Source organism: Nesoenas mayeri (assembly GCF_963082525.1).
Source record: "Nesoenas mayeri genome assembly, chromosome: 3".
NCBI classification, from domain to species: domain Eukaryota; kingdom Metazoa; phylum Chordata; class Aves; order Columbiformes; family Columbidae; genus Nesoenas; species Nesoenas mayeri.
The window spans coordinates 21,468,289-21,520,105 of NC_137544.1; the positions used below are offsets into that span (position 1 = coordinate 21,468,289).

At 38.4% G+C, this 51,817-nt stretch overlaps 1 protein-coding gene across 3 annotated transcripts; it reads left to right on the forward strand.

Moving 5' to 3' along the window:
• Positions 1-13,672: 13,672 nt before the first annotated feature.
• FBXO25 (F-box protein 25) lies at positions 13,673-49,116 on the forward strand. Of its 3 annotated transcripts, none has more exons than XM_080342090.1 (10): positions 13,673-13,771; positions 17,921-18,062; positions 26,144-26,253; positions 27,596-27,645; positions 30,651-30,743; positions 34,982-35,075; positions 35,790-35,974; positions 37,660-37,842; positions 39,872-40,015; positions 47,034-49,116. In XM_080342090.1, exons 2-10 carry the CDS (start codon positions 17,926-17,928, stop codon positions 47,121-47,123), a joined length of 1,086 nt encoding a protein of 361 aa, XP_080198216.1. In that variant the 5' UTR covers positions 13,673-13,771; positions 17,921-17,925; the 3' UTR covers positions 47,124-49,116. The 3 variants fall into 3 exon arrangements, with proteins under 3 accessions (XP_080198216.1, XP_080198217.1, XP_080198218.1); XM_080342091.1 differs by having other exon boundaries at positions 13,683-13,738; XM_080342092.1 differs by lacking the exon at positions 13,673-13,771 and adding an exon at positions 43,966-43,992 and having other exon boundaries at positions 17,923-18,062.
• The last annotated feature ends 2,701 nt before the right edge of the window (positions 49,117-51,817 follow it).

Here is a 51,817-nt window from a genome sequence, read left to right on the forward strand (position 1 = left end):
TTCATTCTTTTCACCTTATCGACCATTAGTGATAAAGACCACCCAGCTACTATCATGTCTAATGCGTAACTTCTCCAAGGTCCGCTAGCGGAATCAGGGCTTAGGTCTCAAATCTGTTGGGCCACTTAATCATTGTACAGCAGTTGGGAACTGTAGTGGAAACTGAAATTGTTCCCCAGGAGATGGGAGGAATATGGGATGTCCTGCAGGAAAATGAAGTTTGATCATAGAGGGAGTGAATCTCACCTAACTAGACATATTTACAATGCAGACATTTACCCTTTAGGGTGCCTCTCCGGTCACTAGAAAAATACAGGCACTCTCAGGGAACAATCCTCTCATCACTGATGTGCCTTAAAATTGCTTATTTCTCTCCCCTCCTCACCCCCCACCAGCATATAGACAGCATAAGGCAGCAAGCTCAGGTGGAGATACCTACACTACAAATGGGTAAAGTCGGATGGGATGAATCCTACCTTAACTCATTCTCATGCAATCTGGAAAGAATTTACTGACTGTCAAATTTGGACTTGAGTCTGTCATTTAAATAGCCCTGGTCTGAATATTCCTCATGAGTGGTAATGAGATTTTGGAGTTATATGCTAAATGAAGGCATCTAGTATCCTCTAAATTTTTCTAATAATTTCAAGAGAGGTCTACAGAACACTGGAGGAGGAAGGACAATTTGATCACATAATTGATTTAAGTGAAGATACAGCAAAGCTGCCAAGACAATCCCTTTAGACCTGGAAGCCCAAAGCACAGTACAACCCAATAATTCATCATAATGGCAAGGAACTGGAGAAGAGGGATCCAGTTGTGGCATTTTCCTGTAATATTTAGAATGATAGAAGAAAGGTTTTTGGTGGGTTTTTGTTTGTTTGGTGTTTTTTTTAAGCCAACGTTTTCCATATAATTGAATCTGCATTAAAAGAGAAATCTTGGCTCACCCTAGTCCCCTGGAGTCTTGCCACTGACTTCACGGAGATGCAACTGCATTCTCAATGTTACTGCTGTCTACCAAGTAGCTAAAACTTATGCAGCACAGTGATACTTGAAGGAGCTTATGAGGTAAAAGCTTAAGCCAAAAGAGAGAGTGTCTTGGAAAGACTAAGATTTGTGAAATGTGCAACTTTTTCCTCTCGTTTCTGTCAAGTGTTCCTGTCTGACTATTAAATTTACTCTCCCAGGTCTCATAATTCCTGTGACTCTCCCCACATGTGTTTAAATTTCTGTTAACACAGTTAGCTCTGCTTCCATATGGCACAGTAGTGGCACTCAGTTGCTGTGATTAACTCTTAAGCATTGGCTGAGAAGGTAAATGAAAAGGCACGCTTTCTGCTGAAGCAATTTGTCAGTGAAGTACAGCAAGCCATATGTTTCTCTGTCTTCCTCCAAATATTTGTGCTGATGTTGCTAGAAGGCAATTTCATCCAAGGAAAAGCAGATGCATGATAGATTGTACTGTGATAAATTAGTGAAACTATGTAGCACTTGCCTAATGCATTTTCATCCTCTGAACTCAGTGCTTTACAGCCACTGAACTGCTGCTGCCACTGGAATTCATCAGGCTATTCCTCACCACCAGGACTGACAGTTTGTGGGGTCCATTACATTCTTGCAGTGTTGGAAGCTGTGAAGTTTGTACTAACATCTATCTCTTGATGGACTTTATCCTCAAAGCATGTATATACTACACAAAATTGTTAAAATAATCAGATCAGTGGCTGGTACTGCATGAAATTAAATAGATGGCCTCAAATAAAGGTAAATAATTTCAGATTAGCTTTAATTCAGTAACTTTTATGACATTAATATAACATGAATTCTCCAGACTGGCACAAACTTATCTGAAAAATCCTCTCTTTATCATCCCTTTATGTCTATAATTATCCTTCCTGCCTGTCCTTCTGCCACATTTATATCAGTTAGGATACAATAAAAGGTGAGGATAAGGATGTGCTGGTCTTAGGTGAGGACGATAGAAGCCATACAGAGTGCTCTGTCACCTGTCTCATTCCTCCTTCTTCACCCACAGGAAGATTCTGTCGACTCCTGGATTCATGTTATGAGAAAATGTGCAGGCAGTTCAGCTCCCTTAGCACTGAAGAAGCCTGCAAGACCAGAACAAGTCAAGTACAAGGCTTGTCCCATGAAAATCATGACACAATGCTCGTGATTTCAGTTAATCAGGAAAGGCAAAATTATGTGTGGAAGCTACCATTGGCATCTTCATGGGAAAGGTCCTGGACTTAAGATGGCATTGCCAGTGCTAATATACTTTCTGTGATGACACAAAAAGGACTAAGAGCTGGATGGTCTAGAAGGGCAGCTGCTGCAAGAGCTGTGAGATGTGACTGAGGCTGCACTGAGAAATAAATGGGAGCTTTTTTAAAAGTACATAGCCTAAATCCTGTATCCACAGCCATTGGGCTCCATAACCTGGGGGTTCCACTGATTCTGAGTGCAGATATTTTGGCAAATAGCTTTTCCATTGTGACAGAACCATAACATTATGGAATAACATAGCCTGTATTCAAGAGATGATGAAGCTCCTACTTAACTTCTTAAACAACAGCAGCATCTTGGAGCCAGTCTTCACTCTGCCAAATTCTGACTGAAGTTACTCACCCCAGTTCATCTCACAGATGTAATCTCTACAGCACCACTTTATTCCAAATACTGTCATGGGATTAACACTCCTGGCTGCCCAGGGAAGTGATTGAGTCACCATCCCTGGAGGTGTTTAAAAGGCATTTAGACAAGGTTCTTAGGGACATGGTTTAGTGCTAGAGTTAGGTTAGGTTATGGTTGGACTCCATGATCCTGAGTGTCTCTTCCAATTGAAATTATTCTATGATTCTAACACAGTATCATATAACAAGCATGCAAGTGACTACCAAAGGAATAAACATCCAAAATGGTAGTTATATCTGGATGAAACTTCATCTGTCACTATAGCAACACAACCTAGTACAGCTTTAAGGGTTGAAAAAACACTTTCCCCCGACCCTCTTACCTCTACTAGGCCCAATACGGTTTGTACAGATCCCAACTCTGAAGCTGAAAGATAGAGCATCTAAGTTCTAAATGGCTTCTTCCTTCATACTTCTTATTTAATTGAATGAATAAAACATAACCATGCTATAAAATAGAGACATAAAAACTGTACATGGCATGCAGTTACACTTTAGAAGTGTCAGCAAATTTAATCAGGAAATGATCTCCTTAATATAAATGAATACAGAAAAGCGATTAACTGTTTTTAATTTAGCAACAACAAATTGTAATATCTTTCAGACAGGTAAATCAGAATGATGTGCTAACTCTAATGATCAAAAGGTAACTTCTGTATCCTCCCAAAGATGAGGAATTAATATAATGGTAGAGGTTAACAGCAACAATTAATTATTAGTACAATCATAAATACATTCTTTTAAGCATATTGATTTAAATGTGATGGAGATCTCATAAAGCAGAACTCTACAGAGTGTAATCCTGCTGCCATTACCTAGGCACAATTCCTTTCAGTTTCAGTAGTTTTCACAACGGGTAGCATCACAGAAGCTGACCTTTGTAACAGTTATAGAATACAAGGGATCTGACTGGGCCACCTTTGATCAAGTCGGCTATACCTTTAAACAAATTGGCTACATCTTTATTGCACTTTGGTGGAGTGCTCCAGATTCCAGTTCATCCCAAAGACCTACCACCAGTGACCAGGAGTGACTGCTAACGTCCCCCTTTATAGGAATTACTCAGTTTTGGGAAGGTGAAACGATTACCTATAGACCATTAGAGACAGCACATCTTTCCAATTTGCATCCTGCCCTCACACACATCCTGCATTCTGGTTGTTTTCCATGAAGGATCCTTAGGAGTTCTCCTTCAGGTTGTCTTTTTGCAAGAGCAGCTGGAACAACCAGAGCCCACAGAGTGCCAGATCCACACCACAGGTGACATGGTCTGTGGGATGTTTTAAGCAGCATACACACCCAAAATTTCCTTTGGGGGATACTAGTGGCATACACAGGAGATATCCGAGATGCCTGTTATGTTATGTCAGACATAAAAGAATGCTACTTTTCCCTAAAATTCATTTTCCAAGTGTTTAATATGCCGGTGAAGATGCAGTCATTGGGTACCATTTTGTATTCTCAAAGGGCCCACAGGATGATCTAGATGATAAACACTGTATCTTCAGAAGAGCAGGGAACAACCACAGTCTGGGGAGACAATCCTGGTCCAGGGCAGCCTTTTTCTCAGGTCAGAACTGCGAAGAACAAAAACCTCCTCAGAATCCAGAAACAGCTGAACGGAGACAGGTCCCCAGCCCACTGCTGTCTGCTGTGTGTGTGCAAGTCCTTCGGTTTTTACTGAGGAGCAGCGTGGGACGTGCATGGTCTGAAACCTAGAAAGTCAACGTAGGAAGAAAGAAGCAGAAGAAAGGGAAGAAGAAAAATGAGAATCAAAGAAAAGTAGTTCCCGTTCCATTCTTGGAATTTTTAAGATGTTCATTTATCCTTTGGGCACAGGGAAGCGATCATTGCTGCAGTAAATGTTCATTTAACTAGGGTGCTTGCAGGAGAAAAATATGTAAATGATTCTCGCCTGTAGATGGTGGGGTAAATGTACACCTAGCTATGCCATGTCAGCCTAAATAGCACTCCCAATGCTATCAGTGAGATTAATCACATTGTTTATTGGTACTTGCTAGCATAAATTTTCAGTTTGAAAGGCACATTGTTCACTTCCTGCTGTTTCTCTAGTCTAATATGGGTGTTAATGAGTCAGTTTTATCTTAATAGGTTTTAAAAATTATTTAATTCCTTGCATATTGCTTGTGTTCAAATAATGAATGAAATTTACATGTTATGCAGCCCTATGTGCTTCTGAAAATGACTATGTTTAGTTTAATTATAATCCTCCCTTTTCTATCAAAATGCGCCAAGAAAAAGAATTTGCTATGCACAAGGCCTTTAATTGTTTCCTAAAATTTCCTATCCATTTTCAGAGATTTTATATGTAAGATATCTATAAAATCGTAATAAAATTTTCCAATAAATATGTGAAGAAATGTATTAATAGGTAATAGTTGTAAACCTTGCTGAGAACTGGATAAATGGACTGCCAAAGAGTCCTGCTCTGTGTAGCAGAACAGTCTCAAGAGCTATGCAGAAATCTACCTGTGAATCTGAATAAAATGCTGCTTTTGTTTCGCTCAGATCTTCAATTACTGTTTTTAGCACTAGACTGGCACTGAATTTAACTCTAAATTTTAGAACCATAGTTGTATATATGCAGTTGCTTTTCTTCTATATGAACAAGCCTGATTCGTTTCCTTTGAAATAAAGGTCAAAATCCTCCTTGACTCCCTTGGGACTGGATGGCACTTAAGGATGGCTGTCATACAAAGTCGTGTTCATATTCATACAGTAAGCAAAGAAGCAAGCCAAATGCAAGAAGTTCAACCCATAAAGCTTTACTGGACAAACTAACATAAATGATAAAAAGCTAGCATTTCAGATTCTTCTGTAGCAAATACGAATTTAGAGATTGTAATTACATGGTGAGCAAGCTTATGAATAAGGATCATAAAAGTATATTGTGCTCCTATTTCACAAAATGTATTTCTTTTTAAGACTTCCTCTGTTTAGTGCCTCCAGAGGGAACTCTTTACAACCACACATCACATAGGATTCCTAATCATGAGCACTACTAATGATGAGGTATAGAATTACTGATCATGTACCAACAATCTCTGATAGACTTTTGAATAGTTAAATTAGCTGTAAATATACAATACATAGAGCATATATCATAGAGCAACCTCTCTCATGGTCAGCTGCAAGGTTTTGGTTTCACACATTATAATCGCTTATCTTTGCATCCTTCCAAGAAAGGATAAAATTATTCTGACCCCCACACCTCTAATACTTTACCAACTACAGGCTTTGTCAGCTTGCTTGCTTTTCCATCTCTGGGTCAGATTGATAATCCATTGGTGCCACTCTCCTTCAGCAGCACTGCAAATTACTCTATTAAAACCAAACAGCATTGTGTTATTTATAGCAGCAATTTATTTCTCAAAAAGAAGCCTAATAGGCATGTTTGCATGTGCACAAAGACTAGATAAAAACACTGATTTCCAGCTGCTGTGAGGAGGTGGTGCATTTTAAATATGACAGTGACTCCCTCTGGCTGAAGCCATGAACAGCCTGAGATCAAGAATGAACAATGGCTGTGAAGAGAAAACCATCGTCACTCAGAAGCTCTTGAGAAAGGAAAGCATGAAAATGCGAGGTTTCAGAGTTGTTGTGGACACTTGAAAGGGATGAAAGCTTGAACTGTATCTATCCATCTGTCTGTCGCTATTAATGACAGCCATTACACATCTCAAAGAGTCATTAAAAACCAATCTGATACACAAATGTCTATGATGACTCAGTGCTCCAAAGCCGCTAAAAACATCACTTCTTGTCAAAAAGTCACACAAATTTTTTTCTTGTTTTAAATCTTGGAATGAGGTAATAAACATAATCCACAGTACTAACTACATTTGTAATAAAAATATGAGCATCAGTGCAAAGCCTGCATCCCACAGAAGGAGACACGACAGCAGAATTTACAATGCTCCAGTATTCACCATGTGATTATCCCAAACCCCTATTTCTGCTATTAATAACTACCTCTACAGAAATAGTTATTTTAGCATCTTGCCTTCTTCCTTGTGCCCGTAGCTCATTCCAGTCTCCCTCTCCACCTCCTTTATATTGTCAAAATTGCAAGAACACAAGACATGGATACTGAAAACCACCAAAACCTCAAGAAATTAAACCATTCAGTTCAACATGAAAAAAAATTTACCAGAGGAAAATTTCCATTAAGAGCAGATTTTCCAGTTCTGAAATATACCATAAGTACAATATCAAAGTAGTTGAAGTAAGAAATTGCTTAGCCTGTTTCAGAAATTCCTTTGGAGTCTGCCGTGTCAGTGGACAGACACACTGACTTTAAGGGTCTCAAGTCAGATTTTCATTGTCTCTTTTTTATTTTCTCTTTCCTTTCTACGCCTCTGCAGTTCACTTCAGAAAGCAAACCTGAAACAGGGTGTTTAGGAAGCCAGAGACACATTTCCTTGACACCAGCGAGCTAAAGTGCAATAACTGAGTATATATGTAAAACCACAAACACATTTATTGTTACATTGAATTACTGGAAGTTAGGATTCTGCATCTCATGTAGATGAAACACTTAGATTAAAATGTGTTTGTTGGCTTCCATTAAACTTTTTTATAAATCAGAGAGCCTGATTCTGTTTTCACCCTACCATAAGCAAGACGACGTAAGTTAACTAACACGACTATCATTTAAAGGTGCTTCACCTGCATAAGCAAAAGCTAAGTAAAGTTCAGTGTTATCTTCTTCAAAATGCCTTCTTTTTTATTTCCTGAATGCTCAGGTTTATCCAAATAATGTTACTGTTGTATCAGATACAGCTTTGGTTTTTGAAATGAAGACAGTTACTGATAGCACTAGTCATTTAGTTTGGTTTTATGCAATTCCATTGAACAGTGGCATAGCTAGATGGGATACAAGCATACCATGGACAGTCGTTTCAATTATGAGTAGATACATAAAAGAAGGTCCACAGGGAATTTAATTCTGCTTTCCAGACCACTTCTTCAAGGTCATTTTTAATTCTTAGCTTATCTTTCTGCATTCTTAGAAATCCTGCCAGTTTCCTACCATCTAACAATTTACCATGCATACATTCTATTCTGTATTCCAGCTCACTAAAGAGATAATGTTAGCTCCAGGTTTTCCACCAGAAATTGAAGTTAAATTTACAAATTATAGTGTCTTTTTTCCATTTTTCCTTTTTTTTTTTTTTTAACAGACACTATATTTGCCCTTTTTGCAGTTTTGCTGTACTTCTCCAATCCTCCACATTTTCTATGTAAGTACTAGTATCTTTAAGATCGCTTACTCTCTAAGTAACCCAAGTTATCAGGTCCAGCCAACTGAAGAACATCTAGTTTCTCTAAATACTCTCTAGCTATCTTGCTCTTTCTCTGGAAACACCAAATTTTATCTCTCTCTGTCTTCCTCTGGAAACCTCCCCTTTGGAGGTAGCAGTTCTTGTAGCCATCTCCTTTCGTTGAGCGTTTTAGTAAACACCAATGCATATCACATTGTAGAACAGCACACTAATAGGTTAATACTTTCCTTAGCCTCCCAATACCTCAAGTAGTTTTCATTCAGTTCCCTGCACTCAGATTCAATAGCATCACACAGCCCCCTTCATATACTGATTAAGCTTCTCTTTAAAGTTAGATTTATTTGTTCAATTTTCTTCCTATAGGAAAAACTGAGAAAAAGAGAGAAGAAAAGGACAGAGAATCTCTCTCCTGTAACATTAGATATACCCTCCTTCATAGATTAACTTTATATCTATTTTAATTATTACAACATTGTCTTCAGTTTCAATCCGTTTTCTCCTCAAGCTGTATGTCCCTACCTTTTGCTGCAGGGATCACTTCCTCTTATAAACATATTTGAAACCACTGATCCAAAATAATTTATTGGTTGTATGGATGCACACGAATACGGTGAAAACAGCTGGCAAATTACCAATATAGGAAGTCTGCTTCCAAAAATTTTTACTGATTAAAGGTTTCAAGTACAAGGTTAGAAAAATCTCTTGCCATCCTTCATTAGCTTAAAAGCAATGAATCTCACTTCTATAAGTAATTTCTTAGGGATTTCTAACTGCCAGGAAATTCTACCCCACACAACAAGTTCCTAAACTAATATATTTCCTTTCTTAGTTCTCTCTTAAATCGGCAAAGCTCATAATTTTTTGAAAAAGGAAAATTTATTTTCCAAAACTTAGTTTTGATCTCACATTTCCCCCACTGTGAATGAGTTAGTTGCAAGTATCCAACCTGTCATTGATCAAACAGTGTAATTTCTGCTGGTGCCCCAGTGTTTTCAATTAAAGATTTGTCTCAAGATATGGTACATGCTGTTTTTCAGATTGTTTCTCTGGAGTTTAACTAAAATAATGTTTTTTACTGCAACACAGAAACTTCTTTTATTTCTCCCTTAATGTTATTTCCCAGCAAACTGTTACAATTTTTTTTTCCTATAATAATTACTAGTTTTCAGAATACTTGGCCCTACTTTATGTATTATTCCTTCCAACCAAAATAAATCTGGTTTTACATTCAACGGTGAATTATTAGATAATAAAACATTTTTCATATTAAAATTCTACATACAACATTGATTTGTGAATCTTTGCTGAAAAAACATATTTGAACATAATTGTTAATAACCTACTGTGTATCTGTGAGTTCGGTTTATCACAAAGCTCATATAAGTTGTTTATTTTCATAAAGGCTTTCCATCCCCCATGGTCTTTGGAGAGTAACTTTTGTGACTGTATTACATCCCTGCGGCCTGGGGAGGGCAGAGGCACCCCAGGGCAGGGGCCTGGTCCAACCAAGAGTGGACTCACCACACAAGCAGTGAGGCAGGTCCAAGCTCGACCTGGGACACCAGCTGGCAGGTCTAGGTTGGGATCCAGATCAGGAGGTGCCATGGCCAAGCCAGGCTGGTTCCCATCACGCTGTTTTCACTGTCCCAGAAGGAATGGGGCTGCCCTGGGCTGCACCACCCCTGAGCTGGTCCCGAGCCCCAGCAGCCAGCAGGATGCTCTCTTATGCACCTACAGTTATCCTAACACACTTAAATTTATCTTCTCGTAATTTGGGGAGAGTAAAAAACGTAATGAAGAGCAGCAGTATTACCTCTTATTTTGGCAGTACTGATGATGAAGATTTGGGAAAAAAATTATGCTGACCACAGAAGAAACTTCTGAAGAACAGTGTAATAGACTGGAAATCACACATTAGGTAATATGTAGGGCAATGAGGCTTTTGTTCAAGCTTTGCTTTCTTTCACGAGTTAGTAGCTTTGCTGAAAAAATGAAGCTATAGGCAACTGACTCCTTGGAAAAAATTACAACTGCTTGGAGTATGTGTTCTTTTCCACTTGTTTTACCTATAAAATACTATGACTTCTGTCGTCTTTATCGTCATGAGCTACCTTCTGTTGTCCAATGATGTTATTGCTACTGTATCACTTTCCTGTTTCTCTTTGTTAGCATTAAATGTTGCTAAGTAACTGAATCAGGCTGTGCTATTATTTGGCATAACTGTTCTATCCTTTGAAATATGTATAGAGATTACTCAGCAAAATGAAAGTGATTTTCCCAGGGGAAGATGGCCATTTTCATCCACCACAACCCTCATTTTCAGATGATTTCTAAGAAAAATTGGAAGGGAATCCTATAAATGTGATGCATATTTCCAAACCAGGTAGTTCAGGAAATACAAATATTGATGAAAATTTGTTTTACTTTCTCCATGAGATTATCCTAAGGCACCCTAAATAATAGCACTTATTTTGCTTTTAATCATATGTCTCAGCTCTTACAATCAAAGTAACTTAAAAGCAAAATACCTTGGCTTTCCATCAGTGCAATCTCATTTAGAGAATTCACCTTTACTGTGGCTTATTAAATAGAAATCATAATTTAAGTAATTTGATAGGAAATAAATAGGAAGGATGTAATTTGCCATTTTATTTAGCTCTCCTAATTTCATGTCAATATGATCTAGAGTGTCTCATCTGTACTACGCACATGGACCTGCTATCAACAGCAAGGGTAACCATCCTGGGTTTAATGCCCTCTGAAATAATCAAAACCAATAGCAATCACACCACAGACCAGTTTGTTCAATGTCTACTGCAAAGGTTTAAACTGTTTCAGTATTAAATAAAACACAACAGAGAAGGTTCAAATGAGGCCTGTGAGACCAGAATAGAAAAATTCACATAGAACTTTATGAAGAATGTCTGAAACAGAAGTGTCAATAATTATTAAATTACTCAAGAATTACTTGGGCAGCTCTGTGTTGATTAGAGCAGTCTTAAAAGTTTCACATTCTATTATGTTATTTTTATGTTTCATATCTCCCCCAAATGAACAACGTATTTTCTTTTGTATGTCTTTAAAATAGACATGAACTACACATGAAAATATTTTAAAATAAATTTAAATTTCTCAGTCTTAGAATCTGAATCCTCCAGATGAATTTTTTATAGGTAGGAATTTGGATGTTCACAATAACAACTATCATTTCCATGGGAAATATCTCAACATTTGTTTGTTTAAAAATTTGTCAGCTTTAGTTAAAAAAAAAATAAATAAAAGGCAGATGATCATAAATACTAAATAATAAAAAGACTTCTGTTACAACATACAGAGAGCTAAATTTACACTTGCAATGACAATCAACACTTACATCAGCTTGTCAACTTAGCACAATATTTTGATACATTTGGAATTAAATCATATATACACAAAACTCTATAACAAGCGTCTCTGTAATTTAAAAAATCCACATTGTTGCAGCTCCCTCTAATGTGTAATTAATATAAACACACTGAAGCCAGTAGGTAAAATATTATAATAGCTGGATACAAATGGCACTGAATGTTCAGGAGAGTTGTCACAGAAAACCCAGTTGCTCATGTATCTCAGATATTAATGGCTTTATTCAATTTGCAACACAAGTCATTTTTGACTTGCGTGTGACTGCCCAAGCTGGGAAGTTCCACTTGTCCTTGCCTTTCGAGAATGTAAACCATAAAAAAGTACAAGAAACACATCACATCACTTCCTCCTCTTGCACTGTAGCTTTTCTAAGGAGTGAGGTGTTCACTCAGGGTACCATCCACCCCACCAGGTGGGCTTGCTAACTAAGGGAGCTGTGGTGGGTTGACCTCGGCTGCCTGCCAGGTGCCCACCCAACCACTCTCCTTCTCCCCCTCCTCAGTAGGACAGGGGAGAAAATAAAATGAGAAAGCTCATGGGTCGAGATAAGGACAGGGAGATCACTATCAATTACCACCATTGGTAAAACAGACTCAATTTGGGGAAGATCGATTTATTGTGAATTGAAAATAGAGTAGGATAGTGAGAAACAAAACAAACCTAAGAACACTTTCCCTCCAAACCCCTCCTCTTCCCAGACTTAACCCCACCCTTTCATTCCTTCTCTTCTGCCTCCTTCTCCCCTCCACAAGTGCCACAGGGGACAGGAAACAGGGGTTGGCATCAGTTCCTAACGCTTTGTCTCTGCCACTCTGTCCTCCTCACACTGTTCCCCTGCTCCAGCATGGAGTCCCATTCACAGGCTACAGTCCTTCACAAACTGACATACGTGGGTCTCTCCCACAAGGCTGCACTTCTGCAAGAAGTAAGCTCCAGCTTAACTGTCTTTCAGTGTTTTAGTGCTGCTTTGTCCTCAGGGAAACACAGGAGTACTACATCATATTTTCTGAACTGCATCACTTCTGGATTAGATGATCTTGGTTTCCTACAGACTCGTTCCTGTTTCCCCCAAATCCTTCTTTCGCAAGTAAGCTAGTGTGGCTCCAGCCCTCATCTAACCCCTCTAAGCCACCAAAAGAAAACATGCACTGACACAGGGGGATGTACCAAAGACTACAGCTGGCCAAGATACTGACTGACCCACACCCATCAGCCACCCCAATCTATAGAAGCACAGAATGTCCTGAGTTGGAAAGGGCACACAAGGATCATCGAGTCCAACTCCTGTCCCGGCATATTACAACTCCACAGTTCACACCATGTGTCTGAGGGCATCATCCAGTTTCTTCTTGAACACTGTCAGTCTTGGGGCTGGGACACCTCCCTGCGGAGCCTGTTCCAGTGCTCCACCACCCTCTGGGTGAAGAACTTTTTCCTAAAGTTCAACCAGAACCTCCCCTGGCACATCTTCCTGCCATTCTCTCTCTGAAGATCCCGGGGGAAGATACTCTGTGCATAAGATTAGGCAAAAGTAAACATTAGACAAACTGAATTCTGCAGCCAGGTGATTTTTCCCCATCCCATGCAGTTTGGCACACCTAACATGTTGTCCCAGTCACAGAGGTGGTGTCAATAGTGGATGAGTTATCCTCCACAGCTTGTGGATAAGTCAGAGCTTTCATATTGTGACTCCCTGGGATGTGCCTGCTATTCATCTGTATCCCACAGATGATATGTTTGTCAGTGACATTACCTATTTTTGGGTAACTAAATTAAGATCCTAACCCTGCTTACTAATTAATGGGAGCTCTGAATCTACTGGTTCTGAGCTGCCCTGTGGCCAGCCCACAGGCTTTGGAAGGCCAGTTGACCAACAGTTTCAGGTGTGCAGAGTAAGCCGGTGGGAACACCTTCCTCTCAACAACCCACCTCCCTCCCGCTCTCCCCGAAGGTGCTCTGAGCCGGCAGGTTCCCCCAGCTGCCAGTTTGCGCACAGGCTGCGGGAACTCAAGTGTCTCTCAGACAGACACTGCTGCTCCGAACCCGACACACGGACACACGGACACACGGACACACGGGCCCCGCGCCCCGACCAAAACATTGACACGTGCGCTCCCCCTCCACGTGACGCGCCCGGGCCGCGTCTGCCGGTGACGCCACCCCCCCTTCCGCCAATGGCGACGGGCGCCGCCGGGTAGCAACAAGGGCAGCGGCGGGCGGCCAATCAGCGGGGCCGGGGGGCGTGGCGAGCGCAGCTCCATGTTACTTCCGTCAATAGCCCCGCGGCTCGGGCCGAGTGCGCGGGGAGTGTGGGGCTGGCGCTGCCGTGAGGTGAGGGGACCCGGCTGTGGGGCGAGGGTGCAGGTGAGGGGCGAACAGGTGTTGGGACGGGGTATGAGGGGTCCGGAGGTTTGGAACGGGCAGGTGTGGCTGCAGCTGTTGGGACGGGGTATGAGGGGCGTGTGGATCTGGAGTGGCTGGGGGCAGGGTGGGCAGGGAGGCTGGGATGAGGGGCGGGCGGGAGGTGTCCGGAGCCTGCCTGCAGGAGGGGGGGTGTTGGGGTGTCCGCGGGCGGCATGAGTCGGGGCGCCGGGAGAGGCGAGGACTGGGGCCGCAGGGGCGGGGGAAGGGCCGTGAAGTTCTGTGGAAGGGGAGGAGCGTTGGTGCCTGTTGGAAGCTGAGAACTGCGCGGCCTGGGTGCTGTAGAACTGCTGTATGAGGTGGGCAAGACCAAAGCTGAGGCGTTGATGAATCATGGCCTCACGGAAGTTTCACACATGATTTGAGGCAGTCCTTTGATATGAAAAAACATGGGGTGGGGTGAAGTCTGTAAGTGGACTCTGACCTCTGAGTCAGAGGTTGGCTGTGCCAGCTCGTAGAAGAAGGTAGTGCAGAAGCTGTCGTGTAAAGGAGCAGGTTCTGTTGAAAGTTGAGCTGCTGAAGAGATTTTGTTGGTGTATGGAGGAGATGTATGTGCTGTTGTATTGTTAGGAAACAGGAGAACCTTGCCTGTTCCATCATGTTGTCAACAGTTTTGCTACTGAATGACACGGATGGTCTGGGTCACGATGAGTGGTTTTGGTTATAGTTATTGTATAGGCAGAAGAGATCTCCAGTACAGTGGGAGGGCAATAGGGTGATTTGGTGCAATTCTGAATGGCTTTGCAGTCATGTTTGTTCATGTGGTGAGTTATCTGCCTTGTGGAAAGCAGAACTCCCTTACAAGGACAAGGACGGCTAGAGCAGTTACTGTAATCTCAAGCTGTACAAAGCTTGTATACACAACCCTCCTCCTCCTCTGTGCTGCTTTCTGGTAGTTCTTGTTTCCTCAGTTGTTTTTCCCCCTCTCCTGAATAAAAGGTGTATGATGCAAAGTGAAGAACTATTGTTTGTGTTTGTTTTTAGGAAAAAGTTAAACACCATCAATGTCTTGTCTGAAACACTTGTGTTAGCTGACAACCACACTGCTTTCTCAGTCCTTCTGAGTTTTAAAGAAGTCTGCATTTTCCTCAAAATCTAAGTCTAGGGAGCTCATCTTTTGTTGTACTGAAAGTTTCAACAAGTAAGCAGCTGCATGCTGTTACTGAAGGTACACTACATGAAATATTCTGGAACTCTTGAAAACAAGCTCTGGTCTGGAAACCACAGGGATGCTTTAGTGCAATGCAGTAATGGGAAGCAAAGTCTGAGTGGAGGCAGAACAGAAGCATGGCTCGTCAGACCTGACCTGGCAGTTGTACTCTATTAACACTTCTCATATGAGAGAGATGTTTATGATATACTGCAGCTTTTTAAAATTTGGTCAGTTCTAAACAATAGTCAAATCTGTACTTCAGTCCTACAGGAATTGAGAAGCAATGGATTTTTTTCTTTTCCGAGTTGCATATGTGCTGTTACTAAAAGAGTACTTTAACATTTCTGACTAAATGAGCTACAACTATTGAGCATGAGTATAGGTCATTTTGTGGAATTGCTACTGATGGATGCACACTTAGCTGGTCAGTGTTTACCGGTGTCACAGACTTTCACAAATGTTTCAACAATTCTAAAGAAGTTAAAATAATCTGTAATTTTTCTAATAGCTTTTTTGCTTTTTTTTTTCCCTCATGGAAAGATAATGTGCTGAGTAAGTCGTACATATATAGAAATCGTTCATGTCTCTGTGAGCTTTCCGTCTTGAGTATGGTTTTCTAGGATTTCCAGAGCAGACATCAGTATCTTTGATGTGTGTGTTGTTCTGGATACCATTGTTATTATCTTGAAAACAATGTAATTTTTTTTTTTTTAGGAGGGATGACAGAAGATTTATTTTGTGTTGAAAGCTTGCGGTGAAAGACTATCACTTTTCAGGTTATAGATGTCTGGGAAGTACTCTGGTTTAGAGCGTATAACTATTGAAACATGTACAGATTCCTAGGAGGACGTTATACATAGCACTTATACTGGTGTCCTAATATTTTGAAACCACAGCATTGTGGTATTTTGGTGTGGTGTTTGTGGTTTTTTTTTTTTTCTTCAAAGTTTAAGAATTGATAAAGCATACTAAGCATCATATTCTGTAAATTATGGTTAGCTTTGGACTTCAGCTGCTTTCCTCCACTTGAACAAAAAACTACATGCTTTCTTTTATTGTTTTCAGGAAGGTTTTTTTCCTTATACTTTTGGTTGGTTTGTTTGCTTTTTTAACTTATTAATTTCTAATAATACACGTTCATGCCTTGTTGCAAGTGTGCAGTCTCATTTTTTCACTTCCTTTTCCCAACAAGTCTTTATCAATATAAGTATTCTTGATTTATTTTTTTTTTTTCCGAAGTTATCCCATTCAGCCCATAGTGATCTTGAGGGTTCTGAATTCTCTCTAGATATTAATTTTTGAGTTAGGCAACTACAATAGTGTTTTATTTTTATGTCAGAGCTGCTTACCAGGAATAGATTGTGACCTCTGTGTCTCTAGGTATGATTCAAAAACTTTTGGTTTGTGTTTGTTTAAGATGTTGCTTTTGACTTGCTGTTTTCTGAGTCTCTTTCAGTGATTCAGCAATTTTTTAAGTAAATTCTGTATATCTTTGCATGAGTAAAAATACGTTAACCTATGTTATTCTGAAATGCACTCATGAGCACCAACTATTTAAACAGTTGTATCATAAAGACAAGGGGCCTTAATTTCAGTCAAAATGAGAGGAGTTCTGAAAAACTTGGGGGGAAAAAAGTATGTGATGCTTCATATTACTCCTAGGAAGTAAAAAGATTGGGAAAGCAGATAGAGAGGAATAGAGCTTGTGGTGGCTGGAGGATAGTATGTGGTAAATTTTGGAAACGATTCATGTTAGATGCAGAGGAGACCTGAGTTATGAGTGGGAAGGGGACTTCAGTCAATGCTGAGGGCTAGACAATGCACTTTGTTTTGTGTGGTGTGCAGTTGTTTACTTAAAAACAAACAAACCGCTGGCTCACTCAACTAGTATTTTTCAGGCTTTTTTTGCATCTCTGCCTTCTCCTGTTATAACTACTATATTGGGCAGATGCTCATCAAGAGTGCAAATGGATAAATAAATCCATAGCGATGTTTGACTGATGTGACCTAATATTTTTTTCAAAGTTGAAAAAATATTAGAAAAAGCATTCTTGTTAGGAGCAAATCTGTTAGCATTATATATTAACATGTTTCAAGTATGATGCTGTTTTCCTTATATAGCTTGCATATGAAATCCCTAGTTAAAAAAAGGAGCAACGTGTATGTATGATGAATGGGAAGAAGAGGGGAAAATATGGCAAGTTCTGGGCCTTCAAATTGCAGAAAACTGCTTTGTTCGAATTCTTACTTATTGTGTCAGAAGTGAATCTCTGTTTTGAAAAAGGGTAGGAGAACACTGCTTGAATGGTGTACCTGTGATGAGTTCCATCAGTTTGTAAGGATTTTGGGAGACTTTTCACAGTTGACTTTGTTGTAGCCACCATTTGTCTTGGTATCCAGGTAATAGCCTAGTGTGGCAGGTGACCCTCAACAACAACTAAAAACAAATTGGGAAAATGAAAATTTCTTTACTGAGACATCACTGTACATTGTAGCACAAATTCAGTATTTATAAGTCTTCAAAAAAATAAAAGGAGTGACATTGATTTTGTGGCCTGTCAAAATGATTTATTAGTCAGGTCTCAAAATTAGTAATGTTTGATTGTGGTGGAGCAGATTAAACAGGATACAATTTTTCTCGGTTTGATATCATCTTGTTCCTGGGCTAACATGATTCTTTTCTATGTTCTGTAAAGAACTAGGAAACCTACCTTGATCAAATAAATGCTGAAAGGCAAGAGGAATGAGGTTACAGAATCAAAAATGTACTTAGGAAACCACTGAATCTGTTTTTTAAAAGGGTGCCCTGCCAAGAACTTTATTTCCTCAAGATATTTTTTTTTTAAGGTTAAAGAGAAAACTGAAATAATGACAAGAAGTTGTGCAACTTTTCTTGATAGCCGAATAATACACAATCAATCTTGTTGTTGCTTTTAAAGAAACCATGCCATTTTTGGGCCAAGACTGGAGATCCCCTGGATGGAGATGGGTTAAAACAGAAGATGGATGGAAACGATGTGAACCCTTTAGTCCTGCGCTTGAGGATGGGAATAATCAGCTGAATGATATCAGTCACACTGTGTAAGTTTAAAAAAGTGATTCTGCATGGGTGGGAAGGCAAAGTTTGACTTAATTTCCATTCAAACTGCAAGCGTTTGTGGTAGATGGTATCATCAGCATATTCTAGAATATACAAATGTACCCATGTGTTTTGTTGAGTTAGACAGGTATGAGACCTCTGTGGAGCCTGTCTTTTGTCACTGCTTGGTGAGTTGCTCATTTTAAGTAGATAGATCCCATTGTATGTTGTATGTCTTTAAAAATAAAACTTTTAAAAAGCCCAACCAAACAAAAAACCTGTCAAGTACTATTTAAACATAAAAGTGATACTTAGTAATTGCAAATGCAACAGGTGTATTGGAAAATTTCCTGAAAGTGAGTGTTGGATTAGGATTGTTTATGGCAGTCTGTTGCGGGGGAGTATTTGAGGGTTCTGCTTATTGCAGAACAGTGTTTAGATTTCTCAAAAAGTAGTGCGACTTAAGAGTTCAATTGCAAGTTCACTCTATTATTTATTGCATGGAGGAGATAGACCAAGCTGAATGCTGCTTGCCTTCTCTCCAGGAATGTAATACCCATTCACAGAGCCAACTTTCAGGTGTCTTCTCTCCGGTGGCCTGTACCTGTTTGTGAAAGTAAGCTTTCAGGTGTTCCCTCCCTGATAACTGTTCTCACTGGAGTCTGTATTTTAGAACTCTAGTTGCAAGTGTTCAGGTGAAGCCTGATAACCGTATACAGAGCAGATTTTTGGAAAACAAAATTCTAAGAAAAAAAAAAATTAATGGAGTAGAATAGCAGGAGGGCTGGCTCAAGCTGGGTACCTGTGCAGAGGTCCAACCTAAGTATAGAAACTCAAAGATTTTTATATCTCTGCAGAGCATTCATACCATGATTCAGTCCAACAGCAATATTTCATTCTGGGGTCTTCTTGCTTCTCATTGAATCCTTTCACTGATCTCACATGTGCCTTTGTTTTGTTCAGCTGTAGACATTGTTTGTAGTCCATAGCCTTGCTGGTGCTGTTTTGTCTGAATAAATCTTTTTCTTCTCAGCAAAGTACAAAATGGGCCTTATCTTGCAAATGTTCAGTGTAGTTTGTAGTTGCTTTTGGTAAATATGAGCAGAACTTTACAGCTTAAAATTTCAGCAAATCCAGCTTACTAAGTATAGCATGAAGCAGAGACTATATTAAAATTCGCACAACTTTATACTTCTATACTTTATATTTAGTATGCATTTACTTCAGCTAAATCATTAATATGAAACTTAAATTGGGCTCAGCCACTGACCTGTGAGTAGTAAAACCATAACCATACAGCCAGCTTATTTAGAAGAGAGAGCTCAAAGTAAGCTCACCCAGGCTGTCATAAAGTGGTTGACTTGTATTCAAATTGCATTCAGTGGGAAAGGTCTGCACGAGACTCCCCGCACGCACAACTTGTCAGTGTTCAGTTGCTGTTCTGATTCCTTGTGGGTTTCCTAACAGGAGTTCTTGGCATGGCTGCAACTCGGGCCTTTACCTCCTTTGGAGCCTGGACCAAACTGCTCCTGGTTTGGCTGGGGGCTGGGGGAGGTTGAGTGCATCTGCCACACAGTCATATAATGCCTTTGCACCAAATACGTGATTAATGGTAGTTTAATAGTAATTCTGTAACACCATATATATATGTTCCTTTGGAACAGGTGAGAATGATATTAGCTTGAGAGTGAAAAAAGTAATACCTGTGGCAGATGCTCACAGACTGGTGTGATGTTCTAAATAACTTTGTCCAAACAAATTCCTACTTGGTTTCTCCACCAATAAGTGATTCTCAGGGATAGCATTTTAACTATAAGTTCTAGTATCCTGTGTTCATAATGAGAAAAGAGATCATTCAGTGTTTTGTTGCTAGTCCAGTAAATGATACAGTAACTCACCTGATTTAGAGGGAATTTACTGGAAAGCTGGGACTTGCTGTACACATACACCTGTGTTTTATAAATTTTTGAAATAAACTTCAAGAGAGTTATCAAGCAGTGAAGAATTATGTTTAAGCTTATCTTGACCTACTGTTTTCTTTATGCCTTTTTACTTTTTTGTGTTAATCTGTCACTGATATTATTTGGGCTTCTTTTTCCACATAATCTGGCCACGGTGTATACAAAAGACTCTGCTTGTCTGGAAGAGTGTTCAGTAAGCCTCCAACATAAAAGTTATCATAAGTACCTTTGAAAAAAATCTTTTCTTCCCTCTTTCATGTGTCTTTAATAATATAGTTGGCAAATGAAAGGAATTTTAATTTAATTTTGATAGCTATTTTCACAGTTTCTAAATAATTATATCTTGTAGGTTGCTTTAATGAATATTGTTTGGCAAGTATGACATATGATCATTGTCTTTGTGAATATCACTAAGGCTTCTGCTCTTTGGATCTGAATTACATATATATTTTTATATATATGTGTATATATATATTTATATTTGTGTGTGTGTATGTGCGTACATATCTAGATTTATGTATCTTTTCTCCAGAGAGTGAGGTGAGGTATTTTTATTGCTTCTTCAAGTAAAAATATCAGCTTTTTTTTCCCCTTACTCTTGAAGGAACTTACTATTGATCTCCTTTGGAGTTGTTTTGCTAGAATGGATTTAAATCAACTGCTTTTGGAAATATGTGTATTAAAGTTTAGGACTACAATAGGTACATTAATTTGAAGGGACTGGGCATTAAATGCTTTGAGGAGAAAAAAGTTTTCATGGAATCTAAGGTGTTTCATGATTTGGGTTTCCTTGGCTAGATTGCCACTTTGTCAGAATCCAGACTTGGGGACCAACATAGTCTGCAGCAGATGCTCGTCTGTAGCAGTTTTACAGTTTTCCATCTTCATCTTGCACATCTCTTACTTAGTGTGGCCAAACCACACCATATCCTGTAGCACTGTTGTTTTTTTTTTTAAATTCTGTTTCTGTCTGTTCAGTTGAAAATGTATATTGTCCAAACTTGGACTACAGAATTTAAGTTGGTACTTCTTAGCAAAGTAGGTGCTACTTGGGAGTAATTTCACTACATCCCGAACTTTGGATCTATGACTGCAACTTGAGCTTTGGATCTTTTAGTTAATAATTGCTGCGAAACATCAATTAATGTCAATTTGCCCAACATTATAGAACAATTTAGCATGGAAAGGACCTCCGGGATCATATGGTCTGAACACATACTCAAAGCGTGGCTGAGTTAGGTTGGGTTTTATAGGGCCTTGCCCAGTCGAGCTTTGTGCATTTCCAATAATGGAAATTCCTCTCTGGGCTCTTGTTTTAAGTTCTTTTATCCTCACTGTGATTTGTTTGGTTGTTTCCTGTCCTGCCCTTCCCCCAGTCCTAGGAAGAATTTCTGTTATCACATATTGTGTCCATGCAGGTCTTTCTATTGAAGTACAGAAGTGTATCATGTCTCGCTGGGTCTCTATACCATCTTAAGCTATTTGGAAGCAGGTATCTGTATATATTAGACAGCAAAGCCTAGGGTATCAGTTAACATGATGTTGAACAGAGTAAGAATGAGGCTTGATAAAATGCTTCATTCTTTCACAGAATTATTATGGTTGGAAGGGACCTCTGGAGATCATCTAGTCTATTTCCCCCTGTTAACGCAGGTTCGCCTACAGCAGATCATACAGGACTGTGTCCAGGCAGGTTTTGAATGTCTCCAGAGAAGGAGACTCCACAGCCTCTCTGCGCAGCCTGTTCTAGTGTGGAAGAAGCACAGTAAACAATACATAAGTATTTATTTGGCTTTTTTTTTTTTAAACTGCCCTATGAATAGGGATGATGATGTATGCCAGTCTGACTGTCCTGACAAGTTTGTATTTATTTATTTTCACCTATTAAATGATTTTTTTTCCACCAAATTATTCTGTAGAAATCTATGCTAAAGGTATTAATTTGAGTATTACATTCCAGGAAGCAGTTGGGGCAGTTTTTCTTTAAATAGAAATAAATTAAAGCTGTGTAGTTGGCTGAAACCAGTTTTACTATTACTTGTATGGTCTTCCATGAGAGAAAATATGGATAGAGTTACTTGCCAAATTTTGGCTTTTATAAATTACAAATACTTTATCTTCAGAACTTAAAAATACTTTCTCACAGATTCAGAAATAAACCTTCAAGACATGTAAATAATGTACATAAATTGAAGAATGTTTTTATTAAAGTAGAACTTTTAACCTTACTCAATCAGTCATATGGTGCCTTTGTGAATCTAGCTGATTAATTATAAAAAACAGTAGCCCCAATGATAACTGTCCTTGAACAAACATAATTTAAATTGTTCCTGCTCAAGTAGTTATTTGGAATATTGCTTGGATAGTTGCAATTTAAACTAGTTCAATGTGTGGAAACTGAAATGGAAAAAATGAGACTTTCAGGTCTGTAGCTCTTACTTGGACAATTAATAATATTATAGAAGTGAAGAGTGCCTTCTATTCAAGGTGTGCAGCAGCTGGAAATGTGTTTGAGACAGCACTTGTTTAAGCTCTGTGGCTGAATGCCAGTCACAGCTACCTGCAATTTGTACCTATACATTCTAGCAGATACATATTTCCAGTGCCATGACAGTGTGTCCTTGAAGCTTGGTGGGGGTGAGAGAACAGCACTGCCTTACAGAATTGTATGTAAATACCTCTCAGTAGCCTGCAACTTAGAAGCAAATCTGTCTTATGTTCTCCTTTGAAGTAAAGAAAGATAATTGGACTAATCTAGTACGATTTTTCATGACGGTGGTATTCCTTTCTTGTGTGTTAGGCTAATATGAACTACTGAGGCTGGCAGGCTGGTCATTTGAGTCTGTGGTGTCTCTTCTCCAGTTCTGTGGGATATGGTGTTCACAAAAGTGGTTTTGGCACTCGACGGAAGTGCTTAAATTTGAATCTAGTCTTAGACCATTTGGGCATATTTGGTGCAGGCACTTATTTCAGGGTTTTCCATGCATAGTCAGGCTGCAAATGGCTGAGACTCTTTGAAAACACTTGGTGTGTCTCTAGATAATTGCATCACTTGAGGGCATTCTTTCCTCCATGAGAAGAGAAGTAAAGGGGTGAGGAGGAATAGTTGGAGTTCATATAGCCCTGCCAAGTTTTCCAGCTTTTAAGTGTCATACCCAAGAGATTATTTAAATACTGTTATGAAATCACTTTTTTGAAAAAGCTGAAAAAGCTGAAATGCTTTATGTAGGATATTGTAGTTCTGAGGATACCAGGCACTTTGCTTTTAGAAGCTTTAGAACAATATTTTTATGATGTGCATCATCAAGACAAGAAATAAAGAATAGCTGTAAATTTGCAGTATTATATTTGCATTTAGATCCTTCCAGGTGCACTCATATGTCTTGTGCAGTATTATGGTAAAAACATTAAGTCAAGGCTTCTGTTAAACCATATGGCATGTGCAGCGCTTGGTTCGGTTTCTTCTGTCTTAGTTTGAAGTGGGGCTGGGGTTGGAAGTGGTGGAGCAGCTTTGTCAGTCATTGAGCAGCTTTCCAGTTTTACGGAAGGAAAGGCTAACAGTTGCCTGGGAAGTGCCTGTATTTCTGTCCCGTTCTTCTGATGTCTGTGGGACCCTTGTTTTCATTCTCCATTTGAGACTTAAAGTCTGTCACAAAGAGTGGTGATGGTTACAGATAAGTAGGGAAAGGCTCTCCACATGAAGTGGGGCAGAACATGAGGAAATAAAGTCGCATATGGGAAGATCCTCAGATAACAGTTAAATTCGTCTTTTCTCTAAAATCACATGAAGAATTTCAGGAATGTCACAGGTGACTCTGAGTGTCAGAGGTATTTGAAATGGCCCTCTACATATTCACAACTCATTGTATTAACTGACTGTCCTTAAGCTGGCTTGCTTGTTTATCCGATACTTAAGGAAGTGCATATTATTGGGGAGCAGGAGTGGACTTTAAATCACTTCAGATACATTACTGATTGAAACTACCTTCTGGGGTGCTTCTTCTCCACTAACAAAAGAAGAAATTGAGCCAGATTGACCTGCCTTGTCTAAAGCTGGGTTTCAGGAATGCTGCCTCCCTCCTCTCCCAGTTGCACTGGGTCAGTGGGAATGGGATTGTTTCTGTTCTGCCTGAGCTGTACTGCAGGGTATGGGCCACCTCTCCCTGGTCTGGCATCTTGTTAGGATGATAAAGCTGGGTCTAAGAGCTTTGGGCTCTATTTCTGATTCTGAAACAACTCTTCTCATTCCGCACTAACTTGTCGCATGTTGTGGTGATGCAGTCAATATGCCAAAGCAGAATTAAATAAATTAGTCTAGTGAGTTCAAGAAGATATTTCCTTTATGATAGCTTTGGAGAAGAAAACATGATGGATTGGAATGTTACATAATCAAAAGTATCTTGTCAGTGTTGATGTTCTGCTTTTGTTGGTTGCCAGTTCATTTTCTCCAAACTCTTTTTTGCTGTTTGACCAGCTATGTTATTTGGCAATGTTGAACAGAATATGTAAGTTGTTTGGTCTTCATCCTGTGCTCTAAAAATGGTAAGACATGAAGTAAGGCCCTCAGCTTGGATTGAGCTCTATCTGAATGCAGAGATATGGTAGCTTTTCCAGGATTTAAACCTAAAATAAAACCAAATTTCTATTTCTAACTCTGCTCAATTTGTGTATATTTAAGCTGAGCTAGCATTTACTGATGAAAGCAATTAAAAAACAAAGCTTTTTTTTACAATGTTGTTTAGTCATCCTCCTTAACAGGTAATTCAAGCCTGAAAATTTTAACTGTATAAACCAGTAGCAATAAACATAATATAATTTGATTTTTTTGCAACGTAATGCCAGAGTACTGGTGATTTTAAATAAATTCGTGTCCTTTAATTTTACTATGTCTGGCTGTTGCTGGTGCAGTTTGGAGTTCAAACTGACATGGATGGATTCACCTGGCAAATTTGGATTAAAAAATACTAGTTAATGGGAAAAGTTTTGTATGCAACTGCCTTGTCAAAGAATAATAATGGAGAATTAAAATAATCCTAGAGTTAAGCTTCACTACCACATATCCTTAGTTATTTTGCTTATCTGTGCAAAGCTGTGGCCTTCATGTGGATTGTCTTTGTTCTCTGTGCTAGAGAAATGAACACCAATTCTTATCTGTATTGGTATTCCTTTAAATTATCTGCAAAAATGGAAAGCAAAACCTTATGCAACTGTGTAGACTTTATGTAGCACAGGCAATTTTCCAGTGTATATGATTTTTAAAAAGGTTAGTTTATCTAACAGAACTTAAAATAGTTTCTTTATTGTGTGTGTGTGTATGTGTGTATGTATATATATATATATATACACACTATCTATACACCACATATATAATTATTCAGTATTGTCCTCAGTGTTAGGTTACTTAGTTACCTGTCAGAAGTGACATGGATATTGTGGGGTTTTGTTGTGTGTGTTTTTTGTTTTGTTTGTGTGCATTTTTTTGTTTTTATTTTTTTTTAATTATTTGTTTATTTTTAATTAATTTTTCCTCTGGGAAAGAGAGGAGTAGACCTCATGGTTCTTGATGCCCTCTAAGTCACTGGTAAAATGATATGGTGACATGAAAATTGTGTACAGTGTTGCAATTCAGGCATTTATTAAAAGAAAGACTTTCTTTTCCTTGAAGCTGACAGTATTGAGAGAGATGTCTTTTGTTGCTGGCTTCCTGCCTATGCGAGGAAGTGCAGTAATTCTGCACTTACTTTTACCTGTGTGCAAGGTTTTTCAAGGCTTAGTCCATTAAAAATAATGAATTTTTGTACACCAGTGCTTTGCAGACAGCCAGCTGTCCAGCTAGTACTGTCCCCTCAATAGTCCTTCCTAAATGTAAGTAATGACTTACAAGATAGCTATTATGAAGATACTTGTGTATTTAATCACTGTCATAAAATTCAACCCCACTGGGGAGAAAATTGTAATACACCTTTTCTCCTAAGATGTGTTGCTATAGACCATCAGGTAGGGTAACATCATTAAAAATGTGATTCTTTTTCCACCTGTCAAACTTTAATGCATAAAATTATAAGTTGTATGCCTCTTAAATATTTAATCACTGCTGTTCTAATTAGTTGTGTTTATTTCAGCATTTTGACTGGTGATGGTGAAGATGAAGAAATATACAGTACAGAAGATTGTGAGTTTGCAGCCAAGAAAAGGAAAAAAGATCATTTCAGAGATAACACAGATTCGCAATGTAAGGATGGGGGTTTTTTAATTTATTTTAGGAGACTCTTGTAGGTTTAGGAGAAATATATAATAGCCATTAATTTATATTCATCTATAGAGTAGCCTCCTGAGTTATGTTTACTTCTGTGTTGGTAACAAGTTCTGGTGCCAGAAGTGATACATCTCAATTGAACTGTGGCACTGATTATCTCTTGTGTGAGTTGTTTTTTTTCCTGAAGATCCAAAGGTAATTCATTTAAGAACAGTAATTTCTGAATAATAAATGTCTTTTGATGCTAACCATGGCTTTATTTTGTGGACTAGCCTTAGTTTAAATTGTTGTGGATGCTTATGGAAGCTTCTGCTTACCAAAGCAGCTGTTTTATTTTTTTTTTTTCTTAATTCAAATTCTGATTAGTAATACAGCTCTAGAATCAGTTAATGTTTGTCATAATACCTATGGCTCTTGGTAGAAACTTTATCAGTATTGAGGTTTTGGGGGAAAAAGTCCACTTTGAAAAAAAATTAAAATATTAAAGTAATTTTTATCGGGTCTCTTTTTTAAAAGATCATCTATGCTTTAGGCTGTAAACCTGTGTATGACAGCAAGTAAACTTACTGAAGTAGAGTAGGTAAAAGCTCATAAGCAACTTTTTGGTGTTTCTAATGCTGTGGTCTCAAAACGATCTCCATTATTTGTATATTCCCACAGTTGTAACAGAGATGGTCTTGTAGAAAGCTGAGAGCTTCCCCAGGCTTGTCTGGGTGTAAAGCACGTTGAAAGGTTCAAGTGGCCATGTGTAAGCACAGAATTTCACTTGACAACACACCAGGCTTCTGAAAGCTGAAGGTCTGCCCAGCTGCTGCTGTTAGGGTTCTGTAGTTCTCTGCAGCATTCTGCAAGTGGCTGAACCAAGTGAGTGCAGAGCAGGCAGCTTTAGAGAAGAAAACACATTAGAGGAGTAGAGTGTTAGGAACAAAAAGGTTGCTGATATCTGTATTTTTACTGTGTTAAGTGCTGTTCCTGTATAAAGGAGCCTGGTGGATTAAAAAAGATCAGGGGGGTTGTAGGAGAAATTGGCTGTTGTTGGTGCACAGTGGACAAAAGTGCTATATCTGCCAATTGTGTGCCAACTCTTGTGTTTGATTCGTAAAATTATTTGATTTTTCCATTATTTTTTCAAATGCATAACTTCTGAAAATTTGTAGTCATCATTTTCAGCCTTTATAAGCTTCCTTCATTAAAAGTATTCTACCATCTCTCCTATCTTATGAAGCACTTTATTGAGATAGTTTGTTTTGTTCAGTCTTTCTAGGAGGCATTACCTAAAGTGAAAGCCTAAAAATGCTTATTTAAATTTTTATTTTAGGTTTTTACCGTGAAAAGTGGATTTATGTTCATAAAGAAAGCACCAAGGAGGTAAGTCCTGCATGCTGTGGTTCAATTCCTACAATCTTTGTGCTGTTTAATAGACAAATAGTATATTAAAAATGCTTTTATGCCATGTGATCCTAGGGGTTATATTCAACGCTTTTAATTGGCAACATATTACACCTGCACGTGGTGAGGCAAAGGCAGCCAGCAAAGTGACTTTTATGTGGGTCCCTGTGGCAGAGATGTTCTGCCTATCCATGCAAGTTCCCACAAGTCTCCACTACACTCCCAGCCCATCTGTCTCTATCGTGTGTCTTTGAACTAAAATTGTAAATGTTTGCAAAACCAGAGTAGTGTCTCCAAAAAAGGTGTTTGCAGGCAGCCCTTGCTATTTTGGAATCTTGATGTAAATTTGAATATAGGTAAGTAAAACTTCAGTTGCAAACTTTGCAGATAGGACCTTTGTATTCCACAAAGTCCAGATGCTTTCAGTTTAGGATACAAACTGTACCATGCAACTCTAACGCAAATGGGAAAGATTTTAGAATGACCTCCTGGAAAGCCAAGGATTAAAATATGTCCATTGAATGTAGAGATAAACTGTCTTGAAGTTTCAGTTTCATTGCAGTGTTGATTCCCATGGTTGTCTGGGATAGGTGGAACTCAGACACCTGTAAGGATGTCTTTCATCCATGGTAATGCCAAGAAGGAGACGGAAGTGTGACCCTGGCCACGCAGGCAAAAGTTGGCTTTGTATTTTGGAGCTGAGAGAGACCATAAAGAGCAGCGTACTGGGGAAGAGTGAGGTGGTGTGGAGAGAACGTACTTGCAGGAGACACTGGAAGACTCTACCTTGCAGGCTAGTGACCCAAAGGCTGCTCTTCTACTTCTGAAGGGTGTTACAAAGTCTTTCAACAGATTCATAGCCCTGTTTCCCAGTTTTATCTTCACCATGTGATAGATGTCTTTACTCACATGGTCTGCAGAAGTCTCAAGGGTGCTTTTTCCCTTTGTGCCATCTCAGATTTAGGGTAAGGAAGGCGGTATGACAGACTATCACCAGTAATTACTGTGTTTTGAATAATACAAGTGGTTAAGCTGACTTTTTGAGCAACATTCAGGCTAAAACAAAAATTGCCTAAAATCACCACTTGTTGTCTTTTGTAACCTGTATGTTGTGATTCTTTTTATTATTATTATTATTATTATTATTATTTTCCCTCCCCCTACTTGTGCAGGAGCTGGTGTACTGCTGATGCGTAACTATTTACTTGAGTTTCTTGCCCACTCAGAGTGGATGAAGTGTTTTGGTGTACCAATTAGCTTATTCCTGTCACTGCTGCTCTCTTCTAATAATTGACCATTGACTTTTCCTGTTGTGTTTTTTTTGTTTATTTGTTTGTTTTTTAGTTTTTGTTGTTGTTTAGGTTTTTTTTAGTGGATGGTTAGAATTAATCGCTAATCTTTTGAATTTATACAAGGAATTGCTTGAAAAAGTTTAAGAAGTTGAAAGTTAAGTAGCAGAATGAAAAAGTAGCAAGGAATAACCATACTTGAACAAAAACCAAACAAACAAACCCAAACAAAACCAAACCCAAACCACAGAAGAAAATTTAAGTTAATCTGAAACATAATCTACAGGGGCTCTAGTTTTCCATACAGGCTGTAGTTATACTTGATTTCAAAATGGCTAAGTCTTGCAACTAGGAAACTTTTTTCCAAACTGGACAATGAATTTTAAGGCAAAATAACAGCAGGAGGAAGATCATGATAAGAAGCATGTGAAACATGCTGTAAGAGAGCACTGAAAATAAATAAAACCTAAACATGCTCAGGTATATGGCTGAAATTAAGTAAGAGATGCTCTTTTGAGTAATTCTTGTCATGGTAGCACAGTGGGAAAGGTAGAGCTGAAGCTTCATGGAGATGTGCTTCCAGCTGTTCAAAGGAGTTCTCATGTTAATGTATTTGACCGTGGTCTTCTGATAACTGTTTAGCTAGAGAACAGCGACAAATATTTACATTTTAACAAAAGTTTTGTTGTCTGCAAGTGTTAATTCACTGCTATTAGCAGGTCAAACGTTGTAAAGTGCGCAGCATGCTTGGATCTCTGGTATATTAACTGGATGAGCAAGCAGTATGATCCCCAATTTAGTCATTAACTGCTAGGCAGTCATTCCCACCACTGTGCAGTAAATAGTTAACTGTGTCCTGTCCTGCTGTAGTACCTCCAGGGTAAGTAGGCTTTCACTGGGTTGCAAAAAGGAACGTTAAGTTGTACTGCCATCTTTTCACCATCACGTAATTCACCAAAGTCTGTCTAGGAATGAACTCAGAGTAATTTTTTATGCCCACCCTTCCCTGGGCTAATAAGCCACACTAGCACACCGCTTTGCAAGTGTTTTGCATCAGTTGCAGTGTTTCTTCTGGCTTCATTATATTTGCTCCAAGGTTCTTGTGTGGCTTTGTGCCTCTAAATTTACTAATCTTCTGTGATGCACGTCATTTCAGGCTGCTACTGCCACCTTAAGTAGTTCGAGAACAGCTCCTGAAACTTCCATTTTCACCTTAAGACACCTGTGCAGGTGTAGATTCTAGATGTAGAGACCAGTTGTTCTTCCAATCCCAGGAGCTAGTAGCGCTGTTCTTACCCTCAAATGTGAACATAAACTTAGTTAATGCTTATGGTTATAAGCTCAGTCTGCTGTACAAACAAGCTCTATTGAGGCAAATGGAGAGCGTGACAGAGCACCAGCATTGTGGTCCTGCAATAGTGGAGGATGCTGAGATACTGGTGATTACAGATTGCATGGTTAGTATGAATTTTAATTGCTGTTGAGTAATATTACTTATGTACCTCTTACTTCCAAAGAGTGGATCTGATTTCATTTGCTCTACTAGAAATTAAATAAATCTTCATTCCAGATACATTATATTTCCAGGGATCATGGTATACATGAGTATCATTTGCATGGTAAAGTGCTTTTCTGAATATTTTCCTCAATTTCATCATTGTTTCTTTCCATTTAAATTATGTTTATTTTTCTCAGAGACATGGCTACTGCACTTTGGGAGAAGCTTTTAACCGCTTAGATTTTTCAAGTGCAATTCAGGACATCAGAAGGTTCAATTACGTGGTCAAAGTAAGCTCTTCATTTTATATGCACATTGTAAAATGCATTTGCTGATATGCCTGTGTGTACAAAAGAAACCATTTTGCACTGAACAGCTGATGATTTGTGACTGTATAAATATCCTGTTCATATGTAATTTATACTGCATGAAGCAACTTCAAAGTGAGTAGTTTTTCTTTGGTGAAAACTTATTGCATTACTCTATGAAAGCCTGTAGCTTGAAAGGATGGTGATGGCCAGCATGTTCTGTATTTGCAGCGAAACACTGATTGTAATTTCAGTTGTTCATCAGTCTGGGTAGTGAATGCTCTTTAAAGGCAAAATAATTCTTATACAACCAAAAATAGCAAAGTGTAGTACATCTTAAATATACTTTATGATGTCTTAAATATGCTTAAAATAGCAATTTCCAGAAGAATATTTGGTGTCTCAGTGTTCTGCATTTTCTGTTGCTTCTGCAGCTTCCTGACAGTCATGTGATTAATTGCACTTCTTTTTTTTGATCTAGAAAAAGATAAAAACACATTTTATCTTTGTTAACATCCCTTAAAACTGGAGACTCCAGCTTTTTTTCAGTCTTTTTTTTTTTTTGTCTTCCAGAAATGAGTTTTCTTGCAAGTTTTCTTGTACAAACAATGTAGTAACATGAAGTTTGCAGAAACAATTATGATATATTAAGCTTGTGATTCCTGGGAAAGTCTCTTTCTCACTGTGTTAGCTTCTTTGGGTCCTGTCTAATCTGAAGTTGAGAGTTCAGTGAGTGCAGGGAACCTGTAAGTTCTGGACAACAGGGCTATCTGCCTGTTTTCTAAAAATACATAACTTGTACTTATGCCTTAATTTCCTCGATGCCTAACCAGCTGCCCACTTGGGAATACCTGTTCTAGGAGATACTGGTTTTTCTCTAGTCCCAAATTCTTTTGTCATTGAACTTGAGGTAGTAAAGTCCTTGTCCCAATTCCTAGATAAGCTGAGAATGTGAGACATCAAGACTGGAGTTCAGTTCAGTGATGAGGCTGTTCAGAAATAAAGTAGTGGTTGGAATGGATCCAGAACTTGAAAAGACACAAAATTAAATAAACATACCAGGAGAAAACCTGTATTACTAGGCTGTGGAATATTTGGAGAGAAAACATGTTCTATTCATCTTTGCGAAGCCAAGAACAGTTTATTATACTTCCAGAAAAACAAGAGATGTGAGACCAAAGAAAACAAAGCAAAAAGGGATTTGTATCCAGGCTAGTGGTTATGGTACTTGCCTGTTATATACCAAAAAGAAAAAAATCTGTAAGGGGAATATGTATGCATTGTGGTTTAGAATGTTGCTTTTTGATGCTGCTTTGGGAGCAGAAACAAGAACCTTGATCTTTCCCATGACTTTTTAGCCTCAAACAGTAGGAAGAAAAAAAAGGCACCTAGAAAAGATGAATTATGTTATAAATGGGTTTAACCTTGAGTGCCTTGCTTGAATGGTAAACAGGTAGAATGGATCTGGAACTAGAATTTTCCATGTTTTTTAGATGCTGCAGTGCCTAAGCTGAGTTGCTCAAAATAGTTGATTGTAATGAAGGGCGAAGTCTAACATTAGCACATCGAAGAGTTTCTCTTCTGTTTGCCAAAGAATATAAAATGGCTGATTTAGTTAGATAAGCTTAAGATTGTTGAAAAAGGAGCAATACTTTAAAATTCAGAAATTTGGCAAACCATTACAAGAGTAGTGGTAGACCCTAAGAAATCAGGGTGGATTTAGAATAGCGGGCTAAATTCCAAAATCCTTCTAACATTTTAGTATTTGTAAGTTTAAAAATTGTAGAATTGTTTTACAATTACGAAAATTTAATGGTCTTTGCATCAGTTCTTCTGAGGTGATGGAGGCAAACTGACTTTTATCAACAGGTACAGGAACTGTACAGCTAAAACCTTAAAAGATACTGAGCTAATAAACATGATCAATATGAGTGACAGCTACTCCTCATTCTGTAGCTGGAGAACTTGCTGACTTGAGAAAAATTTGTGGTGTTTTATCTAATAAATTGAAACATCTCTGTGGATGTCAGTAATATATGAAGTTGCAACAGATCTTTAAAAAGGATGTTTAATCTGCTCTATCAGGTTTTAAGCCAATCTGCAACTGAGACCTAATGTAAGCAGCAGGTCATCCCACACCCATCTGCTTTAGACAAGTTCTCTTTTGCTTCGCTGAAGTTTCTGATGCTGATGTTTTGTGTCTCATCTCATTTGATGCAGTCTGGCAGTTCCTGTTTCTTTTCCTCTAAGAATCATCCCTAGTAACACACAAACACAATGGTGATTACTTTTATGTGTGTTCTGCTTGTTGCATTTAAAATAACAAGATGTAAATCAAGAAGACTTTTTAAATACCAAGTCCTACTAGGTAGCTCTTCTTTGATCTCAGACCACCCACATGATTCATTTTGACTCTGCAATTCACTTAAAACCCCACGATCATTAAAAGTTACTATAGATGTCTGCAGTGGGGGGAAGAGGTGGGTTCAACTGTTTTCCTGCACTTGTTTGTGCCATAGTATTAATATACTAGTCATTTCTTAGCTGTTAAAGGTCTGATACATTGATTTTTCATATGGAGGATCTTTTTTCAAAATGTTTCCATTTGAATAAACAGTTGATCCATGCGGAGTTATCTCTAGTGTGCAATGTAAGCTGTGGCTATGCACACATCATCAAGACTGAATTCCTGTCAGATCCTTGTACTCGTGCACCTGCTAAAATTTTCTTAATCCTTGCATATTAACCTTCACTGAAATTGGAATATTCATAAAAATCAGCCAGGTGGAGTTTGCTTCTTCCATTTGATCTTTAGTCTGACTTACATAACTGAGGGTTTATTTTTTAATTAATCAGGAGAAATGTGCATACTTGCTTGAACTGGCAGACTGCCAGAGACTTCTAAATTGTTAATCAAACTAAAAGGCTTTGAAAATGCCAAGAAAGAGGTCCTGGTATGTCTTCTCAAAAAAACAGTATGAATACATTGCTTGTATTTAAATACATCAGGGGAATTATTTCCTCCTTTCATAGCACATAATGTTTTGTCAGGGATCCTGCAGAGAAGCCAAAAGGAACATTATTAAATCAGAGAGAATACACCTGTTCTCTCCCTTCCTCCAAAAGAAAATTAATGAGTGTCAAATCAGTGTTTTAGAAATGAAGATACAAAATGATTTTTGGCAGGCTTAGTCTTTGTTCACCCTCTGTGCCAAGAGCCGATGCTGTCCTGCAAAGTGTGGCTCTGCAAGGGATGCTGGTTTTGCTCCCTGCTCTCCCTTTCTGATGCATTGAGAACACTTGTTTTGAACATACTTCTAAATACTACAGTATTGTTGTAACATTGAAGTCTGTCTTATTTCATACTAATGGACCATTTTTTTGTTAAAGGGGCAATGGCCTCTGTCAACTACAAAACTGAATCTAAAATGTAAAAGCAGAGGTGTAGGAATGGAACAAGGGCCAGTAGTGCCCGAAGCTTGGTGTTCATGTGCAGCAACAACTTCAGCTGTTCTGGTTACTTTCCTCTAGACCATTCCCAGGGTTGTCACCACTTTTCTGTTCACAGTGGTTCCAGAGAGAAACGTGTGGTCAGTTAGGAGATTTGCTAAGGGAAAGTTACTAATACAGCCTGTATACTGCTCATGGTTAGATTACTGGGGCTTCTCCTACCAGGAACCTGAATGCAAGAATAACACTGTTTGTTTGTTTGTTTTGTCTCCAGTTTAGGTAAAGTACAGCATTTCCCCTCCCTGAGCAGAAAGTAGTGCACCTAAGTGCACATCACACCTTGATTTGACCACTATGATACTTCCACTCAGAAATGAGAAGTCTGTCAGTTGGTATCAGTTCAGAGTGATGTTCCTGGCTACTGACTCTGTCAGGGGCTTTAGGACCACCCCCCCCCATTTGTGAGCCTCCAAAACAGACTGCCTCCATTATTGCATTACAGCTTATGAAGATCATGTGTCATGTGCTGTATAAGAGATACACACCTAGTATTTGTATAGTATTTTGAAAATGCGTGTCTCTTCATGAGTTGTTCATGTCATGCCTAAAGCTATCCTCATTTGTCCTGCTTCATTTTCTGAACTCTGTAGTTATGTTTTTACAAAATACGGTTGAAGTGATCTAAGCTATTGTAGCTGAATGTATGTACTGAAAATGTGTATTTTAAACCATATTCTGTCATGTTTCTAAATTTCAATTCTTTGTCATAGCTTTTGCAGTTAATTGCAAAATCCCAGTTAACTTCACTGAGTGGTGCAGCACAGAAGAACTACTTTAACATTTTGGACAAAATTGTGCAGAAAGGTAAGACCTAAGGTTTTGTGATGTGCTTGTTCAGATGTAATTGCTGTGACTAAGCTATCAGGTTTTTTTTTTTGTTAGCTTTATTACCATTATTACATTCTAAGACAAAGCATATTTAATTAGTGAAAGGTTTCATACTTCCCATTTCATAGTTCCAATAATCAAGATAAAACTGAATAGTATCTGCTAAAATGGATTGGTGAAGTTAAGTGACAATTATATTCTATTCACAAACTATTTGTTAGTATAAAATTATACTCTTTATGAAATGTGAAAGCTTTTAGATTAGTAGCGGTTTTTAATTTGCATGATGTACTGAGATTTAAAGTACATAACAGCTTTTTTTTATTTTTAAAAAAGCTATTACATAATATTAAAAGCATTTTTTTCTGGTATCCATACTAAATGGAAATGTAATGCTATCAGCTTTGAATAGAAGAAATAAGGTTTATAACTAGTTGTTCAGCATTAAGTTTGTTAAATGCATAGCATGAAATGTTACATCAGATTTGTCTGTGAAATTGTTAGTTATTGATCTTGCACTTATGGAACAGCATTAATGAATGTCATGGTGGGAATTAGAGCAGCTATTTGCACACAAACAGTTAAGTCATAATTAGTTAATCTAAAAAAGTGTTGATTAGCTTGAGCTAACTGTATTAGCTTGGTTAACTCAGTTAACCAAAATTCTATTTGCTTTGGTTTGTTCTCCAGTCATGGAAGACCAGTATAACCCGCGATTAATCAAGGATCTTCTACAGGATCTGAGTTCTACTCTCTGTATACTGATTAGGGGAGTAGGAAAATCTGAGTTGGTAGGGAACGTCAATGTTTGGATTTGCCGATTAGAAACCATCCTTCTGTGGCAACAACAACTAAAAAACCTTCAGATGAACAAGGTATATTATTAAAGCATACTGAAAAAGTGATTTGGGGAGGGGAATTATATTGAATGTTGGTTGATGATTTGTAAGTGAACAAAGTTTCAAATACATCTTAAATAGTTTTAGTTGTTTGCTTTTAGAGAAGTAATACGAAATTAATTAAATTGAATCAACTTAATTTTCTAATGTTTTAATAGCTATTTTCTAATGAGAGCTGCTACAGTGCCCGTACTGCTGGTTTCTGGTAGACATGTATGGATATAATTGTTTTTCTCACCCAAATCTCAAAATGTTTGTCTCTAGATTGTCAGATAGAGATGGAAAAACAGCGATTTTTAATTCCAAAGTAAATGAAGAAATACAAATCTAAAGATAATTGTAGAGGTAGATTAAGAAAACAGAAATAAAATGTTTAAGTAGCAATTTTGCAGCTTTATTCATTAGCACAGTTGTGTTTCATTAAAAATGGCTAACAACTTCAGCATCTGGACTCTGATCATGCAACTTCGTTCAAAGCATGTGATGTGTGCTGTTCCAGGCTTCTATAGTGGAAACTTCTGATAAGCAGGCAAATTTGTTTTTAACCTGTCTGGGTGACTCCTGGAGGAAGAAATGCTGCACGTGGTTGCTCACAGTGAGGTCATACCACTGCTTCCTCTGTTGGCTTTCTGCTATGGAACTCTGAAATTGTCCTTGCTGTGTGTGCTGGGTGTCTGAATAAAACAGCTGCTGTTGGAATAGAAAGGACAAATGGGGAACCCAATCTCAGCAGTTTTCACATGCCAAGCAGCCACACCACAAACAGCTTTGAGACACTGCAGTTGCTGCGTTTCCTTCCAGCGTGCTGCTTCTGTCTGAGCTGCTTTACGTTGTTTGAAATTACTAATGAGGAATGTTGCATCTGTAATGCTCGTATATTCCTGAACACAATGATAGTCCCAGAGATGTTTATAGCACATGACACTATGGAAAGCAGAGTCTACAAGAGAGATGAATAGTTGTGAATGAACCTGGCAGAGTGGGAGCTTTGTGCTACCTGCCTGCGCGGGCTCCAGGTTCAGCCTGGTACAAGTTGTGCTGTAGGTTGCCCCATTCAGCAGAGGTGTGTACTCCTTATGAGAACTTTCTCAGTGCTCTGATCTGTCACCTCCTGCAGAATTCCCCATTTTTATGTGCAAAGGGAACTATCTCCAGACTTCAGATACGAACCTGCTATCTTCTGCCTCTGACTGTGAAAATGTTTTAATTCTGTATTTATCCTACAAATGATTTTATAATTTGTTCATACTTCTATTATAGTTAGGGTTTTAGCACACTTTTCTCAAAGCTGGAATTGAATTGTATCATAGTTTTCAAGACTCCATGCTCTTGAATTAGTTTCTGAGAATGAAAGTGTTTTAAAATTATTTGGGTTTTAAATAAAGAATTGAGGAGATGTTTACTTTAGCAGTAGGAAAGCTGTAAGTTATAAAGATAGTCTGCAGCTCCTTCTGTACCTCTAGCCATTTAAGTTTTCAACAACAGCAATTAGAGACTAACAGTAGCCAATTAATCAAAGTATCACAGAACTAATCATAGACCTTACTCAACGGTTTTGTACAAACTAAACTAAGACCTGAGCTACCTCTGAAGTAAGAATCTTAATTAAACCTTATACTGTCAAGTTCTTGTATTTAAAAGTCTTCAATTCTTATTTCCAGCAAGTCAACAATGGTCTTACACTTAGTGATCTTCCTCTGCATATGCTGAATAACATCTTATATAGGTTCTCTGACGGCTGGGACATTATTACTTTGGGTCAAGTGACCCCAACTTTATACATGCTCAGTGAAGACAGACAGTTGTGGAAAAAACTCTGCCAGTACCATTTTGCAGAAAAACAGGTAATAAACTATTATTTGCATAAATGTAGCCCTTATCTTTTCAATATGGTACACTAATAATGAAGTGCGAACTCACCTCTCTTGAGATATGTGGCAGCATGCAGTAATAATGAAAATATTCTTTTCTTTGTATTGAACATGCCTGTGAGTTTAGGGTAACCATCAGGCTGTTTCCTTATATTACATTAAAAAATGTCTACCATAAGATTATTTTTTTTTTACTATACAATCCCCAACAAGTGTGGTAGAAGATACCTCTAGTATGTTTCTAGTTTTAGTATCTGAAGTATAATTTCTTTTACTAGTCAAGGTAGGCAGACAGATTGCTTAAACCTTTAGTGTATATGAACATTCTGGTGAAACCAAAATTGGATTCTTCAAAAAAAAAAAGTTTAAATGCTTGAGATTTTGAAACAAACAGAAAGAGAAATGATACTTTTCTGTTACTTCCTCATGAAAAGTATTAAAGTAATCTAGGAACTCCTTCAGAACTGTCTTCATTTTCTGACAGGAATGTATGCTGGGTCAAAATTGGACTAGCTGAAAATAAAGGTATGAAAACAGAAGTTACTACGTTAGAGCTGGAGGAAGAACTTTAAAAACCTGGTACATTCCAGACAGGAGGAAGTGAAAATACTAATTCTTAAATCTGACAAGTCGAAGTGGTACCACTTAGTTGGTGACTACTGAATTAACTATTATTATAACAGGAAAGACAGAAGTGAAGATAATTAACTTGTGTGGAGTTGATCCAAATAAGAATTTTGGTAAGATGAAAGAATCTATGCATAGAGAATACAGACAGGCATAGGCAAACTGAAAAATCTGCCTTCAAAGGCAGCTCAGGAGAATGTGAGCTGAAGTTGTGAGGAGAGGTTTAAGTTTAATGTAGCAATCAAATGTATTTTGAGAGTAGATGAGGTAAGCCCTACTGAACAGTGACAAAACTGGCTGGAGTGGAAGCTGTTACACTGAGGTGAAGCTGGGAAAAAATTGCTTAAGTATTTCAGTAGAATTAGCCAGCCCTATGCCTTATGCAGGACACTTCTACACAGTGTTCCCAATGCGTTCCTAAGTGTTCACATGTAGTTTCTGATAGAGTTTTTAATGATGAAAAATAAATAATTAGATTTCTAATATTAAATTCTGCTTTTTCTGTTTAAAAGTGTACTGCCTTAATAAGCTCCAGACACACGTTAGGTTGTTTTTCCTGCCCTCTGCAGTATCTTTGAACCATTGAAAAAACCACAAAAACATACTTGATATCTGAAGAGCACTTTTAGAAAAAATGAAAACTCTACACAGGGAAGCTATTATGAAATGAAGTGTAGCTGAAATCACAAATGCAGGGCTATTCTCCCCATCTAGGAGTAGTCTTCTGAATGAAGAAAGCTCTCAATGTATTGGCATTAATCCACACTGAGTGGAACAAGAAGTCTTACAAGTACATACTTAATAAACCTTGGCTGTATGTTAAGCTGGGAGAAATAGCCACTGTGCACCAGCTAATCTTTACATAAAGATTATATCCTCAAGAAGTAAATCAATCACTGATTATTGCTACCCTTCTAAAAAGATCATAAGTAAATATGAAAAATAATAATGTATATGCTTTTAAAATGAAAGAAAAAAGCTTTAAATCCATAGTTACTGTCTTAACAGAAAACCACTATTTGTAATGCACAATCATTTTTTAATCTTATTTCTGAGTGTTGTGAAGTTTAAGTATAAAGTGAAGTACTTATGGCTCTAAATACTATTTTTGTTATGTGGTTATTGACTATAATTAGAATAATTTCAAGACAGTGGAGTTGGATCAGCTGTGTATGGCCTACTTTTTCTTGGCAATGTGTACTCTCCCATTTTTAGTGTTTTACTTTTCTTTCTTGTGGCTAGATCTCTCACTGCTTTTCAGAGATGTGTGATGTCATATTATTGACTTGAAAGAATTCCAGTTACAGAACTTCAGTTTAACTACCATTTTATTTTCCAGTGCCTTCCCTGATTTTATATTATAATTTATGTCCAGTTTTGTAGGCATTTGATCCTGTCAAAGGAAGGTCACATTGACTGGAAGCTGATGTACTTTGCACTTCAGAAATACTACCCAGTAAAGGAACAGTACGGGGACACCTTGCATTTCTGTCGACACTGTAGTATTCTCTTCTGGAAGGTAAGAGCTTTGAAAGAGAAAATCAGAAATAAGTTCAAACAGCTACTGCTGATTGTCTGAAAGGAAAAATATTAAGATCGTCTTGTCAGAGTACTCATGTGAAATGTGATTGAACAATATCGAACTTTTAAATCATAAAACTTCCACATATATAAAACTTCAGTAATACATTCCAAAGTTGTTCTTTATCTACCATTCGTGTCTCTTGATACCTGATAACCTCAGTGCTTGGAATTGCAAGGAAAAATGCGATGTAGAAAGCATTGCACTTTGTCTTTTGTATCTCTTTAGTCCTATGCAAAGTGGTTAGCAACTTGTATGGAGTTGGCCATTTTGACATCCCTTTTCTAGTGATAGCATGGCAATCAGTATGTCTCTAATGAGAACCGAGTACTATAGCATTCCTATCACATGGGTGTAGAACTTTGTATTTTTTTTAGCCTTGCTTCTGTCCCATATGAAGTTCAGAGGGGTGTTTGAAGCTTCATTCAGAATTTATGTTGATTCTGATGTTTACCATGAAGCGTGTTCTGTCTTACAGGACAATTTTAACTTTGGTAGGGTGTTCTCATGTTTAACTCATGCATGAGCATGTAGTCCTGCTTTTACTTTTTGTTGTACCATAATCTAGCCTTGTAGTTAGTGAGATGTCTTTTAGTTTTGCAGCTTAAAGCCCAAGTATGGGTCATGGTAAGGAGACAACAAGAGCACAAAATGTTTGAGAAATCTTGGAAAACACTCATATTCTAATTCACAGAAATTAGTTTCTCTTGTGTTGCCTTTCTGTAATTTTAAGAGGAGTTGCAAGTCAGTGTGAGGCTTTTTTATTTTCCATAGAAAACTCAAGGCAGTTTAACAGGATAAGCTAGCTTTCAAAGTAGCATGTTCCTGAATGATGTCATTTTGAAGTTGTGCATATGTCCTTGATACCACAGGAGCCTTTCCAGGTATTAATATGTCTTGCTAAATTAATAGTAAGAAAGCAGGTAGTCAGAATTGGTTTCTGCTATGAAAAGTCTGGGCATTTGCTGACCAGCCTGTGTCAAGAGAGACATTACAGTGCAATTGGTCTTTATCATGTTGCTCAGGATGTAGGGTGAAGTTTTCTCTTTGAAAGTGGAAATGTTAAAGGTAAGCACACAGCATGCGTGCAGGTGGGCATTTTTGGTATTGGATTTGTTTGGATTGTCTGATTAAGGCTTTCTACAGTAAAATTGTCTCATTCTGATCTTAGTATAATTGAAAGTATACTACTTCAATATTAGGAATTACTAAAATGTGTTTGGAATTAAACGTTTAACTTTGGATATCATGTGTGTCAGTAAGAAGCAATGAACCTGTAGCTTACACTCAACACAGTAACTTATGAAAAGACTTTGTTTGGATTGATGAGCAATACCCACATGATTACCATTGCAGTGCTGACTGCCTCTTTCTGGAGATTTGGGCAGGTTGTGGGGATGGTGTGGCTATAGATGCACTAAAATTTGGCAGCAAGGGGTTTGGGATTGGCTGTTTTACCAAGAGCATGGTCAGCAGATTGAGGAAGGTGACTATCCCTTTTCACTTGGCACTCATCGCATCCAGCCTCAATACAAAAAAAGAAAAGATACTGATAAACTGGATGGTGTTCAAGTGAGGACCAAGTAATCAGGGAGGCTTGAGGACTTGTCCTGTGAGCTTGAAGACCTGCTCTGTGAGGAGAGTCTGGGAAAGACTCTGTCTGAGGAACACCAGAGCCTGCTGTGGGGAGAGCCAAGTAAGGGAGTGGTTTGACCACAGAGCTTGTGCAGTTTCCATCCTTCATTTTCAAGGCCTGACTGGGTGGAGCTCAGAGCAACCTGGTCTGATCTCACAGCTCACCCGCTTTGAGCGGAGGGCTGGACTGGAGACCTCCTGAGGTGCTGCCCAACCTGATTATTCTGCAAGCCTGCACTGCAGTTTTCCTTCTGTAGGTCTTAGAAGCTAAGCCTTGGCCCTGTCTTGAAATAAATATTTTATCAGGCTGAAATAGATTATCAAACAAATTTTTTTCAGCACAACTGGCACCCTTATTGTCAGGACACCAATCACTGGTCTGAAAAACAGTTCCTCTGCTTATAGGGTAATGTGAATAAAGTAGTGCTAGTCTCTCTGAGTTATACAGAGGACCAGTAGTTCTGATTTTTCAAGGCATTTGTTTCTATATCATCTCTTAAGCTTTCTAAAAAGAGACGAGAAACAAAGCAGAGGGCAGGAGGGTACTCCATTAGTTACAGAAAATTTCTGTGCTAGGTGAAAGTATTTCTTAATTGGAAAGAACTTTTATTAGGCTTTGAGAATTCATTCAAGCTTCAGTATCATACTTGATTAGACAGATTATTAAGTTAAATATGTTTATGAGTGGTTGACTTAATTATATCTATTAATGTAATGTACAGATTTTTTTCCCAACTCAATCTTTTACTCTGCCTAATTCCATTGAGCATATGGGGATTGGGATCAAAACCAAACTTTAGAATAGAAATCACAGTACTTTACAGAAGTAAAGTACCAAGCGTTGGAATCTTGAAACGAAGGGAAGCACTGGATTCTTCAGATAGCTTATAATACATAAAAACTTAGTTTCTTCTTTTAATGGTACACTACCAAGATCAGCAAGATTTTGCTTTCCAGAACTTCAGGCAGTGAGCTCAACACTCCTTGGTGTTGCACCTTTGGGCTTGTGTGTTTTGGGTTGTATTTTTTTCTTCCACTCATTCAAGAACAAAGCTGAACATTGGAATAGTTACAGAGGAACAAGTATTTAAGTGGCCAGGGCATGAAGACGACTAGCAGACGTTAATTTCTTTTCCCTTAACTGTGTTAAAGCTATTAAAGAATGTGACTGATCTTCCTGAATACTTCTCAGAGAAAGAAAAGGGATGAATAAACATGAGACTACTTAAGGAAATTATTTAAGCTAAGGGACAGCCTTGATGCAAATACATTGTAGAAACTAGTTGTGAGTTAAGAGTTTCTAAGAACCAAAGCAGTGAGGTTCTGAAATAGCCACAAAGCACAGGCTTAGATAGTGATGAAAAGAATCTTAATAAGTTTATGAAATTGATACTGTAATGTAATTGCTGGCAACATGGGAGCTACATACAGGAAGTTCTTTGTCCTGCATTTTGTGTCCTTTTAAAGAAGGTCTTGCAAAATAAGAGACTGATGGCTGCTGAATGGAGTTAGCAAACAGTAGAAGTAGGGAAATAACTTTTTACTTTTCAATGTGCTGTAATTATCTTAGTGTTACTTTTAAGAAGTCTTTAAGAGCTTTCAAGAAGTGGCATTTGTATTCCTGTGTTTGTTTAAAACCTGTGACCATAGTAATGTTGAATACAAGGAGACTCCTAAATGTGCTGTAGGAAGCACAGTGATATAATAGAACATCTTGTACTCTGCTGTGTTAAAGGGAGTGACTGTAAGAAACTCTCTATATCAAATGAATGTATTTGAGAAGTGTCTTCATTTGTCCGTGATGAAAATGAGCAAAATCTGTAATTCCAGTAGCATCAAAGTAGTGGCAAGCTAATTATTGACTGATAGCTCTCTAAATGCTTTCTACAGATACTATTTCTTCTGTTCCACTAGGCAACATTGCAATTGTAGGTAATTCTTTCAATTTTCTTGGCTCAGTAGCACACTTCAGTTATCCCTGAGATGGCCATAGAGGTTGAAAAACCTCTTTCTTCTTTCAGTATCCAGGGCTTTATGCAAAACAGTGTAACTCTTTTACATAAGTGAAATAGCTCACACTTGGCTTCAGTCTTGTGGCTTGTGCTGGTTTTTGTTCTCCAGCTGCTTGTGATTTGTCAGGAGAATAAAAGACTATTTTTCTGAATGGCTCATGAACCTCAGCTTCAGTAAACCTTAACTCTGCTTCTTTTACTTTGTCTCTCCTTCCTGCTCCCTTCTTCACGATCCCAAAGGACTACCACCTTGCTTTGTTACTCAAGGTATTGCCTGTGTGTCTCATCTGTTTCCATTGCTGACTATTCTGTAATGTCCAAGTGAATAAGAGATTAATTTCTCATTGTTTGACACTCTTTGTGGTTTTTTTGTTTTGGTGTTTTTTTTTGTTTCCCCACACCAGTTTAGCAGCAGGAATACTTTGTTCCTTGTTTCCTATTAGATAAGGTACCTGTGACTTTCCATCTTAGTTTTTCATCAGGTTTGCTTTTTATTGTTGTCATATTCCCTGTTAATGCCATATAAACTAGTACCATAATTCAGCTTCTAATGAACGTAGTAGGTGCATGTTGTTGGTGAGATGAGTGAGATTTGCTAAGAAATCCCCTCTACTCTGCCCTGGTGAGACCCCATCTGGAATATTGTGTCCAGTTCTGGGCCCCTCAGTTCAAGAAGGACAAGGAACTGCTGGAGAGGGTCCAGCGTAGGGCAACCAAGATGATGAAGGGAGTGGAGCATCTCCCTTATGAGGAAAGGCTGAGGGAGCTGGGTCTCTTTAGTTTGGAGAAGAGGAGACTGAGGGGTGACCTTATTAATGTTTATAAATATATAAAGGGTGAGTGCCATGAGGATGGAGCCAGGCTCTTCTCGTTGGCAAACAATGATAGGACAAGGGGCAATGGGATCAAGCTGGAACACAAGAGGTTCCACTTAAATTTGAGAAAAAACTTCTTCTCAGTAAGGGTGACAGACACTGGAACAGGCTGCCCAGGGGGGTTGTGGAGTCTCCTTCTCTGGAGACATTCAAGACCCACCTGGACATGTTCCTGTGCAACCTCACCTAGGCGTTCCTGCTCCAGCAGGGGGATTGGACTAGATGATCTTTTGAGGTCCCTTCCAATCCCAAACATACTGTGATACTGTGATACTGTGAAATGGGTTTCTCTGCACTCAGTGTTAGAAACTGTTTTGGCACTCCCTGATGTATTTAATTCAGTACTTAAATGACAGTAACATGAAGCTCAGATAACTTTCTTTAATGTAAGGGTACTAAAAATGATTTTATTCCACTTGGAATGCTTTAGTCATACATATTTTTATGAAAGTATCTCTGAAAAGAAATTCCCAAAAAGGGATGACTTGAGAGAGTGGAAGGAGGCAATTAAAATGTTGCTTTCTAAATGAGGAAATGGTGGAAATAAATATACAGAAAAGGACTGTAGTTCCAAAGTTGTTATGGGAGCTTCTTAATTTCCAGTTATGATAAAATTTGAGGAGGAGAACTATTACATTTGCCAGTAAACACTCCTCCTGGTGAAGTATTATGTTAATTTAAAAGAATTCTGGTTTAGCTGTAAGTAGCTACATTGAAAATAAGTATGATTTGAACACCATTTATTAAATGGCATTTTGAGCAAAATGCCTTTTTCTTGGAAGGAGGAATACTAATAATTACAGAAAAGTTATGATTCTTCTTTTCAATCCTCACCACTTCCCACCCCCCCCCCCCCGCCCCCCGTAAAATTGCCGTTTCTTTTGGGTTTAATACCTGAAAACCCCAAGAACTGATCTTACCAACATTTTTATTGGACCTGTAATTCCTGACTGAGCAGAGCTTTCAGAAGCATTTTTAGGATGATGCACAGAGCAAAGCAGATAGCATGGTACAAATTCTGTCTAAAATATTTAGGAGTATAAAAAAGCACTAAAAGGGGATAGGCTGGAGCTTCCTTCCCCAGAATCCTTAATTCTGATAGTGTGTTTTCCTGGAAATGGAAAGTAATGATATGACCTTTACATGGGTATGGAAGACGATGGTTCATTAGCAGCTACCTTTGAGAGTGGTTTCTGCTGTGGTGTATCCATCTCTTCCTTCCAAGTGTCATCTCAAGATGAAGGTGTCAGGTGGTTTTAGTCTTCTGTTTTCTCATCTGCAGCTTCCCCAGATACAGGCAGTTCTACCTGTGCTTTAATCTGTTTGTCTCTTCTCTTTTTTGTTCATGTTTGTTTGGGTGTGGAAGGGAAGGTGGCATCTTTGACAGCACTTTCCTTATGTCAGTTTCCAAGTGAGAAAAGTTTTGTTGCCCCATATGATTAATTCATCAACACTGGTGGAAAGGGAGAGAAACCCCTTAAGACCTGGGAAAGACAGTTTCTGCGCTTTAAAACGTTGATCCCTTAAGGTGTTTAACCTCTTAATTAAACTGTCTGGGACTTTCTCCTTATTACACCTCTAGGATTTCCTTCCTTTAGAAGGTTCTAATGAGGCGCAAAACTGAACTTTTCATTTGAAGAGAAATTTGAGTCCTAAATAATCAGACAATTGTGCTGAGTTCAAGTTTCTTTAATATTAAAGCAAGCACCGCAGGCTTAGTGAACGTATAATGACAGAGTCTTTCCATCCTGGCTTCTGTATTCCAAACCTGGCTGGGTGCTAACTTGTGTTTTAAGGCCATGCTTTCAGGTAGGGAAAATGTAGGAGTGAAAGAGGAGAAAAAGATCTGTGGCAGGGGGAACAAGCAGGGAGGAAAAACTGATATGGCTGGGACTTCAAACATGCTGTTGAGGTTTCTTTGGGAAGTGTCTGCTGCCCTTCAGTTTGAAAGCAAGGAGCTTATTTTCCCTCCTGAAGTAGTAGTTGATTTCAGATTTTCATAGAACAGAAAATGTAGGTTCAACAAAGCAGTGGATTTTCTTTGTTTTTAGTTACTAAAAAATAATGGATAAGGAATATGGAATTTTTTCAAGAGCTCTGACTCAGGTCTTGGGTTGGGTAAGAACAAGGGGTGCATGTCTAGGGGTGTGTTTTGTTTGGGGTGTTTTTCTCTGAAAAAATGAAGACACCCTGTACTACCCCAGTCAAACGGGAAGGGCCTATTTTCTTAACAACTTAATCTAGAATGCTTAAAGAGAAATAGTGAATTCTTGAAAAGAGCAAGTTTCTATCAGTTTGTTGAGAGTGGAAGTAGTTGCATGTGCCTATATGTGAATTTTTGCTTTTAGTTTTGGTTGGGTTTAATTGGGAGGGGAGGGGATACTGTGGGTATGGAAAGATAGCTCACTTTTTTTTTTGTCCTTCATTTTTCAGGATACAGGACACCCCTGCACAGCCAGTGATCCAAACACCTGTCTCATGCCAGTATCTCCTCAGCATTTCATTGATCTCTTCAAGTTTTGAGATGTTCAGTAGCTGTTTGTGGCCATTTTTGTGAAGAGTCAGGCAGGATATGTTATGCTTTTTGTGCAATATATTTAAGTGTAGAGTTTTGTTGTAATTTAAAAAAGATATGTGGGAGATTATCAGACAGGCTTATTTGGTGTGGTGTTTATGTGCAAAAAAGAGCTGAGGAGAAGGAGACACATTAAGAGAATTTCTTTGTCAGGAAATCTGAAGCGGACTTCTTTTCAAGTCCAAGAAAGACCATTTTAATCTCAACTTTATTCTTTGACGCCTTAATAGTTGGTTAAAATTACGTGGGGGAGTTTGGAAAGTTTCATGGAAGAGTTAAACTGCTCCTACAGGGACCAAAGGAAGGGTTTTTTGTTAATCCTTCTTTCTTTAAGCCACTGTTTTCCAAACACCTCCATATAATTTACACTATTATAATGAATAGACCAATATTCTCTTGGACTCTTAATGCAGCAGTTACCAAGATGGCATTAATTATTGTGAGCTAGTGAATATAATACAGCTGTGGTTCCATCTGCTGCTCAGCCTATGAATGAAGGAAATCAACTGATCTTTGTACATACATTATGCAAAAATATTTTTAAGGACTTCATTAAACATATAACCTATCTCAGCGCACTCTGCATAACTTGAGAGATGAGTCTGGGGCTACTGGAAAGTGATTTTTTGTTTGTTTGTTTTTTATGGTAGCTACAGCCTTCATTTATGCTGTTTGGTATGTCTACAAATGCAACTGCATTAATTCATCTTCTAAGAAGAAGACACTATTGAAAGTTAACAGGAATGGAGTTGCTTGTTTCTAGGCTGGTACTGGGGCAGGACATTAATTCTGCCACCTGAGGTTCTAACCTGACAAGGCTTTACAAGCTGTGGGAAACACTGAAAGGCAGTCTGAGCTGAAGCACCTTCAGCCAAGTTCGGCAGATGATAAATTCTCCAGGAAGCTATTTTCTTCTGTCCTGTAGAACAAAATTCATTTCTTGGCTTAGGCAGGTAAAGGAAAAATTAGGGAAGTTTTGGGTTTGTCAGTGAAATTTAATAAGTATGTAATGTACAAAAAAATAAATAATGTACTATATTCTGCACTTGCTTGTTCTGAATCTAGTTTTGTACAGTGTAATAAATCATGGTTTTATCTATTATTCCCAGAAGTATCTCGTGCATAGAGATGAATGCCTTTGAATTTTATAAGATCTTTCTATAACCCGTTCTTTGTAGTAATTGGTAACGGAATGAGCAGCATACAGGCAGACAAGTGACATTGCTTTACAGTAATTGGTTGTATTAGCACTTTTTTAATAGAAGAGCTGGACTGTTAATTTGCTGTACAAGAAGAGGAGAATATTTCTTTGGGAGACTGTTTTATTAGCTTTAACTTAATGTCAGTGTTATACCAACCTTATCAGTTGAATTTGCTGATAGAAGGATTTTTCAATTACAGGCTTTTGTGGGTTGTTTCTTTCCTTTAGTTAAGGTGTCTGCAGTGGCAGTGACCAGGTGTGGAACTGATGTCCATTCTTACTCCTGCTCACTTGGAGCACAGGGGCAAACCTCACCTTCCTCACCCAAGCACTGCTCTACCCACTGCATTTGTTAATGAAAAAGCTCTGATCTGAGAGCTCAGAGGATCTGGTAAGAGAACAGAGAAGGGGAGGAGGCTGGAAGGACAGTTTTTGAAGAAGCAGGATACTGGATGGAGCTGCTTAGTTCAATTCATACTTGAGTAATTCATCCCATCTTGCTGGAAGCTGACCATGTGCAGCCTTCTGAGTCCTTGGTTAAAGGTTCTGCTGCTTGCACTTCTACTTTTTTGATCAATGAAATCTAATTTATAGGCATAGTAGTATGGAACAGATCTGGAGAAGTGCTTGCTGTGAGTTATGCGACAGCAGACTTAAAGACATCCCAAACCTACATTTTTGTCCCTGTGCACAGGGGCTGTTCTTTCCAATTGCTCTTGAATGGGGTAACCAAGGAAAAACACCAGGAAAAAGGACTAGCCCTGTGTTAGTTCCGATTCTCTAACATGAAAACCTAGCCTGTGTGACAGCCGTGCTACATGGACAGGAGACATGCCAGTTTATAGAATGAAAAAAAGAGCAAGTATATATTTAAGTCTCTAATTTTCAAAATAAGCCAGTGTGCAGCACTGCTGCGTCTGTACCATGACTTGTGCTAATCCTGTGCTCCATCCTATCATACAATAGTTTACTTCCTACTGGGAAGTGATGTTTGGCTTTTCCTTTGTTTGTCCTGTCAAATGCTGGTTGCCAAGTTTCTGTCCAAGTGTTCAAAAGAAACTGTTTACAGGCATTAAACAGAAAGCAACTCTGCGTAAAAGTGGATGTCTGTCATGACAGAAACAGCAAAGATGGGGTCTTTATGAGGAGGTTTTTGCATATGTGACCAAAAAATAAGCTAATAGGGAACAAGTACAAAAATAAAAGACAGAATAATTAATTATGTTGCACTTAAGAAAGCTTTAGCACCAAAAAAGTAATAATATACAAAGAACAGTAGTTGGACTCTGGATATGTGAGTCTCCATTCCTTTCTCCAGCACAAACACATGCACCACAGTATTTTTGCTGCCTCTCCAATACCAGAAGCATTTAGCCATGTAACCTGATTGCAAGAATCCTGGACAAACAAAATGTTCAGCCAACAGCATTTGGGGTTTTCAAGGAAAGCTGTAGAAGACAAGACACTCCAGAAGACATTGGTGAATTCAAGGAATGGTTCTGTATCAAATCTGAGCTGGTTTACTGTACAACCTCAAATAATTAAACCAGCAAATTCTTTGAAAAAAATATTTAAACTCAACTGTTGGGAGAGTCTTCTCTGTACAAGGGGTCAGAGCAACTAAAAAGTAAAATATCACATGATTGTTTTCAGTAGTGGACAAACTGCTCTTAGAAAATACAGCTGTGTGTTTTTCTTTGCAGAGAATAAGGCTTTTTCTTTTCTAACAGTGAACTCACAATTCAACAGGTGTTATAAGGTTTCACTGGTGTTATTTGGGGCTCAAGAAAACAGAAATGTAAGTGCTTTTACCAGATTATTACAGACTTTAAAAGAATATTGTAGCTTTCTTGCATCTTTACAGAAGTACTGAACACAGAATAGGAAAATTTTCTTCCCAAGTACAGAGCAGCTGTTTCTTCATTTATCATCAGTACTAAAAACTGGTAAATATTATATGAAAGCCCATCTTCTCTTTACACTGTTTACTATTATGTGTTTCTTTTTTATTATTATTATTTATATCCCTATTTTCTGATTGTTTCTATAGTCTCTATTACTTTGTAACTATAGAAAAAGCATTTTTTCGTGCATTATGCTAGTTGCACTTACAATCAATGCAACTCATTTCAATTTCTAAACTGGATTCTTTACCTATCTGTTAGATTCCCTATGGTACCAAGCAGTCATGCTACAAGAAATTTTTGAGAGACAGACATGTAGTGATACACACCTTTGCAAACTATTACCAGTGACTAAGCCTTTTCTAAAATTATTTTTCTTCTTCATAGTGCTGGTTTCATTTCCCAGATACTTGCACATCATAAACCAATTATGAAGCACTTAGGGAAAAAAAATAATCAGTAAGAGCAGTTAAATAACATGTGTGTTAATGTCTTCCTCAGACTGTACAGAGACAGGACATACAGCTTTATCATCTGACATTCAGATATATTAACAAGCATTTTAAAAAGTTTTGGAAAGTGAGGTAGCTGCCAGGCTGCATTCACCTGGGCTGTGGGAACAGCTCTGCTCAAAGTGCTGTAGGGTCCTTGGCTACCCAGGGTCTGCGAACACTGGTCCCTGCGCTCAGATGTGCACCTGACCTCCAGGGCTGTAGTCAGAGGCGTCTCAATGTCAGTTTTCTTCCCTAAGAATATAAGTTGTATGAGTCAAATTTTCTGTTTCAGCTGGTTCATGCAGTCTGGTAAGAAGCATTTTGTGTAAATCTTCCCTGTTAAGCCCATATAGACACCAACAAAGCCAGCAGACCAGGGTGGGAGAATGAGGAGTGACAATGTGCTTCTATCTAGATCTGATCTACTGGTAACAGCAGCTGCATCTCCTTCGTGCCACAGCCTGGGGTGCAGGTCTCACCTCATTCTGGAGCCACGGTACGCAAAAGGATTCCTGTTCCTCCAGTTTACATGAGGCTGGTGAAATCTGCAGGGAAGGAATGCTGCTTTGGCCAAGCTGTCTTAACAGTCAATAAATTCTTTAAGAAGTGTTTAAACCAATAAAGCAAAAGGTTTGCTTTCACAGTAGGAAGAATTCATTGGTTTTGACAAACTGCAATGGGTGATGCTCTAAATCCAGGATGCAGCAGCTCCTTAGACAGCCTGATTCACTGAGTGTGGACAAACACAGCTCTCACTTCCTTGGCTGGGTTCTACCGTGGTGCAAATAACATCCACACATATGAAAACAAATTCACATGAAAAATACAGTGAGACCAAAAAAAAAATAATCAAAGAATAAGGCATTTCAGTTTAAACTAAATCTTTATTCATATGGAAAATACTATTTTTCTTTTTGCAAATGATGCTAATAAATAAAAATACTCAGAAAGAACTTTGCTTAGAGTTGAGTGACTAGTTACAGCCACATGAAGCTTTTAATTCAATTCCCGTTAAAACCACGCCAACAATCATGCAGATTGGC

Excerpts from the sequence above, each read along its gene's own strand:
- FBXO25 (XM_080342092.1), top strand. The coding sequence starts at position 17,926 with ATGCCATTTTTGGGCCAAGACTGGAGATCCCCTGGATGGAGATGGGTT. Across the intron at positions 26,254-27,595 it reads AGATAACACAGATTCGCAAT|GTTTTTACCGTGAAAAGTGG; the intron begins GTAAGGATGGGG and ends TTTTTATTTTAG. Across the intron at positions 43,993-47,033 it reads ACCTTGCTTTGTTACTCAAG|GATACAGGACACCCCTGCAC; the intron begins GTATTGCCTGTG and ends TTCATTTTTCAG.